The sequence below is a fragment of the Bufo gargarizans genome, chromosome 5 (assembly GCF_014858855.1).
Source record: "Bufo gargarizans isolate SCDJY-AF-19 chromosome 5, ASM1485885v1, whole genome shotgun sequence".
Classification (NCBI taxonomy): Eukaryota; Metazoa; Chordata; class Amphibia; order Anura; family Bufonidae; genus Bufo; species Bufo gargarizans.
The window spans coordinates 13,449,172-13,521,260 of NC_058084.1; the positions used below are offsets into that span (position 1 = coordinate 13,449,172).

The following is a 72,089-nucleotide window of genomic DNA, read 5'->3' on the forward strand; positions in this document are numbered from 1 at the left end:
TCGGGTCGGTGACTGAACCTGTGTCGAAGTACCTGGATTGGCTTTTGAGACCAGCCCTTAAAAAATCGGTTACTTATCTGAAAGACACCAAGGACTTTCTTCTGGCACTGGAGGATCTCCAGTGGCAGGGGGATTGGATCTTGGTGTCGTTAGATGTAGAGAGCCTATATACCCGCATTCCTCAGCGAGCGGGAGTAGGGGCAGTCGTGGATATGCTTATGTCCACTGATAAGGATGAGACATATATCCAATTTGTTGAGGAAGCTCTGTTTTTTGTGTTAAGCAATAACACTTTCAGGTTTGGGCAACAGTGGTATCGGCAGGTGCACGGCACGGCGATGGGGGCGCCAGTGTCGTGCACCTTTGCCAATATATACCTTAATAGCCTGGAGAATAGATATGTATTCAGCACAAAAAATCCCTTCTTAGCTAATATTCAAATGTTTTTGCGCTACGTGGATGACGTCTTCATGGTGTGGAGGGGAAGTCGAGCATTATGTGAAGAGTTTGTCGCTTATTTAGATTGCGAAAATGACATGAACATGTATTTCACCCTAAACTTTGGGGGTGAGATTTTGGAGTTTCTGGATGTTCGTGTCATTGTACGCGATGGCGAAATCATAACAGAGGGATTTCGCAAATCCACCGCTTCGAATTCCCTTCTACACCATGGAAGCTTTCATCCATGTAGTGTGAAGAAGGCCATACCCTATGGACAATTCACAGGTTTGAGGCGCATTAACAGCTGCAATGATGGATATATGAGACAGGCCACAGAGTTAAAAAAAACGCCTTTTGAAGAGAAAATATCCATTGAAAATGCTTAATGAGGCTCTCATTAGGGCAGGTGCAAAGACACAAAGGGAATTATTACACCAGAATAAGAAACCTGAGAAAGAGAATCGATTTGTATTTGTGTTCAAGTACAGCCCTATGGCTGACGTAGTCAAAAAAGTCATCTACGATAATTGGGATCTACTAAAGAGTGAAAAATGTTTAGATGAGTATACGGATAAGAAACCCCTCAGTACGTTCCGAAAAACACATACCCTTAGAGATCAATTAGTTAGTAACCACCTACAGTGTGAACAACACCCAAACCAATGGCTAGGCGTGACAAAACCCTCAGGGAATCACCGGTGCGGTAATTGTTCCTTCTGTGGATACATACTCCGGGACAAAGTCCTTTTTTGGGGGAATGTATCGCACAGAATGAAACAATTCTGCACATGTAAAACCGCATATAGGGAAAACAATAAGACCCATGCTGGAGAGGTTCCGTTAGCACCTCAATTCCATCAAAACAAGGAAGGGCTGCCCCCGCCTCATAGACCATGTATGGCAAAAACATGGGGGAAGTAAAAAATGCCTAGGTTTTGCTGGAATTGAGGTGGTTCCACAGATGAAACAAGGAGGCGATAGGCATCGCCTCCTTTTGCAAAAAGAAGCGCAATGGATAATCCGCACAGATGCCATGGGACCCCTGGGTCTGAACGATCGAAATGATCTCAGTGTATTTATTTGAAATGTTCTAATTGTTTTGATTGATTTTCTGTTGTATACGTACACAGGTGTAGCCTTGTTTCGCGATTGAGAATTACATACCCCACATGGGGTTAATCTCACGCTCCTCTTTAAGTAGGCTGGCACACCTGTCTGCGTCACACAGGTAGCCGGAAAAAGCACAAGTGTGCCATGCAGGGTTTTATTGGACTATTCTCACATGAATGGCACCAAAGGCTGTTGTGTGCACATCATGAAGCTCAAAGGTCAATGGAGTTATCGGAGATGATATCTACTGGCTGCACAACTTTTGTATAGACATGTCTATAGCCAGTATATCATGATAGACGCTCAGACCAATGGAGGATCATAGCTTAACTGAACGTGGCTTGGTGTTTTCTGTCTTATATGAGAACTAAGGAAACGCTCAGCTGGAGACTCTCTGAGGTTCAGAGATGAAATAGGAAAATTCTCTTTGTTATTTGTCATAATACATTTACCTCTGTAGAGTTTCAACTCACTTATAAAACTACAAGGGCACTTCCATAGGTAGGAGAGTAATGGAGATAGTATACAGGGCTCAATGACTAAAAAACTAAATACACTAAATTACACTACATGCAATTACAAAAGTATTCAGATCCAGGTTTGAAAAATGGAGAATATTTTTTATGGCACAACCCCTTTTAATGTGTTGGAAGCATACAAAATGGGCAAGCATGAGGATCTCAATGGTTTTGACAAAGGCCATATTGAGATGTCTACAGCATCTCCAAAACAGCAAACATTAAGGGGATTTCCCAGTATGTACCTACCTCAAGTGGTTCAAAAAGTGGCCCAAGAGATTTCAACCACTTCCCTTCCTCAACTTGCAAAGAGCTCTGCCTCTGCAAACAAGGGAAGGAGAACCAGACTGTTGTTCACTGTCCTTCCTTTCTTAGGCTTCATGCACATAGGCATTGAGGCCATATGGCTCCTTAATATATCTCATTATGTACAAAAAGATTCTGAAGGTAGCAAGTAAACAATCAACTGGAAAAATGGGCAAATGTAAGCATCCAGGCAATTCTGACAAGGGCCAAGTTGTGATGGCTAGATGACTGGATAGGAGCATCTCCAAAACAGCAAGCCTTGAGGGGTTTTACTGGTATGTAGCAGTTTGTACCTACCAAACGTTGTTCAGGGAGTGGTCCAAGAGATTCAACTATCCCCCTTCCTCATGGTAGGTATCACCTTGCAAAGAGCCCTGCCTCTGTCCAAACACTGCAACAATAGCAAAAAAGGGAAGGAGAACCAGACTTATGTTCACACTGTACTTCCTTTCTTAGGTTTCATGCACACAGGCATGGAGGCCACGTATCGTCTTAATACATCTCATTATGTACAGAACGAGGAAGCAAGTGAACAATTAGCTGATGAGTTGGAAGCAGGGAAAATGGGGAAGCCTAAGCATCTGAGCAACGCTGACAAGGGACAAATTGTGATGGCTAGATGACTGGTTCAAAGCATCTCCAAAAAAGCAAGTCTTGTAGTCTGTTCACTGCATGCAGTGGCTAGTAGCTACTAAAAGTGGTCGAAGGAATGGTCCAAAAGGTTCAAGCATATCCATTCCTCAAGATGAAAATGGTCCTGCAAGATTGAGAAACCAGGGGAGGAGGACCAGATGGATGTTCACACTTAGGCCTCATGCACACAAGCAAAGAGGCCATCTTGTTCCTTTATATATCACTTTATGTTAAGATCTTAAATAGGGATGAACAAATTTATTCAAATGAATCAATTTGTCTCATGAGCGAAAGTTCCTCCCCTGTGAAAGGCTGTCTCCACAGGTGAAAAAGCGCCCACCTGCCTGAATTTGGACAGGGCCGAAATCTCATCTGGCCCTACAATCTGGCAGGAAGTGTAACAGCGCATGCGCAGTTGCTGCTCCTGTAGCTTCTCTGTACCTGCGCCACTAGTTGGGGCAGCGGCACAGGCGCAAGATTGACAAGGTTGGGGAAGATGTCCAGCTGACTAAATCTTCAGGCAGGTCGGTGCTTCATCACCTGTGGGGACAGGTGAGGAACTTTTGCTCATGAGACAAATTGAGTTGGATTCATTTCATTTTCAGTCACACAGAGCCCTTGAAGAACATAGGATGAAGCAAATCAAACACAAAAAAGCTGAACACAACCATCTGTCCCCAGGCTGAGGATGGCCTGACCATAGAGTTCAATGGCAAAAATCCCAGCCCCCCCATTACTCCAGTCACATATTTCCAGTGCCAAGAATATTTACAAAAAACAGTCACAACTCTAAAGGTCCAGTGGAAAGGTCTATTTATGATCTTCATGCATATTGGTCTACACGAGGCTCTAATTTGGGGGTTTGGAGTGAATAAAGATATCTTCACACCCGAAGCGGTCTCCAAGGCTACATCGAGACAGACTTAAGCTTTCTATTTATAAACCCTCCATAAAATGATCTTCTTGACTATATCGGTGCCCACGACTTACAGTATATACCAGATTCTTCTCGCACTGCCGGGATTGCAACTCCTGAATTCACCTTCGTACAAACCTTTTATGTTTCCAGAAATTGCAAAATGCTGGAAATGATTTTTCTCCTTGTAAAGAAACCATTAACTTTATATTTCCTTCTGAGGAATTACGAAAATATGTCTGTGTTCATCACGAAGGAAGAAGGAACATTCATCACCGCAGGAGGCAATTACCAGCTACATGGGGAAATAGATTAGGGTGGGAAATTAAACCGTAAATTACACCCATCAGCCATAACATTAAAACTAGTTGATGATATGAATAACATTGATTATCTGGTGATAATAGCGCCTGTCAGGGTTGAGGGATATCAGGCATCAAGTCAACTGCCAGTTGTTGTGTTGGAAGCCGGAATAGTTAGGAAAGAGTAAGGATCTGAGTCATAGCATCTCAAAAATGGCTGGTGGGGTGTCCTGGAAAGTAGTGGTTAGTACTGACCAAAGGTGATCCCAGTAAGGAAGAAGGGTGAACTGGGCTCATTTCATATCTATCTGACATCTATCTCATATAAATCTATCTATCTGTCTATTATCTATATAAATCAAATCAGCTTTATTGGCAGGACTAAATACATGGTGGGGGTCTAGGAGTCCATGGTATATCAGGCTCCTCTCAGTCTATAGCAGGCAGTAATATATTGTGCTGCTGTGGCCGTTGTGTTCTCCTCTTCCCCCAGCAGTATGGAGAGTCTCTCTTCCTCCTCCATGGAGGTGAAGTCTGGGCAGAGATCAGACAGTCTCCTGAAGTCAGTCTCCCTCACTGCTGAGTATTTGGGGCACCGCAGCAGGAAATGAGCCTCATCCTCCACGGTCTCCTGGTCGCACTGCTGGCACAGTCTGCTCTCCCTGGGCATGGACCTCTGTCGGTGACACCCGGATTCAATGAGCAGGCTGTGGGCGCTCAGTCTGTACCGGCTCAGGATCTGTCAGTCTTTTGGATTGGTATATATCTATCTATCTCCTATCTATCTTTCTATCTATCTATTCCATATATCTTATATTTATCCGTCGTTCTATCTCATATAAGTGTATCTATCTCATGTCTATCTATCTCAAATCTATCTAATATCTATTTATCTATCTAATATCTATTTATCTATCCCGTATCTATCTCATATCTATTTCATATCCAGCACTGGACTGGCCCAGCAGAGTACCAGAGAATGCTCCGGGTGGTCCAGGCCCTGATGGGGTCCAGAGAAAATGTACAACATCTGGTCACAATGACTTGCTGGTAAAGTCTATTTCTTTGAATCAAAACCTGTTAGACTTTATTGATGCAATGGGATTTGGCCCCGAGAAGAACTTTCTCTGCTGAACCAAAGGAGTCCTGCAGTCCAACCCTGAGGCTCATTGATGTTTTTGGGGGTGAAGGATAGCCCGACTGGTCCGATCCCATGATCCTCGTTTAAATGCCTACAAGAAGATGTCTCCAGTCATGAAAATGGGGTGTGGTGGTGTCAAGCTGCACCTAAAAAGGGTCAAATATTCCGCTATTTGCTCTGGGGACATCCATCCTCTGTGGACACCCCTACTCCATGCAGTGTAGGTTCTAAATGAGACTGGTCTGATCTCACAGGAGCCTCCAGCAATCACTGGACATTTCCATTATACATTCGAAGAAGCCTACAGTGTTACATGAGAACGTACCTCTCCCTGCACCCTGACTGTAAGACTGTGCGAGGTGGGGCTGGTGATCCACCATATGGAGAGAAGGCTTCACTACAAGGGGTTAATACAGGGAGCACTGTATAACTGGCATCAGCTTTAGAAAGGAAAGTGTCCTGAGCCCTGAAGATACAAGTTATTATTATTTGTATCCGTTTTATATCATCCCTTTTATTCTCTTCCATGAAATCCTTACACCTCTAAGTGTCACAGCCAACCAGGAGACTGGAGTCATGTATTACATAGCAGCTGGCTGGACTGGGAGCACTGGGAGCCCCACAGCGCTGGCACCAATGTCAGAAGGCAGAATGCTGATTAGTATTATTACTCATTGCTCCTATACTAGTGAGCAGCATCTTACTCCTGGACTAATGTGTTATGTAACAGCTAGCCCCAGGAGAAAGGCTGGACTATCCTGGGAGCTGTCCCTTCAGCACCACAACACAGGCAGAACCTAGCACTGTAAAGTTACTTTATCTATCTAATTATCTATTTATCTATGAGATGATAGATAGAAAGATAGATAGATAGATAGATAGACAGATAGATAGATATATAGATCATAGATAGATAATAGATATGAGATAGATAGATGATAGATAGATAGATCAGAGATGCTCAACCTGCGGCCCTCCAGCTGTTGTAAAACTACAACTCCCACAATGCCCTGCTGTATGCTGATAGCTGTAGGCTGTTCGGGCATGCTGGGTGTTGTAGTTTTTTTGCAACAGCTTGAGGGCCGCAGGTTGAGCATGCCTGAGATAGATAGATAATAGATATGAGATAAACTGACCACCTCCTGGAAGGTTCCCTGTAAAAGACCCCAGTAATGCCCTCCTGTGAGTGGACCTCCATCTTTCATTTGCAGCAGATCCCTGGGATTACTGGATTGGAGTAATGGGAGCGGCTCCGCTATTCATGAGACGGAGTAACACTCCCAGCAGCTTCCTCAGCAGGCTCACACTTCAGCCTCATCAGAGAGTAGGTGAGACTACAGCACATCATCCCAGCCCTGGAACCTCCAGCAACAGAGAGACTCCTGGGGTGAGAATGAGCAGTCACTGCCAAGCCCCCTGCTCTGTGGTGACTGGGGGAGGGCAGGGGATGCTGGGAGTAGTAGTATGCGGTAAATAGACACGGCGATGTCCTCCGGAGGTGGTGTAAGCACAGCTGGTGTAGTTGTACCCTTCACATCATATAATGCAGATCATTCATTTATTCCCAGTGCATTTGATTCTGTGACTTCTATACAGGTGAAGTGCAAGAGTCCATCACAGAGAGAGCGCTACCACCGGACTACATCCTCAGGCCGCCACCGGACTACATCCTCAGGCCGCCACCGGACTACATCCTCAGGCCGCCACCGGACTACATCCTCAGGCCGCCTGAGAGCATGTATGCGCAGATGTAGCAGGGCTGAATGTCCTGGCTCATTCTTTAAGACACCATTGTCTTGGTACAGATACTCCAGTACAGTCACCTGCAGTCCTATGCAAAACCACCCCATGATATCATGTGACAAATGACAGCTTCCTTATATCACACAGTACAGCTCTGCTACATCTGTATGATGGAAACTCAGAGGGAAAAAGTGATGGGAGAGGTGGAATAGATAGATATGAGATAGATAGAAAATAGATGATAGATAGATACAGGTGAAACTCGAAAAATTAGAATATCGTGCAAAAGTCCATTTATTTCAGTAATGCAACTTAAAATTAGAATTTTGTGAAAAGGTTCAATATTCTAGGCTCAAAGTGTCACACTCTAGTCAGCTAATTAATCCATACCCCCTGAGCAAAGGGAACCTCAAAATTGTGACTTTGGGGTTTTCATAAACTATAAGCCGTAATCATCCAAATTATAACCAATAAAGGCTTGAAATCTCTCGCTTTGCCTGTAATGAGTCTCATATGTTAGTTTCACCTTTTAAGTTGCATTACTGAAATAAATGAACTTTGCACAATATTCTAATTTTTCAAGTTTCACCTGTAGATAGATAGATAGATAGATAGATAGATAGATAGAAGATATATGATAGATAGATAGATAGATAGATAGATAGATAGATAGATAGATAGACAGATAAATAGATAGATAGATAGATAGATAATAGATGATAGATAGATAGATAGATAGATAGATAGATAGATATGCGATAGATAGATAGATAGATAGATAGATAGATAGATACTGTAACCACAATCTAGCTTTAACCCCTTGTATAGCACTGGTACAGGACCATGCACACTGTATATTACATAAATGAAAGCACAGATATTAACACTTGCAGTGCCACAGCGAAGGTCCTATGATGTGGGGAGTACATGTGGGTGAGGTGGTGGGAGCACTAACTTCTAATGTGTTCTACAATATTACACTTATATCTACTGCAGTAGATCAACAGGAAAGTGTAATAGATCTAATATAACAATTATGATCAGGGGGACATATGCAGATGATTGGGGTGAAGGTGCACCAGGTGGACTTTTCTGGCCTCCATACTGTGGGCACCTCTCACCTTCCTGCATCTGCTGAGATCGCATAAAGCTCCCTAACATCCATGAATCTCACAGAAGGTAAAATCAATGCTCGCTTAGAAAATCACAAACATGCTGCTTAATAATGATCCCTGTAAAAAAATAAAAATCGACTACAACAAATCTGCTTATCTCATCTCAATATGGATCCTGGGAACAGAGATCCATCTGAGAGGTTACAAGAGGGATAGACATGTCCAGCCCCGCACCCCAAAAACTCAACTGGAGCAAAAACTGATATATCAGAACAACCTCAAATTTAAGAACATTTAATCTCAAAAACCACGAAGCCACCATAAATTGTCCACCACAAGCCACCAGAAAGTCTACTGGAACAAAAACTAAACATGAAAGACCAATTGCACATTTAATTTTTCAAAAAAATCTGAAGAAAGACAGCTGCCATAAAGCCACCATAAATTGTCCACCAGAGACCAGCAGAAACTCTACTGAAGCAACAACTAAACATGAAAGACCAATTGAATATTTAAGAAAAAAAAATTCTTAAAAAACCTGCAGCTGCTGCAATAAAGCCACCAGAAATAGGCCACCAGCAAAATATCTACTGGAGCAAAAACTAAGCATTAAAAAACAATTGCACATTTACTACATCTGCTACCATAAAGCAACTTTGAAAAACTTTCTGATGTGAAGAAAAGCCCAGAAAACCAGTCCAGTAATTTTGGATCATAACATTTCCTTAATGTGGACATTGTAGATTGGCTGTGAACAGGACGCATGCGGCTGTAGCATAGTAACAAGTGACATATCTGCTTGCCCAGCATTTTCACATCACTATGGCAAACATGACCCCAGGCACACTTCATACTGTATACCTCTCAAGACATGCAGCACTTAACATATGTCTATTACTAGAAGAACATGCAGTAATCTTGGACCAACTGTAGTTCTGCACATAGTCCAGACAGCATTGGACTTGCGGTTCTTTAGCATCTGGAAGTCTACAGGTTGCTCTTTTCAGATTTACTGCGGACCCTAAAAGGTTCCTTGACCAAAACTTGATGGCATGACTACAGGATCATGATAAAAGTCTTACTTTTACCTAGTAGGCATTGACTTGTAGATCTCCAGAACCTGGAAATCTACAGGTTGACAATCTTACAAGGAGATTAAGCCTAGATCACCAAAGTAGGAGACCGTGGAACTTGCACCTGATGGTCTCATCACAAGCAAATGTTAAAGCCTTCACATAGTCAAGCAGTTTTCTAGCTTAAGGAAATCCACAAGTTGCTTGCTGTGTTCAATATTATAAAGTCAAACCACAACCACACACAGGGGACCATGCAACCATCTCGGTTGATGTTCTTCACCCCATACTTTATTTTAAAGGTTGAAGAGTGATCAAACCCAGCAAGACCTCAAAATCCATGAAGGTGCACTTACCTATAGTGGTGATGACTGTGATGGCAAAGTAAAAGGATCCTGCAAATTTCCATTGAACCCCTGCCCGGTGAGGCTCGGACTGCATGATGACCAGCTCCAGTTGCCGGTAGTCCTCGTTGGAGATGTTATACTTCCCTTTAAGGCGGATCTCCTCGGCTTTAAGCTTCTCTTCCTCCCGCATTTCGTAGTCTGACTCCAGTGCATCAAAGACAGCGGCCCCGACCAGCAGATAAGTGAACGTGCAGATGATGAGGGACAAAGTCCGCACGTTCTGCCTCTTCATGGCCACCAGCAACCGGCTTGTGAGGGGATCATGTCCCCCCGTCCTGTCTGAGAGGGCGCAGCAGCCGCTGGGAAGTTGCAGGCAGCAATGGCTGGGCTGGGCACCTGGAGAGTGGGAGTGGAGGGGGTGGCTGTGATGGTGGTGGTGGTGGTGGATGCAGGGTTGGTCACCTCTCCCTACTCCCTGCTCGTGTTCCTGGGAAGAGGAAAGACACAGGAGGCTACTGGATCTCCTGGACCAAGTACCCTGCAGCCTGGAGGCTCGGCGCAGGACTTGCCCAAACCAAGCAGTCCCAGTGCGCAGTGCCATCAACAAGACCACCCTCTGGCTGCTATCCTTCCTTCTCCAGCAAGACCACCCTCTGGCTTCTATGCTTTTTTCTCCAGCAAGACCACCCTCTGGCTTCTACGTTTCCTAGGTTTCTTTCAGCCTGCTTCTTGTGATAAAGAAGCCGATTGCAGGAGTTGAGACAGAAGTGCCAGCTTGAAGGAAGCTTATTTCACTCTAATCTTCAGTTTTGCACCCATCAGATTAGAGTTTGAGAAGGCAACTGCTAAGAATGGCTGTTTCCTGAACACTATGGTGGATCCTCTATTACCTTATAGGCGGTTGACCAGTAGAAGACATCTGCTGTTCAATAACTCATCATCTGGGACGGGGTCCAAGAAATAATGGGGTATCCAGAGTTGAGTAGGCAAACAAAGTGGCTCCATATACACTTAAGTGGAAATAAAACTTGCAAGGTGAGTCTGTAGTAGGTTTTGTGGTCTTGGCTGAAATGTGATTAATGGCCAAAGCTTCACTTCTTAGTCTTGGGATTGATCGTAAAACATTACAGTGCCCCTTGAGACTCCTTCTTCTTCCCAGAAAATAAGACACATGAAAAAGTAAAAGAGTGGTGTCTCCAAGAATTCAATACAGTCCATCAAAGTTGGTCAAAGTCAACTCACATGGTCATCCTGCCCATGGCTGAGAGGGTCGAAGTCAACTGAAGTAGACAAACATATGAGGCCACTAAACATAGATGATATGCTTAAGTATATAATGGACTCAAGATAAGGATGGAGCTTAGAGAACTCCTTTGAGTAGGTGACTGCTCTTCTTCAACGTCATAGGTGGCAACCAATCTTAAACATGTAGGGCCACCAAGTTTGCAAAAAGTGGAGTGCAGTCTGGGTGGCATCTGATGAGATATAACCTCATTCTATTAGGTTATATTGGGGAATAACCAAAATCCAGTCCTTGTCCTCTTGCTTCCTTGGACTAGGTGCATGAAGAAGACCAGTCAAGGCTGAGGAGACAGAGAGCAGCTAAAGCAGGGTGGCGTCCAGACGGTCTGGTCATCTGTACCATGCATGAGGTGTGGACCATCAAATAGCAAGAAGAGCCCTATCATCCAAGCTCCAGATGTGACTGGTAGAGCAGCAGGTAAGTGCCTTATTCCAGATCTTCATCTTGTAAGACAAACCATCTCAGGAGCTGTAGGTACTGGCTGAATGACTTGCACTGGGTATCAGCAGCACATTGTGTCTGGAAGCTGAGACTCCATGGATGAAATCAGAGCCACATAATTCCTATCCCTTGCTCTCTGCGATCATCCCTCTTGAAACTCTACACAACCTTCTGTTTCATTCTGTCCCTGTTTCTCCAACTCTCCTCCCCCAATGTTACCGTGTGAACACTCCCCTAGAATAAATTAATTCTTGAGGGAATCACTGGGAGCCAGCACCACGTGGTTTGGTGTTTGAAGCTGGAAGGGGGGCAGGATTGAGGGGGTGACATCGTTTGCATTAATGATGATGAAGCATAGGAGGCAATGTCAAACTGAGCATCCCTGCAATTGCTGGAGGAGAGAAATAAAAGAGAGAAGATGCAAACTAGGACAGAGGAGGTTATGACTTTGCAATCTGTGTGAGATTATCTGCATCTGTTGCCTGGAATTGAAGCATGCATCTGTTGCTGGGGATCTGGTGTGTGTGAGAGGAGAGCTCACCATTCTCCAGGCCGGACTGGCACTGGAAGGGTTAAACCTCAGCAGCAGCAGCACTATGGAGGATGAGGGGAGTTGACCTAGAACTGGGGTCTGTAGGGTCTGCAGGCAGGGTTACTCCAAGGCATGGGATGTCTCATTGTTAGATGACATGGATCTGATGGTCAGAGATGTTGGGGCAGGAGGAGATGTGACACTTGTAATGCTCACTGCTGGCACTGAGGAGAATCCTGATCTTCTTCCTCAAGGCTGGGGCTTCTTTAAAGGTTTTAGCTGCTTGAAAGACCCAGGATTAGTTGGAGAAAAGAATTCTGTAGCCAGGGATAATGCTGGGCTCTGGAACCAGGGATGGGGGTGGGGTGCCTGCTATTATATGCCTTATAATTGCTATTATTATTATTATATATTATGTTTTATGTATGTATTGTTACATAGAATGCATGCTTATCATTATGTCTTGCTATCACTATAGGGAAGCTTTAGGAAGATATACTAAGATTAGGAAAGTTGTATCATTATTAATTATATTATTTAATTTGTTACAATTTATTTGCAAATAGTATTTCCATTATTTGTAACAATTACTGTATATTTTGTTGAATCACTCTTTATTTTAGTCATTTTTATAAGATTGCATTTTTTTATACTTTAGTAGATGTGTGCATTTTTTTTTTATGTTTCATTACTACACATTGCTCCCCTCATTATTATGTATTATCATGTCATATTTTAGATGTGTATTAGTGTTCGGGCAAATGCCCATATACCAGCTCTGTGTACACAGGGCAGTTTTGTTGCAGACATTTCTTTGACTTTTCGATTCACCTTAAAGGGGGTGTCCAGTTTTTTTTAAGTTTTTTTTGGTCATCACCCCCACCTTACCTGCTGCCGTACCTGTGGAGGGAAGCAGATTTACCTGTTCTCCATCCTTTTGGTCAACTGCTGTGTTCAACTTCCAGAACGGACCGTGTCATGTGTGCTGCTGCAACCAATCACTGGTCTCAGTGGTTATATGTCCCTAAGTGGCATGTCACTGCTGAATCATGAGATGTCTTGGGGCGCATCACTACTGCAGCCAGTCACTGCGGCACATGTGATGCCCGTCCACTCCGGAAGTGGACAAGGGACCGGATTGCGGTGGATCAAAAGAGCTGAAATGTATGCTTTCCTCCACAGGTCTACAGGCAGGACTGGGGCTGAGCAAGAAACCATTAAAAAGCTGGATAATCCCTTTAAGGCTGTTGTCACACATAGGTTTTTGCAGGCATTTTTCTGCATTTTTTAATTAAAATATAAATATTGTATGGGGGTGTAATTTGCAGTTGTCTATGCCTCTGATTTCATATGGCACTTACGCGCTTCACAGCCTTGCGTCTGGAGGATAATCTGCAATCCAGTGCCCTAAAGGGGCCCCTTACAGCTGAACACATAGTAAAGCATAGGGACACTAGACATTATACAGCCTTAAGCTCATTACTCATATGTTTTGCATTTGTTGTGGGTTTTGCACAATTTGTTTCAAAATTTGCAGGAAAAAACACTGCATTTTTCATTGATTTACGAAAAAAATTGCAGAAAGATATACAATATGACCATTACAGTATGCGAGAAAATCACCCAGGTCAGTTTTAATAGAAAGCTGATTAACCCTTTTCTGCTCTGGCATTAGAAACATCCGAAAATACACGGGGAAGGTGTACACTTTTCTTTACAGATGTTGCTCTCAGTTGTATTTGATCCCTGGACCCCGACGCAGCAAGGCAAGTATTTTGGTGGCTACTTTTAGTCACACATCATTAGCATGCATTTTTTTCAGCCTTTTTTTGCTTTGTTTTTTTTTTTTTGTAAAAACCCCACGGCAGTGTATGATGCCAAAGACAGGACACAGGAATGGATTTAAAAAGAAGAAGAAATTCATCTTCTACATTTCCCATTGCCTCCAATCTTACTTCTGGCTTTGGCTTAAAAAACTGCATAAAAAAACTGTGTTTTTTCCCAAAAATGTGAAACCAAATATTTTGGAATATGCCTGAAAAAATGCTGCATTTTGGGGAAATTTTTTGAAAAAAGGCCAAATAATAATAATAATAATAAAATAATATTATTATATAATAATATTAAAATATTATTATTATTAGATTGAATTTTATTTGCTTTTCTTTCTTTCTTTCTTTTTATCTCCCTCTGCCCCCCCCCCTTCCCCTCCAACTTAAAGGAACAGCTACAGAGGTTCTATGGCTCCAGGTGCCTTACTTCAGTCTTTACAATGAAGAATGAAAGGGATACAAGGCTTCCCCTCCTTCTTCATCCAGGGTTGTTGTGGCAATAGGTAAGATCTGCTACTCAATTTCCGCTCTGTTCAGAGAGGCAACACGGGACCTAATTCTTGTGATTATGGGGAATCCCAGCAGTTAGACCCTCCACCACTGTTCTGCCCAGCCGAGTTTGAGAATCATTACAGATCACGTCTTCCTCAGTTTTGGTATTTCTGTAGTGATGAGTGTGGTTATAGCCCCCATCTAGTGGTGTTAAGTTGTATTACACTTTGTTTTTTCTGTTACAAAGACTGCTGCATTGTGGGAGTGAAAAGCATCTTGGGTGAGAGAAGCCTTCAGTGTCCAGGACACAGTTCAGAGCTATCCTATGCATGTCTCCTTCTCAAACTCCACCATCCTTGTAAAATCATATCTGGTGAGAGATCTACCTTTGTTTCAGGGATATTATGTTATGCAAAGCTGTTCAGTTAGTTATAATTGTTACTCAGGGAGTTGTTTCTACCGTTAGCTAGACATGTAATCCTATGTATAGGCAGCCATTTTACCATGTGCTTTCACTGTCAATGCAAATGTTATAGTACATGCTATGCTATGCTTTATACTTATAAATGTTATTTGTATACAATTTGTATTCTTGTAGTTTTGCCAAACAATCCTGTTTTACCAATCAATCGCACACTTGTACAATCTCTCACTTACGCGCATCGGGCAGAGAGTACAACCTGTTGACCAATAAACAAGTTAGACTACAAAGAACAGTCCTCTTATTTGGAAGACAGGAATGGTTTATGCTGAATGACAGATTGCACACTGTGTGAACGTGTATGAAGACAGAATGCTTTAAGTTTTAAGCTCTGAAGACTGCAGAATTGTGAATCCAGCTCTGGAGCTTAATACAGTTGTAATATCAGTTTTTATGCAAAACTTAAATATCTTGTACATCAGCTGTGATTTCAGCTCTGGTTATAGAGAATGGGATCTTGTATATGATCTGGATGGAGAAGTAGCTGGCAGACACACCAGCAGGTTTTCTTCTAGGATAAAAAAAAAAGCTCAGATTTTTATCTGGTCTCCAAGGAGATTGAGGCAAAAAGGTGCAATGTGTGCAGTCACCTTCCAGGATAACCTCCTCCCCCAGCAGACGAGAAGATAAGGTGTGATGTATATGTGTTACACGGGCAAAAGTGCCACTTACCACCCATTAAATAAAAATGCATTTAACTAGCTCACATCAGGGTAAATGAAAGCTGAGGTAGGTGAAAGAGACGTTAGCAATGCTCGTAATGTATACTGACATCTTCTAATACGTACATCCACTAAGTGCAGGAGAAGATCAAATCACATGGAAAAAAAAAAAAAGTCACGACATGAAAGATTTTCCCAGCATCGGCTTCATGTTTGGTAGAAGGTATTAAAAAAAAAAAAAGATACATTTAGTGCATTTCCATCTTTTGTAATTGTGTCATTTTAAGGTCCAATATTCTGCGCTGATTAATTTCTTCATATACCTGTATAACGGACAGAGCTCTATTTTTGGGACACAGAACTTCACAAATTCTGTATCCACTTACAACACCACTAGAGGGCGCTCAGGAGCTTAATGCATACAGGTATATACAGCCACCCCTAGAGGGAGCTAAGAAGATTACTGCACACAGATATATACAGCCACCACTAGAGGGCGCTCAGGAGATTACTACATACAGATATATACAGCCACCACTAGAGGGAGCTCAGGAGATTACTACATACAGATATATACAGCCACCACTAGAGGGAGCTCAGGAGTTTACTGCATACAGATATATACTGTCACCACTAGAGGGCGCTCAGGAGATTACTACATACATATATATACAGCCACCACTAGAGGGAGCTCAGGAGATTACTACATACATATATATACAGCCACCACTAGAGAGAGCTAAGAAGATTACTGCATACAGATATAAACAGCCACCACTAGAGGGAGCTCAGGAGATTACTACATACAGATATATACAGCCACCACTAGAGGGAGCTCAGGAGATTACTACATACAGATATAAACAGCCACTACTAGAGAGAGCTCGGGAGATTACTGCATACAGATATATACAGCCACCACTAGAGAGAGCTAAGAAGATTACTGCATACAGATATATACAGCCACCACTAGAGGGCGCTAAGGAGATTAGTACATACAGATATATACAGCCACTACTAGAGAGAGCTCGGGAGATTACTGCATACAGATATATACAGCCACCACTAGAGAGAGCTAAGAAGATTACTGCATACAGATATATACAGCCACCACTAGAGGGCGCTAAGGAGATTACTACATACAGATATATACAGCCACTACTAGAGAGAGCTAAGATGATTACTGCATACAGATATATACAGCCACCACTAGAGGGAGCTAAGAAGATTACTGCACACAGATATATACAGCCACCACTAGAGGGAGCTCAGGAGAATACTACATACAGATATATACTGCCACCACTAGAGGGCGCTCAGGAGATTACTGCACACAGATATATACAGCCACCACTAGAGGGAGCTCAGGAGATTACTGCACACAGATATATACTTTCACCACTAGAGGGGCCTCAGGAGATTACTACATACAGATATATACTGCCACCACTAGAAGGCGCTCAGGAGATTACTGTATACAGATATATACAGCCACCACTAGAGGGCGCTCAGGAGATTACTGCACACAGATATATACTTTCACCACTAGAGGGGCCTCAGGAGATTACTACATACAGATATATACTGCCACCACTATAAGACGCTCAGGAGATTACTGTATACAGATATATACAGCCACCACTAGAGGGAGCTCAGGAGATTACTGCATAGAGATATATACAGCTACCACTAGAGAGAACACAGGAAATTACTGCATACAGATATGTACTTCTGTTCATACTCATGAGTAAGAACAGAAGTGTTCGAAGACCGTAAATCGGTGGGAGAGTGGGAGAAGGTGCCACTGTGTTTGTACATAACAATTTTGGTGGAATAAAGACCGAGACCAGAAAACTTTTACCACAAGTGCTGGAGCCCCTTTACCTTATATAAACGTGATTTCTGGACTTGCTTGGGTCTGTTCCGTGCACCCATCAACAGGATTGATACAGGTGAGCTGGATAATATCCAATTTTTATGTACAGCCACTAGAGGGAGTTCAGGAGATTACTACATACCGATATGTACAGCCACCACTAGAGGGAGTTCAGGAGATTACTGCATCCAGATATTTATAGCCACAACTAGAGGGAGCTCAGGAGATTACTGCATACAAATATATACAGACACCACTAGAGAGAGCTCAGGAGATTACTGCATACAGATATATACAGCCACTGCTAAAGGGAGCTCAGGAGATTACTACATACAGATATATACAGCCACCACTAGAGGGAGCTCAGGAGATTTATGCAGACTGCATATATAGCCACCACTAGAGGGAGCTCAGGAGATTACTGCATACAGATATATACAGACACCACTAGAGGGAGCTCAAGAGATTATTGCATACAGATATATACAGCCACCACAAGAGGGAGCTCAGGAGATTACTACATACAGATATATACAACCACCACTAGAAGAAGCTCAGGAGATTACTGCATACAGATATATACAGCCACCACTAGGAGGAGCTCAGGAGATTACTGCATACAGATATATACAGCCACCACTAGAGGGAGCTCAGGAGATTACTACATACAGATATATACAGCCACCACTAGAGGGAGCTCAGGAGATTACTACATACAGATATATACAGGCACCACTAGGAGGAGCTCAGGAGTTTAATGCATACTGTATATACAGTCAACACTAGGTAGAGCTCAGGAGATTACTACATACAGATATATACAGCCACCACTAGAGGGAGCTCAGGAGATGACTACATACAGATATATACAGCCACCACTAGAGGGCGCTCAGGAGATTACTACATACAGATATATACAGCCACCTCTAGCGGGAGCTCAGGAGTTTAATTCATACTGTATATACAGTCAACACTAGGTAGAGCTCAAAAGCCTACTGCATATGTTATATGTATCTACCTCTAGGGGGACTTACTGTACTGTATAAACATTGAACTCAAACATCCAAACTCCCCTAGTGGTGGCTATATATACAGTATGCAATAATCTCCTGAGCTTTCCCCAGTGTGGCTGTATATATCTGTGTGCATGGGTGATGGGCCACTGTCACGACCATGGTCATGGTCGTGACTCCTGTATCCGCATGCTGTTGCCTGCGGTCTGGTTTTGTTGTTCAACCACAGGTGAGGGCCGCTAGTATGTTGCCTCACTTGTGGTTGCCGTGTTGGCTGTATATATTTGTATGCAGTATACAAATTACAATATCTAACGATATGCAAATGAACCTTTAAGACCAATGTAGTTTTGCAGTGCATCTATTTAACCGCACTTTCCCAATAGACCAGGAGTAGGGATCCCTTTTGTTGCTGTGCTTCAATTAAAAAATAATCTAGAGCGCACAAAATGGGTGCCTGCACTATATATATTACATACAGTACAGGTGCCATTTTTATCACACATAGCAGTCTAACTTTCAAGTGCAGAATGTTATTTATTTAGTCCTTTATTTGACATTAATGACAGCCAAGCTAAACACAGGGGGTCCAGAGAGGGGTTCACCCAGCTTTCACTCTGCCACTGTCCCTGCCTCTTTTTTTGTAACTGTCCCTGCCTTTGTCCCTTTCTTAGTCTCAGATCTGCCCCCACCTCCATCAGCCTCCTATCAGACCCCCCAGCCTACACTAGCCTCGGATCATACTCCCATCAGACCTCCCAGCCTCAGATCAGATGCCCATCAGACCTCCCAGCTTTAGATCAGATGCCCATCAGACCTCCCAGCCTCAGATCAGCCCCCATCAGACATCCCAGCCTCAGATCAGATGCCCATTAGACCTCCCAGCCTCAGATCAGACCCCCTTCAGACCTCCCAGCCTCAGATCACACACCATCAGACCCTCCATAGCCTCAGATCAGCCCCTATCAGCCCCTTCATAGCCTCAGATCAGCCCCTATCAGACCCTCCCCAGCCTCAGATTAGCCCCCATCAGACCCTCCCTAGCCTCAGATCAGACCCTCATCCGACCCTCCCCAGCCTGAGATAAGACCCTCATCAGACCCTCCATAGCCTCAGATCAGACTCTCATCAGACCCTCCATAGCCTCAGATCAGCCCCTATCAGCCACTCCATAGCCTCAGATCAGCCCCTATCAGACCCTCCCCAGCCTCAGATTAGCCCCCATCAGACCCTCCCTAGCCTCAGATCAGCCCCTATCAGACCATCCCCAGCCTCAGATCAGACCCTCATCAGACCCTCCCCAGCCTCAGATCAGACCCTCATCTGACCCTCCCCAGCCTCAGATCAGACCCTCATCCGACCCTCCCCAGCCTCAGATCAGACCCTCATCAGACCCTCCATAGCCTCAGATCAGACTCTCATTAGACCCTCGCCAGCCTCAGATCAGACCCCTCCCTGCATCAAATCAGACCCCTCGGGCTCAGATCAGACCTTCCCACCCTCAATTAGCCTCAGATCAGCCCCTATCAGACCCCCAGCATCCAATCAGACCTCAGATCAGCCGATGAAAAAAAACAAAAACTTACCTCCGGTCCTCTTCTTCCCGCCGCGCTGTACTGTGACCTGACAGCGCACAGCGTCAGGTCATAGTGCGCATCTATGTGCACTATGTGCGGACGCTGTATGTGTCAGAACACAGAGCGGGGCCGGAAGAAGTCCAGGGAAGGTGAGGACAGCCAGTGGAGTGCTGTTCTCACCTCCCTTGCCTCCCGCATGCTAATGACCACTTCTATAATGGAAGTGGTCATTATCATTTTCACTATATGTTCTGGCAGGGGGCCAGGGCCACATGAATTGATCCTGGGGGCCATATGCGGCCCGCGGGCCGGAGGTTCCCCACCCCTGAACTAGACTAACACACTGATGCAATTTAAGTCTACTGCTTCTGTGAGCCATTACAGGCTTGAAACGGCTACTTACCTCACATCGCTCAAAATTAACCCCCCCCCCCCCCAGTCGCAAGGCCATTGCTAAGAAGAGATTGATTGGAGTGTCCGTCAAGCATGCATCCTGCTGTTCCATTCAGAACCTATGGCACTAAGGGAGACAGACAAGACCACATCCAGTATCATTCATCACCTATTTAACAGCTAGGTGATTAATGCTACACCTAATTAATATTTAAGTTAAATGTATAAACAGTATACAATAAGCTCCCCCTAGTGGTGGAAGCCAGAATTTTATAATTGAAATGTGTCCATGCAGGGGAACTGGAGCTTTGTATAAGAAAAAAGGCACATATTATGCAATGATAAAAAATACTTTTCCTAATATTATGGTGTAAATGTGGGGACCTTAGTCTGAGGAAAGCTCTGGTCATCACATTTACCCTCTTGTTTTGCTTGTTTATCCTGAAGTTGCTTGTATACTTCTTCTGCGTCTTCTACTGCTTTCTGCCGGACAAGTCTGTGCAGCATGCACGGGCAGTGTCTTACACAGAAGATCATATGACCACCTGTCGGTGGCTTACATACAGAAATGGTGACATATACCACCTGTATATACGAGAAGTGAGGCATTAGCTAAGTGAAGTAAATTCCTTTGAAGTATACGGGCCTGACCTAAAATAACACACACAGTGATGTATTGCGACAGTCATGTTTTAATCTGGACAAGCCCTTTAAGCCTCCATGTCCTTCCGCCCCAGTGATCTATCAGGGCAATCATGGTGGTAGTCATGGTGATAGATGTCACTACGACTTCAGATTACTGTTTCTTCTCAGAAGTAATCTGAAAATAGGTAATCTGAGACTGTCATAGACGTCAGCAGGTAGACATAACTCGCCCATTTCTGCGCACCCTATCCATTCTGAAGCAAATGGACCCATCGTATGGTCCTGGTAGATCATTTAATGCAATGCAAGTATTATGGAGTAGGTAGCTTCTTATGAAAATGATCTTGAGACCTTTCTATCATCTGTGGAGACATTAGTACCACTGATGATACATTCTGCATCCACTGAAGCTCCTTTCTCCAGTATGACCTTATCAAGCATCTGTATTTCCATCACATCTGTGCACCTCAACATTTCAATAAGCAATGATATATACTGAAAACAGAAGTCTGGAATATTGAGAAGAAGTTCTCAAGGGGCGGCCAATTCATATGGCATGCCTTACAGGCCCTGGTAACCTTTGCACTGAATGCAAAAATTAGAAAAATTTCTAAAAATGTTTTATTACATACTGTATATCCTTCAATTTTGCTTCGGCAGAGTGTGTGTAAGTCCTTCACCTAGCTGCTGGTGCAGCTGAATCTGACATTAATCTATCCGCTCCTGTTTCTTATGTATCTCCTGGCTCCCCCCTTCCCCCTTTCTCTCAGTGTAGAAAGCAGGGAGGAGGTTGTATATGCTAGATCAGAGTGTGGAGGGAGGAAAGGCATCCAAAGAGGGCAGCTCAGACAGGGTGTAGACATGGAGGAGAGCAAACACAAGGCAGTTTGTAGGGGAAGACAGCAGCATCCTGGACACACAGATCCAGCATGTATTACACACTTGGAAGGACAAGGCCACATGAGTGAAGTCTGTAACTAGGAGCAGGTTGTAAACGAAATAGCTGGGGTCTGAAAATAACTGAAGGAATTAGGATTGCAGACTGAAACTTACTGACATATATAAATATAATTTTGTTTCTCTTTTAGGAGATTCTCATTGCCTTTAAAGGTAATAAGTATCTGCTTGATGGGGGTCTGAAACCCTCTCCATCTCCACCACTGGTCATCCGGTGAGCGCTGCTGTCTCCTCACAGAATACGAAGCATAGTTCTGTATATTGCATAGTGGTATTGCAGCCCAGGCCTATTCCCTTGAATGGGACTGAGCTGCACCAAGGCCACATGACCAATGAACATGACATCTCTAGCTTAGGAGAAGGCTGTAGCACTCACCGGTGCACCAAATGCTGATCGGCAGGGGCCGCAGGAGTCAAACCCCCAGTGATAAGATATTGATGACCTGTCTTGAAAATACAGTGGTGCCTGAAAGTTGGCGAACCATTCAGAAATTTTTATATTTCTGCATAAATGTGACCTAAAACTGCATCAGATTTTTACAAAGGTCCTAAAAGTAGGTAAAGATAAAAATCAAACAAATCAGTCAAAAATATTACTCGTTCTACCAATGAACGTTGAAGAAGAATAAATGTAACATTTTGGAATGGCCAAGTCACAGTCATGACCATAATCTAATAGAGATGTTGTAGAAGGACCTGAAGCGAGCAGTTCATGGGAGGAAACCGCCAACATACCATAGCTGAAGCTGTTTTGTACCGAGGAATTGGCTAAAATTCCTCTAAGCCGTAGTGCAGGACTAATCAATAAACGTTTAGTTGCAGTTCTTGCTACACAAGGTGGTCAGGGTTGCACCTAGCCTGCCAGAGGCAAGAAGACTAATCCCCCCACTTCCAAAATGTCAAAGACTTATGTCAGGAATATGGATTAATATTTACTGTTAGCCATGTCCTCACACCCACCATTTTCTGAAAGATAGCAGAGGTAGTGATCTCCACATGAGGGCCGTGCTTCAATCCGCAGCCAGATAGCAGAAAACTTCTAGTAGGCCACATTTGGTTATATTTCACACCTCCATTCAGACAGCATGGATCCTGCAGGAAAACCTCCCTGCAGGGGGTCTAAGTCATTCCCCAGTTCAATCAAATCTAGCAGACAGCATGTAACCGGCGATTTATAAGGAATTATGAATCGCCCGGCCATCACAGGCACAAACCGGATAAATATTTGTGTCCCGATGGCCACGATGAACATGCCCATGGTCTTAGTTTGGTGGTGGGATGCCAGGAAAGGGAGATATACATATCTCCCCACAGAAACCAACTAACAGTACCATGTTTGGACTCTACTTGTTGCCGGAACCCAGGTGGATCCGTTGGACCCAGAACCATCTCCCTGTAACCTTCTGGCCTGAAGCTATGAACCCTAAAGGGTTTTGTTGGTCATTGAGCTGCCAGAATCAGCAGGGAGGGGGGGGCCACTCCCAGATGCTGGGAGGGGAGGGCCGGCTACAGGTTAAAAGGCTTGTTCCAGCAAGCGGGCGTGTCTTTTTCTGAAAGGGGGTCACATCGTGCCATGTGTTTGGAGAGACCGGGAAACAGCTGACATCACTGCCCCCCACGTGAACGCAGCCAAGGACTATTACACCATCCTAACCCAAAGGAACAATTATCTACCCGGTAACTGACTTGTATTCTGTGTAATCCTGTGTGTATCATATTACCTGTATTTGTAACCTCAGACCACTGTATATATTCTTAGTGTATATTGTGTTATCTAGTGTGCCCTTAATGCAATTATATATATAATTTAATCTTGTGCTGTCTTGTATCTCAATCACGAATACCCACGTCCGTGTTTCGGCTTAGTTCTAAGCTACCACGGGTTGGTTTCTTACCCTATATAATCCCGTTAGCGGACCAGGCTTATATCAAATGAGAAGCTAGTGGCAGATTACCCGGGCTAAAACAGCGCTGTTTTCACTGCGGCAGTGAAAAGGCTCTCTCAGCTTGTTGCCTCTCTGTGCCTGCGAGGACAGGAGGTGTCTGTGTAAACTGTACCAAGCTGACCTTACCTGCTTCTCTGGAGGGCGTAACGTCACGTCTTGGTAACAAGTGACATACTGCTTCTTATGAGCTCGACGTAGGTGACGTCAAGTGGGCACAAGGCGTGGTATTCATCACATATTGGTGGCAGCAAAGTGGGATCGAGATACTAGTGTGTATGAGTGTGAGACCCATACTCCCAGACACTAAAGACTACCAGCTGTAGCTTTTGCCGCTGGAGTCTTAAGATCAGCTCAACACTAGACAGTCTGAGAGCAAATACAATAAGGTGTGTGTGCATCAGGTTGCAGTCTGTGTCAGTGACCATCCGTGGCAATGATGGCCAGTTACACACGAAGCAAGGCTAAGGAGATGGCCGAGGCTATGAATGATGGCGGAGAGGACACAGTCCAGATAGGGGGCCGAGAGGAGGTGGAAGGCAACTTTATTCAAGGTGAGGGGGAGCACAGCCAAAGCTCACCAAGGAGCTCATTGCCACAGAGCAGTTCTTGTGGAATTGCCCGGAGGACCTACAGCAGTTCCTCCGTGACCGGAAGCCAAAGGGGGCCTCCGTGACAGCAGCCCTGGCCGATGAATACACCAACAACAGGACTTCAGAGGCCCGGAAACCTGTCGGCTGGAGAGGGGGTAAGACGCACGCTGCACCTGCTTCCCCTGCCCCTAGGCCCAAGTGGCCACCGGCCCCTGCTACACTTTCCACGTCAGTTGGGGAACACCGAATTTGCCAACTGTGTAAGCAGCAAGGACACTTCAAAGTTATGTGTCCCCTGCACCTGAGGCACCAGTCCCAGTCACCGACCCGGAAACCGTCCACTATGTTGTGTGTGGGCGGGGGTGGTGGGAGGTCCCTTGACAATTTGCAACCGGTCACCGTGGGCCAGGCCGTGGCCATGGGACTTAGAGACACCGGCGCTGAGAAGACTCTGGTATGACCTGAACTGGTGGCACCCCATGATTTATTGCCCAGGAGATCCCTTACTGTCTCCGGGATTGAAGGAGTAGAACCGTCGCCAAGGTCTATTTGGACTGGGGCGCCGGTCGAGGAGTAAGGGAGGTGGGGGTATCTTCAAATATCCCTGCCAGTGTTTTGCTTGAGATGGACCTGAGGCGGCTTGTGTCTAAGTACGTGGACGCTGACATCCCGAGGTCCGATCCCCCAGAATGTGATGTCATGTCCACCCCTGTTGATATTGTTATTGTTCATAACATGCCTGTTGATGGGGATGTGGGAGTGGGGGATGTAATGTGTGCCTCTCCCCTCAAGGGGGAGGGTCATTCATGCCAGCTGTGCTGAGGCCCCAGGGTGTGGCCAGCAAGCATGCTGGGACCTGTTGTCCTCAGGTGTGGCTACTGAGGGGACAAGCAGAGGGCAGACATCTGCGGAGGAGGAGGATGCAAATGAGGTCAGGGCTGTCCCAGGAGAGATAGGGCTCCCAGGTAAAGCCTCAGTGCAGGATTCCTCCACAACCGGGATGTCAGAGGGCCAGGTTAGTCCATCTGTACTGGCGACTTTGTCGGAAGCCAAGGGGAAGCAGGCACTACCAGCGGTGGCAGCGACCATAGCTGCTGTCTCGCACAGTGGGAGTGTTGGGGCCCTAGGGGCCCCTCAGGGGTCTGATGGCTTTCCCTCTTCCAACCCAGTGGCTGCTAAGTCAGATGGAGGCCAGGAGACAGGTCCCAGGGACCTGACAGAGAACGTGGCAGTTTCGTCTATTCTGGCCACGTCCGGTCAGGGGCTTCAGATGGCGGTAGTGGCTGATGCCAGCCTGAACGCTCTCAAGGATCAAGCGGCACTGCCGCCCTCAGACTCAGACCTCGAGCGGATGGTCTGGGACCAAGGACGGCTGTGCCGGGTCACGGTCCAGCAGAGCTTACCGGAGGAGTGGTCTAGGGACCGGCAGTTAGTAGAACTGACAGGGGACATGGCAGTCTCATCTATTCTGACCACGTCCCACCAGGGATTTCAGGTGGCGCTAGGGGCTAGTGCTTGAAAGCTGTTACGGAGCAGGTGGCACGGCCTCCCATGGACTCAGACTACCAGAGGGTGGTCTGGGACCAAGGACGGTTGTGACAGGAAACGGTCCAATAGGGCTCACCGGAGGCGTGGCCTAGGGACTGACAATTCGTGGTACATTATCAGGGCGGGGTTTTTGTGGATTGCGCACGAGTTTCCAATGGCCAGATACCTAACTTCTGGAATCAGGGATTGGGACCAGTCCACACCCTAAGCTCTAAAGAGGGCTGGGCCAGGATTGGTAACTTTGGGAAAGCCTGTCTCATACTTAGACATACTGGGTGTACAGTATATTATGCTAGCATTACAAAACAGTACAACAGTACAAACCTATGTCAGATACCCCCTTGCACTGGGGTACTGCACATACACAGCTTACACATACATACAGTTGCAAGACAAAGTATGTGAACCCTTTGGAATTATATGAATTTCTGCACAAATTGGTCATAAAATGTGATCTGATCTTCATCTAAGTCACAATAGACAATCACAGTCTGCTTAACCTAATAACACACAAAGATTTAAATGTTACCATGTTTTTATTGAACACACCATGTAAACATTCACAGTGCAGGTGGAAAAAGTATGTGAACCCTTGGATTTAATAACTGGTTGAACCTCCTTTAGTAGCAATAACTTTAACCAAACGTTTCCTGTAGTTGCAGATCAGATGTGCACAACGGTCAGGAGTAATTCTTGACCATTCCTCTTTACAGAACTGTTTCAGTTCAGCAATATTCTTGGGATGTCTGGTGTGAATCACTTTCTTGAGGTCAAGCCACAGCATCTCAATCGGGTTGAGGTCAGGACAATGACTGGGCCACTCCAGAAGGTGTATTTTCTTCTGTTTAAGCCATTCTGTTGTTGATTTACTTCTATACTTTGGGTCGTTGTCCTGTTGCAACACCCATCTTCTGTTGAGCTTCAGCTGGTGGAAAGATGGCCTTAGGTTGTCCTGCAAAATGTCTTGATAAACTTGGGAATTCATTTTTCCTTCGATGATAGCAATCCGTTCAGGCCCCAAACCATGATGCCCCCACCACCATACTTCACAGTTAGGATGAGGTTTTGATGTTGGTGTGCTGTGCCTCTTTTTCTCCACACATAGTGTTGTGTGTTTCTTCCAAACAATTAAACTTTGGTTTCATCTGTCCACAGAATATTTTGCCAGTACTGTTGTGGAACATCCAGGTGCTCTTCTGCAAACTGTAAGCTGTGGAACATCCAGGTGCTCTTCTGCAAACTGTAAACATGCAGCAATGCGTTTTTTTTGGACAGCAGTGGCTTCCTCTGTGGTATCCTCACATGAAATCCATTCTTGTTTAGTGTTTTATGTATTGTAGATTCGCTAACAGGGATGTTCGCATATGCCAGAGACTTTTGTAAGTCTTTAGCTGACACTCTAGGATTCTTCTTCACCTCATTGAGCAGTCTGCGCTGTGCTCTTGTAGTCATCTTTACAGGATGGCCACTCCTAGGGAGAGTAGCAGCAGTGCTGAACTTTCTCCATTTATAGACAATTTGTCTTACCGTGGACTGATGAACAGCAAGGCTTTTGGAGATACTTTTATAACCCTTTCCAGCTTTATGCAAGTCAACAATTCTTAATCGTAGGTCTTCTGAGAGCTCTTTTGTGCGAGGCATCATTCACATCAGGCAATGCTTCTTGTGAAAAGCAAACCCAGAACTGGTGTGTGTTTTTTATCGGGCAGGGCAGCTGTAACCAACACCTCCAATCTCATCTCATTGATTGGACTCCAGTTGGCTGACACCTCACTCCAATTAGCTCTTGGAGATGTCATTAGTCTAGGGGTTCACATACTTTTTCCACCTGCACTGTGAATGTTTACATTTTGTGTTCAATAAAAACATGGTAACATTTAATTCTTTGTGTGTTATTAGGTTAAGCAGACTGTGATTGTCTATTGTTGTGACTTAGATGAAGATCAGATCACATTTTATGACCAATTTGTGCAGAAATCCCTATCATTCCAAAGGCTTCACATACTTTTTCTTGCAACTGTATACACATACACCACAATTCACTATTTTCACTAGTTACTAGATGACTGAGGATGGTCTTCAGAATCCTCACCTCTGGTGAGGCCAAGGAACTCCAATCTAAGGATATTCTGATGTGACTTTAATTAAAGAGGTCAACCGGTGACATCCCATCTCTGAATGTAGCTCCTGGTGATCAGTAAATCATCAAGGGTCTAACTGGTGAAACTCAGTGTCCATGGACAGCATCCTGGAGGATTGAAAAAGTATTATTACCACCCATGACATGGCATGCAGCGGAGAAGAGCACAATGTTTATTCTGTAGGATTTGCATGGCATCATGCACTTTTATGGGAATGCTGTTATAATTCTGTGGGTGTATAACACTACCATGTGCATGAAGCCTTTGGTTTTCAGTTAGTACAATTTTTTTATAGAGCGATATAGTATAATTCAGCAAAAATGACACATAAGACTAACGTTGGGCGAATGTGCTGAGTTTGGCAGGATAGGCTACCATATAATGCATATTGAATGTTTGCCTGACGTCATTAGGGAAAAAAAGATTGGATGCGTTAAACTGCAACATGCCCAACACTTTGTGCTCTAGGGAAGCGTCTGGAGGCAGCTTATTTCCATCTTCCCTATGAGAGTACATGCACGCTCGGTGTCATGCCCTGCTCGGACGGTGTGCGGAGGTCTGTCAGATTGGCAGCACGTGTCTAACCTTTTGTTTGTTTTGGAATCATGCTGGATCCGCCTTCCTTCAGGTGCTCTGGGTGGGATCATTGGCTTAAATTGCCTTCAATCCCAGAGGGCCGTGTGGATTATAGAATTCTGTCTGGCCTTGGATTCAAGGAAGGAAGGATTGTCTGTTCCAGCTCAGATAAGTTTGGTTTCTGTTTGTGTTGTTTGCGGTCTAGGCTATTTGTGTGTCTTCTGCCCCTTCTCCCCTTTCACCATCTTAGGGATTCTAGGATGTTTGCAGTCCAGGCACGAGGACACTTCATTCCAACCATCAAGGTCTGAATGTGGGCTTAGCAGCATAGGGAGAGAAGTCAGGGATGTGCTAGGAGGTGACCTGTCCCCAGCATCTAGCCTAGACACTTGTGTATTTGGTTGTCTGTGTATCTGAGATCCTGTCCGCCGTGACACTCGGCCAAGCTAAGCATGCATGATAATGGAGGTGGGGGTTAAGAAGGACTATCTCTCAGCCAAATGACTTCACATACCGATAGATGGTGTTTACCCCCAGAGGGTTTTTCATTTTTGTATTTTCATTTTTCACTTCCTGCCTTTCCAGGACCATAACATTTTTATTTTTCCATTGACATAGCTGTGTGAGGGCTTGTTGTTTGCAAGATAAGTTGCACTTTCTAATGGCACCATTTAATATTGCATACGATGTACCGGGAAGCTACATCCCTATGCTATAAAACTGACCCATGCTCTTTATTCCCCAGGTCCGTACGAAAATGGCTTTAACACATTTGTATAGTTTTTCTTACTTTTTTAATACTGAAAATTTTATTTTCTGACGCCTATAACTTTTTTGTAGTTAAGTGTACGGAGCTATGTAAAGGTGTCACGTAGGGAGGGAAGAGTGCAGCCCTGATCTCCACCCGCACCTCTGTCCCTACCTACTTGCACGGCCTGTCCTAACTGACGGCGTACAACTTGGCGGCGATCCCTAGCTTAGATACGTGCAGGGGCCTAAAGGGTGCTAAAGTAATATGTAACAGAGACAGGAAAGCAAAGGTCAAAGTCAGGAGGTCACGCAGGTACACAAGGGAAAAACACAATAGAAACATATAGAAACCTAGAATGTGTCGGCAGATAAGAACCATTTGGCTCATCTAGTCTGCCCAACATACTATGTACTATGGATAGCCCCTGGCCCTATCTTATATGAAGGATAGCCTTATGCCTATCCCATGCATGCTTAACCTCCTCCACTGTATTTGCAGCTACCACTTCTGCAGGAAGGCTATTCCATGCATCCACTACCCTCTCAGTAAAGTAATACTTCCCGATAATACTTTTAAACCTTTGCCCCGCTAATTTAAAACTATGTCCTCTTGTAGCAGTTTTTCTTCTTTTAAATATTCTCTCCTCTTTTACCTTGTTGATTCCCTTTATGTATTTAGCAGTTTCTATCATATCCCCTCTGTCTCGTCTTTCTTCCAAGCTCTACATGTTAAGGTCCTTTAATCTTTCCTGGAAAGTTTTATCCTGCAATCCATGTACCAGTTTAGTAGCTCTTCTCTGAACTCTCTCCAAAGTATTAATATCCTTCTGGAGATATGGTCTCCAGCAAGGTCAAAACAAACCGAAGTCAGAAGCCGAGAGTTTGCGACAATTCCAAGGAGGTAACAAGGTCTAGGTCAGAAACAAAGCCGAGGTCCAAACACAATAGCAAGGTAAATACAAATGCTGGTAAAGGTAGAAAGACCAATCACAGGCAACCTGAGGCCAGCAGGCTGCCTGTTTAAATAGCCCAGACTGGTGAGTCACAGGACGTGGCCAGCGTCACTTGACTTGCATAACACAGCCCAACATAGCCGAGCACTGATCATCATTATCAGCGGTCAGCTCTCCTGCTGCTTGTCTAAGGGACGGAGGATGCCGGCAACGCCTAGGGGGCATGCGCGGCCGGATCCTCGCAGCACCCTGGTCCCCATGGAGAAGTGGACGCCGCCCGCATCCTCGCTCCGCTATGTGCGCCGGTTCCCTGTGACAAAAGGTTCACTTTTGTGAAGTTATCTGTAGTTATCATTGATAGTATTTTGGGGGGTGTATTACTTTTTTACTTTTAGTAAATTTTTGGGAGGGAGGTGAAATGACCAACAAACGCAAATTAGTAATTACGATTTTTTTTCCCTTTTGCCGTTTACTGAAAAATATTTTTCTATTTTAGTAGTACTAGTGTTTTTGCACATGGTGATGCCCATTATGTTTATTTTTTTATTGTTTTGATAGAATTTTTATATAATTTTTTTTATTTTGTTAAAGTTTTTTTTTTTTAAAGTTCCCATAGGAAACCTGAACAAGCAATCACTAGATTGCTTCTAGATAAGAATTACACTAGGTTCCCATAGAGCCCTTCCATGGGCAGAGTCTCCATCGGAGCATGTCTGCGGCAGCCTGGGTTTATTTTAGCTCCCATATACCATGGTCACATGGAGGTTAAATGTCTGTGATCGACGTTATCGTCGATCACAGACATTAGCCCTGGGTGTCTGCTGTTTAAAACAATAAATGGCCATTAAAAACAGACTCACTGTAATTTTTTCATGGCCATTCTGCACCAATTTTCTGGTCGTTTGTCCATTTTTAACAGACGGGTGCACGCCTGTCTATACAGCCGTTCAAAATGAGCCCATTGATTTCAATAGGGTCCTTCTGGCTGTTGAAAAACAGCCTTGTGAATAGCCTCATAGACTTAAGCTCTAAAACAGCCGTGTGACGACCATCACTAAAAGGGCCATCGTGTGAATGTAGACTAAATGCTTCCAGCAATCTGCGATCATGACTCCTTCAGGACCTGCTTATGTACAACAGTAGTTTAAAAAGACACATCTGTATAAGAAATGCTTTTATCGTCATGGTCTAGCCAAGGTGTCTGCAAATGGCGGCTTCCAACTGGTGCTGAACTGCAACTCACAGCATGTTGGGAGTTGTAGTTTTGCAACCACTAGAAGGACAAGGATTGTAGACGATGAGGCTGCTTGCAAAATTTTTGATTCTGTCTCATGTTGTCTTGGTTAAAAAAGTTCAGTATGGAACAGCCTTATTGAATTAAATCACACTAAACTCTGCTCCATCTGTATAATAATTTAGAAGGGCATCGATGGGCTGCTGTGCCGCACGTAACAAGGAACAGGAGACGCGGCATTTGGTGAAGGTCTCCAAATTACATCTCCAGGCTAAAAATGGGAAAGGTACTAGATTCAATTGATAAATGAGTTGCAAATGCAGCTTGTTATGTATCTAATTAACAGAGGGTGACGAGGATCAATACGTGCAAAGGAGATCTTCTAAATTTAGAAATAAGGAAAGACTGCAAGCCATGGATAGATTTGAAGAGAATGTCCCAAGAGTAATTAACCGTTACTCTTGTTTTTCCAGGAGGGGTGTGAGCAGTTACGAAGAATTGATCTTCAGTTTGGTAGATACTTGTATTAAACCTGTTTCCCTCGTCGTCTCGTTAAAACCATGATAAAGCGTCCGCTTCATTCAGGAATACATTTTTCTGCTTCAAAACAGCACAAGTTCAAGAACTTTTAACAGGACAGTCAGGTTGGATGATGTCGCCAGTGATGGATGTTCATCTCCACAAAAAACATAATTATTGCAAAAAAAAGTGCAGCAAATACCTATAAGATTCACAAGACAAAAGGTCTGTTCTTGTAGAAGGATGAACGGTGTTCACTGTGAATGACCACCAGTGAACCTGCGACCATTAGAGATGAGCGAATTTCTCAAAAATTCTATTCGGTCAGTTTGCCGAATTTTTCGATAAGATTCGATTCGATCCAAATTTATTTGTGGTGAATCACATTAGAAAACAGCTATTTCCTGGATGCAGAGAGCCTTTATAGTGGTGTAGAGCACTGTGCCTTGCAGTAACACGCACAGGGAGTCTGCTGTGGCAGTGAAATAATACTGTGAGTCCGTATGACACGCAGATGACAGGCGTCGCTCTTAAAATCACTGCTCACTTCACTTATTTGGGCAGTCACAGGGTCAAAACTGACCAAATAACTCAAATGCCTTACAGGTCGATGTTAGCGTCAAGAAGAAGCGCACTCCTTTTACATCGTCGTCAGCTGATTCCACATAGATGTCTACAGAACCTGTTCTATTAAACGCTTCTACAAGTAGAGCCCCCCAACAGAGTGGAGAGGGTGTCAGCAGTTAGTTTGTGTTGACGTCACTGATTATTTTGCCCTTCCTCTGAACTGTCAGAACAATGACCCCCAAAAAACTGATTCTGTCTGTGGAGCATCCGCCTTCACTCGGTCAGCATTTGGTCAGTAATCCATCAGTATTGCTAAAGCCCCAAAAAAACAGGTGTGGATCAAAAACAGAGATGACACGTGAATGGAATTATTGCATGTTTTCTGTGTTTTGTACCCACTCCTGCTTTTGTCTACCAAATCATAAGCCAATTCTGATGGGACCATACAGGCCTTACAGCTGCTACACAGACAAGATCCGTTGTGTGTCTCATTTTTCCTTCATTCTGACAGATCAGAAGAAGGGTCAAATAAATGATGATGTCATCCAGGCCAAAAAGGCAAAATAGTGGCCCAGTCATGAAATGGGGAGGGTGGCAGCAGCATGAGAAGTCCACAGAGTGGCCCAATGACAAAGTGTTGAGGTGGTAGCAGCATGAGGAGACCACAGAGTGGCCCAGTGACATAGTGTTGAGGTGGCAGCAGCATGAGGAGACCATAGACTGGCAAGATGACATAGTGTGGAGGTGGCAACAGCATGAGGAGACCACAGAGTGGCCCAGTGACATAGTGGGGAGGTAGCAGCAGCATGAGGACACTACAGAGTAGTGATGTGGCCGCAGCATGAGGAGACCATAGAGTAATGAAGTCGCAGCAGCATGAGGAGACCACAGAGTAGTAAAGTGGCAGCAGCATAAGGAGACCACAGAGTGGCCCAGTGACCTAGCGTTGAGGTAGCAGCAGCATGAGGAGACCACAGAGTGGCCCAGTGACATAATGTTGAAGTGGCAGCAGGATGAGGAGACCACAGAGTAGTGCTATAGCAGCAGCATGACAAGACCAGAGAGTGGCACAGTGACAGAGTGGTGAGGGGCAATACCAGTACCAGCTGAAAATGGTGGCTGGCAGTAGGAGCACCTGGTATCAGGTGTGGCTTCAGGCAGGTGGCAGCAGTAGGTGAAGAAGGTAGCCAGAAGAAACAGTCCTCTTTTGTCAAAGTGTAGGTGTGGCAGCATGGATGATCTAGTCTGATGCATCAGGAACTGGTGTTTAAAAATCCCAGCTGTGTGACTCCATTCGCCCAGGCAAACTAGGTGCAGAACAGCTTGACACCACCGTGCCCTGCACATACGGTATGCTGGAGGAGCACTGTGAATTGTCCCTGCAGTGGAGGATGAGGACACGGTGGAGGATGAGGAGGCAGAGAGGGACATTGTCGCAGGACCAACAGCATGAGAACGTGAAGGCGGAAGCGGCGTCACCTGGCCAAGTTGCTGGTGTGGCTAGGGAGGAACCACATTAACTCAGTGGGCCGTAAAGGACATATAGTGTCCTTGAGCGTAGTTAAAGCTCAACACGTCAGCGCTGCCATGCACTTTGGCAGACACCGACAGGCTCAAGGACTGGCCCACCTTCTGTTCTACATATGTGTGCAGGGCTGGTAATATTTTGATGGCTTGGAAATTTTCTCCTCGGCTCAGCACAAGCCATCATTTCTCAGAAAGATGCAGAATCCACCATTTGGAAAGGGAGGGACTGCAGCACCAGCAACTTGGCCAGGAGCACATTCAGCTTCTGCGCCGTTGGATAAGTGCGCGCATAATGTTGTCTCTTTGCAATTGCTTCAGTGATCGATTGCTGACGGAATGACTGACGAGGAGGAGCATCAGGACCTGCAGATGATGGGAAGGACAGACAGCTCGCTTCGGCTGAGGTGGTAGAGCCTTGACTGCATTAAATTGGGGGCGTGCCACTGGGTGATGCAGCGGTTGCTTCGGCAGGCTGGACCACCACATCAGAGCCACGGTTCTCCCAGGCAACTTTATGGTGATGCTGCATGTGTTGACGCAGGGCTGTGGTGCCAACATTGGCACCCTGCCAACACTTCACCTTCTGCCCACAAATTCGACAAATGGCCATGTTCACCTTCTTCAGCAGCCTAACAAAAAATTGCCACACCGCAGAGAATGGCATTTTCCCCCAACTCTCCGTAATCACTGCCTGCTACTGCTGCCTCCGTGAACCCCTGCACCGCTACTTCCCAGGCAAGTAGTCTCCTGGGAAGCGGGCGGTCTACCCTGGGCACGTTTGGCTCCCAACCTCCCACTGCTGCCACCCTGCTGACTCCCGGCCATGCTACCACCTTGCTGGCTCAGCCGCTGCCTCACGCGCAAGCTTCCACCCTCTTCTCCTGATAATGATGAAGCCCCTTCTTCACCTAGCAACCAAGTGCGATCAGCTTCATCATCATCCGCTACTGTCTGCACGTCACTGGTGTCCCCCTCAATGGTCTCAGGGTCAGGAGCCTGACCATTCGCAACATCAGTTCCCACGCGACTCTCATCATCACTACTTGCCCGCCTATCGGAGGAAGCGGCGGATCTCTCCTCCAGATCTTGGCTGTAGTACAAAGTAACTGCACCGCAGAACGGCAAATAATATGTGCTTTTTTTTTACTCTTATACACCCCAAAAAAGGCTGTAGTTCAATGTAACTACACCACAGAATGGCAAATAGGATATACTTTTTTTACACTTATACACTCCAAAAAAGGCTGTTGTACAAATTAACTGCACCACAGAACGGCAAATAATACATACTTTTTAGACTATTAAAACACCCCCAAAAAAGTGTGTAGTACAATGTAACTGCAGGCAGAACGGCAAATAAGAAGTCCTTTTTTTTACACTAATACACCCCAAAAGAAACTGTAGAACAATTTAAATGCACCGCAGAACGGTTAATATGACGTACATATATTTCCTATAAGTACACCCTGCAACACAGCACTTGCATCCCAATAACAAACAAGGATTGCTGGAATTACAGAGTTATCATCTAGTGCAAACCTAAAAGCAGCAGTATAATGGCAATTTGGATCCCCAATAAGTGCAGCAAGGTGTAATAGAATTGCTCCTATTACCCAGGCTGTACCCTCCCCTTTTGGACCCTGTTCTTCTTTTATAGCGTAAATGATGCCTCCCAATCCTTTCCCTACACCTTGAATAATCTTTCCCTGAACTTGTAAATCGTTTTTTCAGCACAATAAGGTCTTCCGAGCACTTTTCCTAGGGCCTGTTGACATTTCTCCCTGAACTAAGCACACTGGAAATGGTAGAATCCAAAATGGCTGAGGGTATTTATAGGGCTGTGACATTACAGGGCTGGCTGTTGATTGGCTGCAAGCATGGCATTGTGGGTGATCCCTCATTCCCAGAGTTCTTTGCTCCATATCCTAACATGTGCAGCAGCCATTTTAGGAAAAAATGCGATTCGTTACCAAGAAGCTTGAGGGAATTCGGCTTCGGTGCGAATCCAATTTTTCCTGAAATTCGGATCGAATTTCACTTTGTCAACTTCGATTCGCTCTTCTCTAGTAACCATTGATTTTGAGTTGAATAATCTCTACCAAGTGTGGAAAAGCAAATAAATAAAGATATTTTGCTCCCAAATGCAGTGTTTTTTTTATTTTTTTTATCCCCCTGATCCACCCAGTGTGTGACACTTGATTTCATTTTGAGCTTCCTGTTTGTGGGCAGTGAGCCACAGATGACTTTCCAAATAAACCCTTACACATGCCCTGTATAGCTCTTGTGAAGGTGCGCATACATGGGTTGGACACATGGTCTATGTATGAAATAGCCTGGTTCCTGTATGCTTTCTTTCAGTGCATGCACATACCGTAGTCTTCTCTCTCTCTGTGCTGCATTACACACTAGTGTGCACATACGTTAATTCCTTAACACATGACACCACCTTAGGAGATCGGAAAGATACCATAGTGTCCCCACAAGAGAGTAGAAAACAGGTGAACATAGAAATTTTATTTGGAGGGGAAGAGATCCCTGCACTCCTCTAACCCCTGGTAGACCCAGTTCCTCTGTGTAAAACTTCACATCAAGAGCCGGTAGTCACACTTGTCTTCTACTAGTTATAAGATGTGGCGGCTGAGAAGACTTGCTCAGTAATATGGATTCAGACCCCAGACCAGACCTAAAAATGGATTCAGACCCCAGACCAGACCTCAAAATGAATTCAGACCTCAGACCATACCTTAAAATTAATTAACGCCACAAACCAGACCTCAAAATCAATTGACATCCCTGACCAGACTTCAAAATGAATTAACACCCTAGATCAGACCTTAAAATGAATACACACATCTGACCAGACCTCAGAATAAATTCATACCTCAGACCAGACCTCAAAATGAATTCAAACTTCAGACCAGATCTCAAATTGAATTCAGACCCCAGACCAGACCTCAAAATTAATTCAGACCCCAGACCAGACCTCAAAATTAATTCAGACTACAGACCAGACCTTAAACTGAAATTGTACCACAGACCAGACCTTACAATTAATTAACACCCCAGGCCAGACCTTAAAAGGAATTCACACCCCAGACCAGACCTTAAACTGAATTTGTACCACAGACCAGACATTAAAATGAATTTATACCTCAGAACAGACCTCTAAAGGAATTCAGACCTCAGTACAGACCTCAAAATCGATTTACACCCCAGACCAGACCTCAAAATCAATTCACATACTAGACATCAACATGAATTCAGACCTCAGACCAGACCTCAAAATGAATTTAAACCTCAGACCAGATCTCAAAATGAATTCAGACCTCAGACCATACCTTAAAATGAATTCACGCCCCAACCAGACCTAAAAATCTATTGACATCCCTGACCAGACCTCAAAATGAATTCAAACCCAAGACCAGAGCTTAAAATTAAATAAGACCTCAGACCAGACCTCAAAATTAATTCTGACCCCAGACCGGACCTCAAAATTAATTCAGACCACAGACCAGACCGTAAACTGAATTTGTACCACAGACCAGACCTTAAAATTCATTTATACCCCAGACCAGACTTTAAAATGAATTTAAACCTCAGACCAGATCTCAAAATGAATTCAGACCTCAGACCATACCTTAAAATTAATTAACGCCACAAACCAGACCTCAAAATCAATTGACATCCCTGACCAGACTTCAAAATGAATTAACACCCTAGATCAGACCTTAAAATGAATACACACATCTGACCAGACCTCAGAATGAATTCAGACCTCAGACCAGACCTCAAAATGAATTCAAACTTCAGACCAGATCTCAAATTGAATTCAGACCCCAGACCAGACCTCAAAATTAATTCAGACCCCAGACCAGACCTCAAAATTAATTCAGACTACAGACCAGACCTTAAACTGAAATTGTACCACAGACCAGACCTTACAATTAATTAACACCCCAGGCCAGACCTTAAAAGGAATTCACACCCCAGACCAGACCTTAAACTGAATTTGTACCACAGACCAGACATTAAAATGAATTTATACCTCAGAACAGACCTCTAAATGAATTCAGACCTCAGTACAGACCTCAAAATCGATTTACACCCCAGACCAGACCTCAAAATCAATTCACATACTAGACATCAACATGAATTCAGACCTCAGACCAGACCTCAAAATGAATTTAAACCTCAGACCAGATCTCAAAATGAATTCAGACCTCAGACCAGATCTCAAAATGAATTCAGACCTCAGACCATACCTTAAAATGAATTCACGCCCCAACCAGACCTAAAAATCTATTGACATCCCTGACCAGACCTCAAAATAAATTCAAACCCAAGACCAGAGCTCAAAATTAAATAAGACCTTAGACCAGACCTCAAAATTAATTCTGACCCCAGACCTGAATTAGTAAACTGAATTTGTACCACAGACCAGACCTTAAAATTCATTTATACCCCAGACCAGAAATCAAAATGATTTAACCCCAGACCAGTGTTAAAGATGTGTGAATTTTATTCTATATTTTTTGTATATCTAGGACTGTAATGAGTTAACTTTTTCTTTTTCCAAGTGCCTTCCTCCCACACCTCTCTCTTTGTCTCAAGCTGGAGAAGGGAGAGGGGGGCAAAGAGCTGTGCTGTGGGAAGTGTCTGATTTCTCATCCTTCTACAGGTATCCTACAGAGTGTGGTGGAAGGCGTAAGCCAATTATATGGCTTGATGATATATATTATTCACTGCCTATAGAGAAGCACCTCTTTGAAGTGTCACATATGACGTATGCAGTATTATTGTTAGATTGTCGGCCATTACAAAATGGCGACCACCTAGATGTTTACATTAGTTCACATTCCAAAGTGGTACTCACTGCGCAGATGTTGAAGTGTTATCTCTGTTTCTCTTATCACTTTTTCCTTTTTGACCAATGAAACAATGTTTTAGCCTCAGAGAGGACTGCCCTCTTCTGAAGATGTATATACGGCTTACTCCCATATAATAAAGTTAGAGATTGCTTTGACCAACTTCTGTGTCAGTGTCCAGTCTCTCAACCACGCGTGGATATTAACCCCCTGAGGGTACATTGATTTGGAACACCAGGGTGTATCTTAAATGCCCTAATTTTAGGGCGACTTTATCAAATGGCACCCCAGTTGGCACTCTGAGCGAACTGTAGCATCAAACAGCTGACAAGACGGGCCCTGAGCTTGACGAACGGCAGAGGGGAGAGGACTGCAGCCTCAAAGAAAGGTGAGAAAACTTTTTATCTTATCTGCCTTTCTGCTATTTACTTCGTCATGCTCAGATAGCTCAGTCTGCTGTGAGGTGGTACCGATGTGAGTATAGTAGTCAGCTGTAATGCTGAAAGCTTGGAGTCTATTGAACCAATAGTCTGAAATCATAGATCACTCTGGTGTGTATATGTTTTGTGTGTGTCTGTGATTTATGTGAGGAGTGAGTTGAGCACAGACGGTAAAACCACAGACAAAGGGAGGGGACAGTAACCTCCTGGTTGGGAAGGGGGCGCTGTAGCGCCAAGGTGTGGGACAAGGAACTCCGGCTGACCTGACCAGGAAGATGCGTAGTTCCACATGACTCATTGATCAGGGGAAGACTGCGGAGACTACCTGACCTGAACCCCAGGAAGACGGTAGTTCCACATGACTCATTGATCAGGGGAAGACTGCGGAGACTACCTGACCTGAACCCCAGGAAGACGCGACGGAGCCCGCCTGACCTCTGGTTTTGGGGAAGACGTGCGGGGAGTCCCGGCTGACTAGTCAGACGTGATAGTCAGATTTGAGCCAACCAGAGGGGAGGGTGAATCCTTTGTCTGTGGAGGAAAGGGTTAAAGGTGCTGATCACTCCTCTGTTTTGTGTGTGTGTCAGTCTGAAATACTGTTGTTAAGATGGGTCAGGCCTACTCACACGGAGGAGAATATACTGCTCCTCAGCTTGTAGCGAGAGAAGAAGGAAGTCAACATGTGAAAAATTATAAGAAGTTAATGAAGATTGCAGGATGTGATATTAATGGAGAATTGAATGTTGAACTATTGAAAAGACTGGTACAGCGATGTCGGGGAAAGCTGAGTGATGAAGGATTATTAGGTGCAGCACAGGCATGGCACCGAGCGGCAAGTCGATTTATGGCAACTGGAGGGACAGAAAGATGGGATGAAAAAACAAAGATGTATATGTATACTGTGGGACCAGATGAGCCACCACCCTATCATGGTGCTCACAGACAAAAGAACTTGCAGCCCCTGTTGAAAAGTGCCCACCCCCAACAGAGACCAGAGGGGTGGGTTTGTGATGTATGCAGGCAGAAAAATCCAGATACACATAACGCTTGCCTGGCATGTGGAGCCCCCAGGCCTTGGAGCACCTCCTCTCTGATAGCAGTAGCTGCAAACCCCTCAGCTCCCCCCCTTGTGGCTGCAGATAATAATGTACCGCCTCTCATCTCCTTTGGGGAAACAAAGGAGCCAACTCAGCCCATGCCCCCCCTGCCAGCGCCCATATGTCCAGTCATAAATTCTGACGGCACCTACTACGTACCAGGAAAGGGAGTGTCACAAAGAGTGAAACCAGTGGTGCCAATCATGATGGGGGCAGGAGGAGTGAGGAAGACAGGAGCTGCAAAATCTAATGAGAGAACAGACGATGAGGACAGGGAGAGTACAGGTGCAGGAGATGAGGAACCACCTGAGTTGGATGATATGTCCAGAGTGGAGAAAGAGAAGGAACTGGATCTGATGGTAGCCAAACTGTCTGGACAAATAGACATCCTAACACGACAAGCCCAGACCTCAACAGCCAGGTCCAGTGAGGAGTATAAAACAGGAGGAAGATATGTTACGTTTAGCCCCACCCAAGCCACAAATTTAGTGAACTCACTCCCGGATCCAGAACTGCACCCTATGCCTTTCTACAGAGCAATAGAGCAGATAAGGAAGACGCATTCAGCTGCATGGAGGGACTTGTCTGGGCTGGTACAAATCAAAGCAGGGGACTCCTTCTGGCCCACCATGCAGCGTGAATTGAATCTCCCACCGTATGCATCAGAAGAACACTTAAAGACATATGGGTCAGGGGAGGAGTTTAGTCAGAAGTTGGAGGAATGGGCAAGGGGGAGATTGGCTGATCAAGCTACTCAGATACAAGACATGAAGCAGGACAAAACTGAATCCGTAGAAAAATTTGCTAACAGGATGGAACAGATGTTCCGGGATCTAGGATTCAATCGTAATGATACAGTGCAAGTAAGGATGTTATCCAGTGCCTTCGTGGATGGGCTAAAAATACCAATCCAAAAAGCCTTAAAAATTGCCCGCCCTGAGTATCGGACGGTTGACCTGGAAACACTTGTATTAATAGCAAAAAGCATTGAGGTGGCCCCTCGAACTAATCCTGTTATGGTTAGCAGGGAAGGGCCCAGGGGAGCAGAAGACAGATTTCAGGATCCGGCCTGGAGGGCCCGTATCACCTGCTATGGATGTGGACAACAGGGACATTTCAAACGGGAATGCCCACATCGGCCAAGGGAGGGGCAGAGGAGACCTTCCCAATTTCCTTGGGCACCGGCCCAAACTGCCCAGGCAGTTCAACAAATGGGGGCAGCCCCAAATCAACCATAGGACGGGGGCAAGCCAGATCCACAAGTCGGAGAGGCCATTAATACTATGGCTTTGTGTCCTCCCCAGTGTGGCCCTACACCAACTGTGCAGCTGCAGGTGGGGGGGAACCCACACACCTTTCTTGTGGATACTGGTGCAGCCAGAAGTGTGCTCCGACTTGAAGAGATCTATGACCCGTCCTTTCTGGACAATATTACTGTACAATGTATTGGCATTGATGGAGAGGCAAGAACATCTGTGCTGACTAAACCATTGCCTGTGTCCTCAGGTTTAGTCCTTTCTCCCACGGTCCTGTCACAATTTGTAGTGTCTACTACCTGCCCCCTCAATCTCTTGGGGGCAGACCTACTCCAAAAAATGCAAGCAAACATCCAGTTCCATGAAGACGGAACAATTACACTTTCTTCCCTCCTACAACCAGAAGAGACAGTTATGCTTGCTGCCCTACAAATAATACAGGATGAGATATCTGGAACAGCCATCCCATCAGATGTGATGAAGCTGATACCTCCCCATCTATGGTCCTCAGGACCACAAGATATTGGAAGACTAAAGGTCCAGCCGGTAGTAGTCACGCTCAAGTCAGGTGCCATCCTACCACGTAAACCCCAATATCCATTGTCAGTGGCACAAATAGATGCGGTGACTAAGCAAATCTTGGCATTCCAAGAAAAGGGAGCAATAATTAAAACAACCTCTCCGTGTAACACGCCCCTTTTCCCAGTTAAAAAGAAGGGGAAAAAAGGACAGCCAGACACTTATCGTATGGTACAAGATCTACGGGCTGTCAATGAAGTTACAGTCCTGGAAACACCAGTGGTATCAAACCCATATACCCTTTTGTCATGTGTGCCTCCAGAAGCCACCCGTTTCACTGTAATTGATTTGGCAAATGCCTTCTTCTCAGTGCCACTTCATCCAGACAGTCAATATCTTTTTGCTTTCACACATGCTGGATGCCAATATACCTGGACGGTCATGCCCCAAGGAGCACAGAACAGTCCTTCTCAGTTCAGTAAAGCCATGTCTTCCATACTGGATGAATGGAGAATGGAGCATGATACAGTGACACTCCTGCAATATGTGGATGATTTGCTCTTGTGTGCTGACACTGCACAAACATGCAGAGAAGCTTCTGTTGCACTACTACTCTTCTTGGCTCAACAAGGATGCAAGGTCAGTCTTGCGAAAGTACAGTGGTGTCAGGACAAGGTGGTCTTCCTGGGCCATTGTCTCAGCCCTGGGGCTAAACACCTGACTGAAGATAGGAAAACAGCGGTTATGAAGATGACTGAGCCTACAACACCAAAACAACTTCAAGCCTTTCTAGGACTCATCTCATACTGTCGACCATGGATTCTGGATGCTTCAATCCTCATGCAGCCCTTGTATGATTGTGTTCCTACTCAGCCTTTCTACCTCACCTCTGAGGCAAAACAATGCTTTGAACTATTAAAACAAGCAGTCATATCCTCTCCAGCCTTGGGCCTCCCGAACTACAACTTACCATTCAGACTCTATGTCATGGAACGTCAAGGATATGCCACAGGTGTGCTAACCCAACTACATGGAGGCCGCAGTCGCCCTCTGGGCTACTACTCAGCCAGACTTGACCCAGTGGCCAGAGGAAGTCCATCATGTATCCGAGCCATTCATGCATGTCACTTGCTATTGGACAAAACAGCTGATGTTGTCCTGGGTCATTCACTTCAAATCCTGGCCCCTCATGACATATCAGCCATCCTTCAGCAGACTCAGCCAAAACACTTGTCTGCAGCCAGACATCTCAGAATGCAGTGTTCTCTCTTACTTCCAGATACGGTCACTATCGGCAGATGCCATGTCCTCAATCCAGCTTCACTCCTTCCTTTCCCTCAAGGGGGGACTCAAGAAGGGAAGGATGACAACATTGATGCCACATACTCAGATGATGAGTTTTATCACGGGGAAGCCCATGACTGCCTACAATTAATTGAACAAGAAACTGAGCCCCTATGGAACATCAAAGAAACTCCTATTCTGGACCCGGACTTGACACTGTTTGTGGATGGATCTAGATACGCAGATGCAACAGGAAAATTCCACACAGGATATGCAGTTACCTCAATAGAAACAGTATTACAGCAACAACCCCTTCCACCGGATAAATCAGCACAGGAGGCTGAATTAATAGCTCTGACTGAGGCTTGCAAGATGGCAGAAGGGAAAACTGCAAACATCTATACTGATTCACGTTATGCTTTTGGAGTAGCCCATGATTTTGGACCAATATGGAAAAGCAGGAAGTTTCTGACAGCAGGAGGCACACCTGTGAAGAATGCGGAAGCTGTGCAGGCACTGATGGAAGCTCTAAGCCTCCCCATACAAGCTGCGATTTTGAAGATCAAAGCCCATTCAAAAGCAGAAACTCCAGAGGCCCAGGGGAATGCTCTAGCAGACAAGGCAGCTAAAGAAGCGGCAGTGAGGGAAATGAAGGATCTCAGCACCATAATGGCTTTCGCTCCGGGTAAAGTGGCCAGGAAAGACGGTGGAATTCCAAAGGGATTCTTCCTCACTAAGGAGATCTTGGAAGACAGACAACGTGAGGCTACAGATGATGAGTATGAGGTGTGGGCTCGGAAAGATGCTGGCCCAGATGAAGATCGAATATGGAGACTGGGCCACCTCCTGTGCCTACCGAGAAGTTTATATCCAAATGTAGTCTGTTGGGCCCATGGACCCACACATCTAGGGAAGACAGCCATGAACAATCTCATATCCTCCATATGGTTTGCACCCGCCATCTCCACTTACACCTCTCGATATGTGAACAGCTGCATGGTCTGTGCCAAGTGCAATCCAGGGAAGCTGGAGAAGGTTCCCACAAAGTGCCTAGCAAAACCCTTGTACCCTTTCCAAAGGATCCAAATCGACCACATCCAAATGCCCCCTGCACAGGGGTTCCATTATGCTTTGGTGGTTGTAGACATGTTCTCTGGATGGCCAGAAGCCTACCCCGTGAAGAACCAGACAGCGAAAACTACTGTGAAGAAGTTGTTGAACGAGGTGGTTTGCCGGTTCGGGGTACCTGAAGTGATCGAGAGTGATCAAGGGACTGCTTTCACTGCGGACATTGCAGAGGAAATATGGACAGCTCTGGGAACGCACTTGGCCTTTCATACACCATACCGACCACAAAGCAGCGGAAAAGTAGAGAGAATGAACGGTACTCTGAAACTAAAGATGCTGAAGATGGCCCAAGAGACTGGCAAACCATGGCCAGAAACCCTTCCAATTGCCCTGGCCAGTGTTCGCCATACTCCCAGGGGAAAAGAGAAACTATCCCCCTTTGAGATCCTATTTGGTAGTGCCCCTAAGCTAGGACAGTATTTTCCAGAACAGCTTGCATTACAGTATGACTGTCTAGCTGATTATGTGATTGCTCTATGTAAACATTTGACTGATCTACATTTTCGAGTTTTTTCTTCAATTCCAGATCCTGAACAGATTCCTGGAAGTCACAAGTTGCAGCCCGGAGACTGGGTCCTGGTAAAGAAACACGTCAGAAAGACACTGGAACCCAGATTTGAGGGGCCTTACCAAGTACTGCTCACCACAGCTACCTCAGTGAAACTTGAGGGAAAAAAGACTTGGATACACGCATCCCATTGTAAAAGGACATCGAATCCCGACCCACCTCCTGAACAATGATGATATCCTTTTTCATTCTATTCATCATATGGGGGGGTTATGTAAGCTCAGACAAATGTTTCTACAAAGATGTGTGCCCAAAACCTCCACTGAAATGTCATTTTTGGGAACCACATTCAGACAGAAGTCCTTTAGTCTTCTGGGTCAACTTAACCAAAGAACTTCAAGTATATGACTTTGATTACTGTGATGTTGCTGATTGCAGATGTTATGATTTGATGACCATACAGGAGTATAAACTGTTCCAATACTATATCTGTGTTACTGAAGCAGGTAACTCTTACTGTTCCTCCTGGTCTAATGTCATCACTAACACAGGGGAAGATTGGGGATATAGGCCCCAAAAGGCTTTAAAAAGTAAGGATAAACAGGGAAAGAACCTGATACATAGAATGCGTTTATTTGACAGAAATGTGGGGAAAACTCGGCCCAGTGGTTGTCAGCTATATCCAAATACCATAACTTGCAAGGGTCCCCAAAAATGTTACCCCCTGACCCTAACATTGCAGAACCCACAAAGGACAGATCTGGGCATGTACGTACTCAGAAGATACCCGTCAAATTATAGAAACTATGCACCTTGGGGGCAGTTCTACCTAAAGGATTTGGCAAGTAGGTTCATTGGCCCCACTCCAACCCCTGGAAACCCCTTACTGTCCCTTGCTCGCAGTCAGGAGGGAAGAAAACCCTATACAGTGAAAGAAACCTTAGTCACAGAAACTGGCTTTGCAGATCGTAATGTGTGGCTTGATTGGGTGAGATATACTACAGCCCAGGCCAATAGGAGTGCGTGTATAACTTGTGCTGCAGCCCGGCCCCACCTAGGTACTGTTCCTCTGCATCTCCCTCGAGATCATTTCACCTGTTTCCTTGGCCTATACACCAACTCCACATCTAATGAGATAGCCTGTGAACGATGGAAAAACCAGTACCCTCTTCTGAATGAAGGGCCCAAGATAGTTGGTATTACCATATACAAGGGCAACTACACTTGTTTTGAGATAGAGGGCAAGGAAGGAAAGGAGATGGGAAAATTCCCAGAAGGCTATTGTGGTGAGATAGTAAATACCACTGGACAGGAGTATAAAATCCATTTGGTGAATCAAACCCAGGCTCTAGGAGATATAATATGGATATGTGCAGACATGAAATTGAGAACAAAAATCGAAGTACAATGGCATGGTCAGTGTGCATTAGCTATGGTATTGATGCCCTTCCATATTTTCGATATCCCTGATTGGAGGAAGGTTGTAAGTCAGATACAGCAGTCTCCGAGATCCCAGGGGCACATAGAGACAAGGGAAAAACGGGAGACTATTCCAGGTGGTAGTTTGGACGCTCATGTATATATAGATGCTATTGGAGTCCCAAGGGGGGTCCCTGATGAATTTAAGGCACAGAATCAAGTTGCAGCAGGATTTGAATCTATATTCCCAATAATTGTGGTAAACAAAAATGTGGATTGGATAAATTATATCTACTATAACCAGCAACGCTTTGTGAATTACACTCGGGATGCCCTGAAAGGTATAATAGAACAATTGGGTCCCACCAGTACTATGGCATTCCAGAACAGAATGGCTTTGGACATGTTGCTGGCAGAGAAAGGAGGAGTTTGCAAAATGATAGGAGAAACCTGCTGTACTGTCATACCCGATAATCTAGGGCCCAATGGGCAGGTCATGAGGGCTTTAAAGGGATTGACCTCACTATCAGAAGAATTAAAAAGGAATTCAGGAATAGACAATTCATGGGCAGAAGGGCTAGAGAATTGGTTCAAAAATTGGAAGCAGATGTTGTTGCAAATTGGTATCATCATCATCGTTGTTTTGATTTTGCTTGTTCTAATTATCTGCTGTATTATTCCCTGTGTAAAGAAATTGTTCAACAAGGCAGTTGATGAGGCTGCACCAGAGATGATGATGGGAGAAGTGTATGAAGACTTCGATCCAGAAAATCAGGAGCACTGATGACCTCCAGTCCCCCCATATAATGTCAACACCGGTTAGGGAAAGATCATCTGACTTCCCCGTGCTCAAATCCAGTGTCACGGGAGGTTGTTCGCTAGGAATGACTTGTCGTGGAAGCTGGTGAAGAGGAGGCCGAGCATTGGGACAGATGGTTAGGTTTAGGGAGAGAATGAAATTCAAGGGGGGACTGTTAAAGATGTGTGAATTTTATTCTATATTTTTTGTATATCTAGGACTGTAATGAGTTAACTTTTTCTTTTTCCAAGTGCCTTCCTCCCACACCTCTCTCTTTGTCTCAAGCTGGAGAAGGGAGAGGGGGGCAAAGAGCTGTGCTGTGGGAAGTGTCTGATTTCTCATCCTTCTACAGGTATCCTACAGAGTGTGGTGGAAGGCGTAAGCCAATTATATGGCTTGATGATATATATTATTCACTGCCTATAGAGAAGCACCTCTTTGAAGTGTCACATATGACGTATGCAGTATTATTGTTAGATTGTCGGCCATTACAAAATGGCGACCACCTAGATGTTTACATTAGTTCACATTCCAAAGTGGTACTCACTGCGCAGATGTTGAAGTGTTATCTCTGTTTCTCTTATCACTTTTTCCTTTTTGACCAATGAAACAATGTTTTAGCCTCAGAGAGGACTGCCCTCTTCTGAAGATGTATATACGGCTTACTCCCATATAATAAAGTTAGAGATTGCTTTGACCAACTTCTGTGTCAGTGTCCAGTCTCTCAACCACGCGTGGATATTAACCCCCTGAGGGTACATTGATTTGGAACACCAGGGTGTATCTTAAATGCCCTAATTTTAGGGCGACTTTATCACCAGACCTTAAAATGAATTAACACCCCAGACCAGACCTCAAAATGAATTAACCCCAGACCACACCTTAAACTGAATTTGTACCACAGACCAAACATTAAAATGAATTTATACCTCAGAACAGACCTCTAAATGAATTCAAACCTCAGACCAGACCTCAAAATGAATTCAAACCCAAGACCAGACCTCAAAATTAAATAAGACCTCAGAACAGACCTCAAAATTAATTCTGACCCCAGACCGGACCTCAAAATTAATTCAGACCACAGACCAGACCGTAAACTGAATTTGTACCACAGAACAGACCTTAAAATTAATTTATACCCCAGACCAGACCTCAAAATGAATTAACCCCAGACCAGACCTTAAAATGAATTAACACCCCAGGCCAGACCTTAAAATGAATTCGCACCCCAGACCAGACCTTAAACTGAATTTGTACCACAGACCAAACATTAAAATTAATTTATACCCCAGACCAGACTTTAAAATGAATTAACACGCCAGGCCAGACCTCAAAATGAATTCACACCCCAGACCAGACCTTAAACTGAATTTGTACCACAGAACAGACCTTAAAATTAATTTATACCCCAGACCAGACCTCAAAATGAATTAACCCCAGACCAGACCTTAAAATGAATTAACACTCCAGGCCGGACCTTAAAATGAATTCACACCCCAGACCAGACCTTAAACTGAATTTGTACCATAGACCAAACATTAAAATGAATTCGTACCTCAGAACAGACCTCTAAATGAATTCAAACCTCAGACCAGACCTCAAAATGAATTCAGACCTTAGTACAGACCTCAAAATTGATTTACACCCCAGACCAGACCTCAAAATCAATTCACATACTAGACCAGACCTTAACATGAATTCAGACCTCAGACCAGACCTCAAAATGAAGTTAAATCTCAGATCAGATCTCAAAATGAATTCAGACCTTAGACCATACCTTAAAATGAATTCACGCCCCAAACCAGAGCTCAAAATCAATTGACATCCCTGACCAGACCTCAAAATGAATTCACACCTCAGACCAGACCTCAAAATGAATTCAGACCCCAGACCAGACTTCAAAATAAATTCAGACCCCAGACCAGACCTCAAAATTAAATCAGACCTCAGACCAGACCTCAAAATTAATTCATACCCCAGACCAGACCTCAAAATTAATTTAGACCACCATAGCTTCCTCATGTCCCAAAATTCACAATAACATCCCCCCACCCAGCCCGAGTGGTAAGGAGAAAACAAAGGGATCATTTAAGTGTGGTTCTAAATGGTGCAAATCTCCAATGGAATTAACAAAGTAATAATCACCAGTACGGGAGAATCCGTGGAACTTAAACACTATATGAGCTGCTACTCTAATAATGTAATCTACATGTTGGAATGTCCATGCGCCTTACAGTATATAGGCTGCACTACTCAAACCCTTAGGGAAAGACTTAACCAACACTGCTCTAATATCAACCGCCAGTACATGAAACACAGCATTTCCAAGCACTTTTCTAAAGCACATGCTGGTGATTCCAGATTGACCCCCATTGACTTATCCCACTCTTACTCACAGTTGTGTAAAAAAAAAAAAAAATATTCTGGATATACTGGTTTAATACCCTAGTTCCTATTGGTCTGAATGAATCATTGGAATATAGTCACTACTAACCCCATTTTAGACCACACTTAGACCACACTTCTGACTGTTCCTTATGACACTATATAAGGTCACGACAACTACCCACCTACCACACCCTAAGGATATTTGGTCCCTTGGGAGATGGTTTGGTCACCTCATCGGTACTAACACAACATCATTTTTCTCTCCCTAAGATATTTCTCTCCCTGAGATACTGTATGACTCATCCCATCCCCCCAGATATTCTGTATATCCCTAACAACAAATATAGCGGACACTGTAATGATTTACCTATACACAGGTAAAACTCAAAAAATTTGAATATCATGCAAAAGTTCATTTAGTTCAGTAATGCAACTTAAAAGGTGAAACTAATATATGAGATAGACTCATTACATGCAAAGCGAGATATTTCAAGCCTTTATTTGTTATAATTTGGATGATTATGGCTTACAGCTTATGAAAACCCCAAATTCCCAATCTCTGAAAATTAGAATATTACATGAAATCAATAAAAAAAAGGATGTTAAATGTAGGACCTCTGAAAAGTCTAATCATGCCTATGTCCTCAGTACTTGGTTCGGGCCCCTCAGTGCGGCGTGGCCTGGATGCTATCAGCCTATGGCACTTCTGAGGTGTTATGGAAGACCAGGATGCTTCAGTCTTCTGCATTGTTCGGTCTCATGTCTCTCATCGTTCTCTTGGCAATGTAGTAGATGTCACCTGCAGTCCTATGTAACACCACAGATAACTCAGTGATAACTCTCTGAGTACAGATAATGTAGTAGATGGGTGTGAGGCCCCAGAATTCAGAACACGCACAGTGTAACCTGAAGTCTGGGGCCAGGATGCGGCAGGGTGGGCCATATTCTCAATCCACCCCCCAACTCTACCGTGAAACAAATATGTGGATGGACATTATTATATACAGTAGAATACAGCACCACATACCTGTTACATCCAGCGACATCTCCTGTGATGTAGACTTTGCTCAACGTCTTCATTCGGCGATATGACCACTATGATACCTTCTTTCAGCTGTGTCTCGTCTCTACAGTTTCACAGAAAACATTTTTAGATTCCTCACTTTACTATCATCCTCTACTATCCTTATACATAGGGGGCCATTATATATTACAATAATACAGAGGGGCCAATATATATACTAATAATGCAGAGGGGGCTATTATACACACACCTAAAGAACTATTAGGAACACCTGTTCTATCTCTCATTAATTATTTTGAGCGTGGCATGGCTGTTGGTGCCAGACGGGCCTGTCTGAGTATTTCACAATCTGCTCAGTTACTGGGATTTTCACGCACAACCATTTCTGGGGTTTAGAAAGAATGGTGTGAAAAGGGAAAAACATCCAGTATGGGGCAGTCCTGTGGGCAAAAATGCCTTGTTGATGCTAGAGGTCAGAGGAGAATGGGCCGACTGATTCAAGCTGATAGAAGAGCAACGTTGACTGAAATAACCACTCGTTACACCCGAGGTCTGCAGCAAAGCATTTGTGAAGCCACAACACGCACAACCTTGAGGCGGATGGGCTACAACAGCAGAAGACCCCACCGGGTACCACTCATCTCCACTACAAATAGGAAAAAGAGGCTACAATTTGCACGAGCTCACCAAAATTGGACTGTTGAAGACTGGAAAAATGGTTTCTTGAACATGACAATGAGTTCACTGTACTAAAATGGCCCCACAGTCACCAGATCTCAACCCAATAGAGCATCTTTGGGATGTGGTGGAACGGGAGCTTCGTGCCCTGGATGTGCATCCCTCAAATCTCCATCAACTGCAAGATGCTATCCTATCAATATGGGCCAACATTTCTAAAGAATCAGCACCTTGTTGAATCAATGCCACGTAGAATTAAGGCAGTTCTGAAGGCAAAAGTTTTTTTTTTTGTATGGTGTTCCTAATAATTCTTTAGGTGAGTGTATATTTGTCTCATGTAGTCTTAAATATGTACTACTAGCCACAAGTAGATACCATTCCAGTTATCCATCTATCCCCCTTTTTATTGCTTCATGTTACAGTTAACAATTATTCCACCCCGATGCATTCCAGCTTCAAACGCATGTTCGCATTTTACATATTTAACAGTTCCCTGCCTGCGCTTCTGTTTCTCCCCGCCCCCACCCGCCACCATTGGTCCGCACCAGCCTGCTACGGCACACAAGCTTTCTCCTTCATGGAACGCACCTTGTGGCCTCGCCTTCCTATAATCTCTGAGGACTCCTCCCTCCTCTCCTTGTAATGCACCGCATCCCCACGCCTCAGCGCTGAAGCGCCCACCCTGCGCTCCACCCCCCTGAGCGCTTATTGCGGCCCCCCGCCACCATCCGATATACATGTAATCATGACTATTGACCGTTTATTTACTTTTGATGCTAGGTATTTGCTATTTTCATTCATCTAATTATTTATTGATTTTATATCCACACAATATTTTATAATTATGTATACAATTCACATGCGTTCCATTGGTGGAACGCACTTCCGGTACCAGAAGATACATGACTGGAAGTTACGGTCGACCACATGGAAATGCTGAAACCAATCATTTGAGTTTTTATTATATATGTATGTTATGTGCTCCTGAGGAAGGGGTGTGTTGTCTTAATACCCTGAAATGCGTCAAGCTAATTACAGATACTATTGTCCACATATGTAGGTATTGGCTTGTTTTTCCATCTTACACCACACCAATACCACTTTCCATCACTATATTCACCCAGTATATCAATATATCAATATATTATATTGAGAGATGAGCGAATGTTTCAAAAATTCGATTCCGCTGGTTCGTAGAATTTTTTGGAAAAATTTGTTTCGATCCGATTTTTTCGTTTCGATCCAATTTTAAAAAATGGCTTATTCCGGGCTGCAGAGAGCCTTTATGGGGGTGTAGAACACTGTCCCTTGCAGTAACACGTATAGGGAGTCTGCTGTGGTAGTGAAATAATACTGTCAGTCAGTATGACATGCAGATGACAGGCGTCACTCTTAGAATCACTGCACACTTCACTTATTTGGGCAGTCACGGGGCCAAAACGGACCAAATAACTCAACTGTGAACTCAGCCTTACAGGTCAATGTTAGCATCAAGAAGAAGCGCACTCCTTTTACACCGTCGTCAGCTGATTCCACATAGATGTCTACAGAACCTGTTCTATTAAACGCTTATACAAGTAGAGCCCCCGAGAGAGTGGAGAGGGGGTCAGCAGTAAGTTTGTGTTGACGTCACTGATTATTTTGCCCTTCCTCTGATCCGTCAGAACAATAACCTCCAAAAAACAGATCCTGTCTGTGGAGCATCCACCTTCACTCGGTCAGCATTTGGTTAGTAATCCATCAGTATTGCTAAAGTAAAAAAAAAAACAGGAGTGGATCCAAAACAGAGATGACACGTGAATGAAATATTTGGATTTGGGTCTTCTGTGTTATATACCCACTCCTGCTTTTGGCTACCAAATCATAAGCCAATTCTGATGGGACCATAAAGAATGATTTTGAAAGTGTGTAGAAGCTACTTGGGGCCCCCACACTGCAGATTTATCATGGAGACATCATGGAGATTTTACTGCATCTAACTACAGCGCTGAACCATGAATAAAATTTGTTTTTCGACCGCAATACGTCAATAAAGATTTTACCGCATATAACTGCAGCGCTGAACGCTGAAAAAATTTAGCTTTTCCACCTAAATACATCCCAAAAGCTTTGAACACATATAACGGAGCATGGAGATAGAGAGGGTGTTCGGATTCCCCCCCCCCCCCCCCCACTATACGGACGGCTCAGAAATGAACCGCTGCTCCCGACAGCAGCTCCTGGGAAGGTAATGGAGAGTCCCGGTCATACGGCATCTCAGCACTCCGCTGAAGGATTGTTTTGAAAGTTTGTAGAAGCCACACGGGGCCCCCACGCTGCAGATTTATCATGGAGACATCATGGAGATTTTACCGCATATAACCGCAGCATTGACCGCTAAATAAATTTTGTTTTTCAACCAAAATACTTCAATAAAGATTTTACGATATATAACCGCCGCACTGAGTGACTACTTCCGTGAACCCCTGCACCACTACTTCCTGAGTAGGTAGGCTGCTGCGAAGCAGGTGCTCTACCCCGGGAACGTTTGGCTCCTGACCTCCCACTGCTGCCACCCTGCTGAATTCCAGCCATGCTTTCAACAAATATAACCACCGCCAACGTGAACTGAGAATGTATTTTTCTGTTTGTACTGAAATAGGCCACTAAACGCTTTTAACAGATATAACTGCCGCCGACGTGAACTGAGAATGTATTTTTCTTTTTGTACTGAAATACAAAATAACACATATAACTGCCGCACTGACTGACTGCTACCGCCGCTATATCTGTGATACCCTGCACCACAACTTCCCGGGTAGGTAGGCTGCAGCGAAGCAGATGCTTTACCCTGGACACGTTTGGCTCCCGACCTCCCACTGCTGCCACCCTACTGACTCCCAGCCATGCTTTCAACACATATAATCGCCGACATGAACTGAGAATATATTTTTCTTTTTGTACTAAAATAGGCCAGTAAACGCTTTCAGCAGAAATAAATGCACCAGTGAAGTGCGTATATATTTTTCTTGTTGTACTGAAATCCGCCCCTATACGCTTTCTCCAGAAATAACTGCAACAGTGCAGTGCTTATATATTTTTCTTGTTGTACTGAAATACGCCCCTATACGCTTTCAACAGAAATAACTGCAGAAGTAAAATGCGTATATATTTTTTTTTGTCGTACTGAATAAGGTACTAACATATAAGCTACTAAAGACTTTCCAACATAACACTTGCAGCCCAATAACAAAAAGCTGGAATGACAGAGCTGTCTAATGACTATTTGGATCCCCAAATAATCGTTCCCGGCTCTTGTAAATCACTTTCCTATCAATGTCCCTAGCGCCTTCTGATGTCTCTCCCTGCACTAAGATGCTGTGAAATGATTCCTATCCTTTCCCTGCACTTATAAAAAGGTTTTTCTGTCTTTTTTTTTCCCCCCACAATCGTTTTTCCACTTGCTGTCCCTAGCGCCTTCACAAATCTGTCCCTGCACTCTGAATGCTGGAAAATGGCAGAATCTAAAATGGCTGCCGTATTTATAGGGCTGTGTCATCACAGGGCTGGCTGCTGATTGGCTGCATGCAGGCATGTCAATCTGGGTCATCCCACCTTCCCAGAGTTCCTTGCCCCATGTCCTCAGTCCTCAAATGTGTAGCAGCCATCTTAGGAAAATTGCGATTCGTTACCACGAAGCGCGAGGAAATTTGCATTCGGTGCAAATTTTTCCTGAAATTCTGATCGAATTCCACTTCGTCAGCTTCGATTCGCTCATCACTAATTATATCATCAAACTAAATCAAAATACATAGAATACTCAAAGGAGTTTTCTGATCTTTCTGCGTTTTCCTGGCGCCCCATGATTTTTCTTTCCTTTTTTCTCCGGTACTATTTCACGGAATCCTACAGCTGCCTATTCCTCTATCTTGCTTACAATATACCCAGTAGTGGAGTCCAATTTTCTTCACATGCATAACACTAAATAAATAGTATATTACTGGTATGAAAGGAATCAAAATTGCTCCATCTACCAATAACCATAAATAATATGTTCACTATATTGCACAGTGTATTATGATTACAAGGATACTAAATACTCTTTTGTGATATTTCATGCTAAGGATGTTACAAAAACTTTAATGATTTTTGCTTTGTTTTGTTTTTTTAATAACAATAACTTTTCCAATAGAATGAATGGGTCCAGATTTGTTTCGCAACGTTGCGGAACAGATCCAGGCCCATTCTACGGACGTGTAAATGGACCCTAAGACACAGCATCATTGCTCACATCACTTCTACAGGGCAGGGCCAAGGAGAATAAACAGAGCACCCCCCTGAGAGGCAAGGTCACTGATGATGTTGTGTCCACAGGGCAGAGCCTTACAAGCCTTGCCTCAGATGTAGACGTGGTGTCATTGGGATAGGGAATCAACACAGTGGAAAATGTGACATGACCACTACGGAGTGCAGGAAAATGAGGCATTACAGATAAACAATCACTATTAGGCTTCGTTCACATCACCGTTCAGCCTTTCTGTTCTCCTGCCCTTTAGGGGCAGGAAAACGGAAAGGATGGATTCGGCACATAACTGATCCGAAAGGAGCTCACGGGCCCCATAGACTATAATGGGGTCCGTTAGGTTTCCGCTCAGAAGAAGATTTTTGAAGCGGAGACAAAAGTCTTTCGTCTCCGCTCCAAAATCTTCTACTGAGTGGAAACCTAACAGACCCCATTATAGTCTATGGGGCCCATGGGCAGGAGAACTTAAAGGCTGACCGGTGATGTGAACGAAGCCGTAGTAAATTATAGCATGTGTTGTTTCCTGTCAATTGATGCTGAAAATTGCAAAACCAAAATACCCCATTAATTGAAACATCTTCAGTTATCCAAATCCTAAACCCCCATTCACCATCCCATGTGAGTGGTACTTGAGAAAACAGAGAAATTTTTATATTCTTTAGGACTACAGAAGCGGTGGTCATGAATAATTATCTTTTGGAACACAACTATGCCACATGAATTAACTATGCTTCTCCAGAAGTCTCTGTCTCCTGCTAGATCTCCATTCTTCTCCATAACCTACCTACATAGATTTACAGGGTGGTATCTATTCCTTTATTCCCTTCAATTCCTCCAAGCAAAATGCTATAGTCCAATGAGTTGGGTCTTCTCCTTAATTGTACATAGCATCATGAAGCTTTATGGTCTTTAAAGATGGCCTTGCGGTTCGCCCGGCAGTCTTTTCGCAGCGAACTTTGCTCGTTCGCGATTCGCCGAACATGCAAACATATTGCGATGTTCACATGCAAACATATTGCGATGTTCACATGCACCGTATTCTTTTGCATTGCGCCGAACTTTGACCCATGACACATCCATCAGGTGGGACAGGACAGCCAATTGAGACGTTTCAGCACATGGACACATCCCCACCCTATAACAGAACCCGATCTGGCAGCCATTTTACTTTCTGTGATTTGCCAGTGCAGGGAGAGGTTGCTTTGTGGAGCAGGGACAGACTGTTAGGGACACCAAACGCTAGCTAATAGTGCCACAAAACTTCTTTTTAAGGACTGGTATAGGTGTGCTATTGATAGGTGTGACATACTGAGGGGTGTGATATACCTATAATATACTTTCTAACATAGAAAGTATATTATAGTGCATTTGTATTGTGCAGCAGTTGTGTGCATTTCTGCTGCGATACCTCAGGTATATAGAGGTACAAGTGTTATTGGACCAACTATTTGCAATGGGTGTGATATACCTATTGCACCAAAAAAACTGATTGAGGGGTGCAATATACCTGCTTTCACTAAATACTGAGCCGAAAGGAGCTCACGGGCCCCATAGACTATAATGGGGTCCGTTAGGTTTCCGCTCAGAAGAAGATTTTTGAGGCGGAGACAAAAGTCTTTCCACAAAATACTTATTGAGGGGTGCGATATACCTGCTTCCACAAAATACTGATTTAGGGGTGCGATATACCTGCTTCCACCATATATTGACTCAGGTGTTCTATATACCTGTTTCCACAAACTACTGATTGAGGGGTGCGATATACCTCCTTCTACAAATATCTTATTAAGGGGTTCTATATATCTGCTTCCACAAAATACTGATTGAGGGGTGCGATATACCTGCTTCCACAAAATACTGATTGAGGGGTGCGTTATACCTGCTTCCACAAAATACTGATTAAGGGGTTTGATATTCCTGCTTCCACAAGCTATTGATTGAGGGGTGCGATATACCTGCTTCCACAAAATACTGATTGAGGGGTGCAATGTAACTGCTTCTACCAAATATTGATTAAGGCCTGCAATACACCGGGTTTCACAAAATACTGATTGAGGGGTGTGATATACCTGCTTCTTTAAAATACTGATTAAGGGGTTCTATATACCTGCTTCCACAAAATACTGATTAAGGGGTTTGACATACCTGCTTCCACAAAATACAGATTGAGGGGTGTGATATACCTGCTTCCACAAAATACTGATTAAGGGTTTTGATATACCTGCTTCCACAAGCTATTGATTGAGGGGTGCGATATACCTGCTTCCACAAAATACTGATTAAGAAGTGAGATGTACCCTCTTCCACGAAATATTGATTGAGGCCTGCAATACACCGGCTTTCACAAAATACTGATTGAGGGGTGCGCTATACCTTCTTCTTCAAAATATTGATTAAGGGGTTCTGAATACCTGTTTCCACAAAATAATGATTGAGGGGTGCAATATACCTGCTTCCACAAAATATTGATTAAGGGGTTTGATATACCTGCTTCCACCAAATATTGATTCAGGTGTTCTATATACCTATCTCCACAATATACTGATTGAGAAGTGCGATATACCTGCTTCCACAAAATACTGATTGAGGGGTTTGATATACCTGCTTCCACAAAATGCTGATTGAGGGGTGCGATATACCTGCTTCCACCAAATATTGATTCAAGTGTTCTATATACCTATTTCCACAAAATACTGATTGAGGGGTGCAATATACCTGCTTCCACAAAATACTGATTAAGGGGTTTGATATACCTGCTTCCACAAAATACAGATTGAGGGGTGCAATATACCTGCTTCCACCAAATATTGATTCAGGTGTTCTATATACCTATTTCCACAATATACTGATTGAGGGGTGCGATATACCTGCTTCCACAAAATACTGATTGAGGGGTTTGATATACCTGCTTCCACAAAATGCTGATTGAGGGGTGCAATGTACCTGTTTCCACCAAATATTGATTCAGGTGTTCTATATACCTATTTCCACAAAATACTGATTGAGGGGTGCAATATACCTGCTTCCACAAAATACTGATTAAGGGGTTTGATATACCTGCTTCCACAAAATACAGGATTGAGGGGTGCAATATACCTGCTTCCACCAAATATTGATTCAGGTGTTCTATATACCTATTTCCACAATATACTGATTGAGGGGTGCTATATACCTGCTTCCACAAAATACTGATTGAGGGGTTTGATATACCTGCTTCCACAAAATACTGATTGAGGGGTGCGATGTACCTGCTTCCACCAAATATTGATTGAGGCCTGCGATACACCGGCTTTCACAAAATACTGATTGAGGGGATCGATATACATCTTCTTCAAAATACTGATTAATGGGTTCAATATACCTGCTTCCACAAAATACTGATTGAGGGGTGCGATATACCTGCTTTCACAAAATACTGATTAAGGGGTTTGATATACCTGCTTCCACAAAATATAGATTGAGGGGTGCGATATACCAGCTTTCACAAAATAATGATTAAGAGGTTTGATATACCTGCTTCCACAAAATATAGATTGAGGGGTGCAATATAACTGCTTCCACCAAATATTGATTCAGGTGTTCTATATACCTATTTCCACAAAATACTGATTGAGGGGTTTGATATACCTGCTTCCACAAAATACTGATTAAGGGGTTCTATATATCTGCTTCCACAAAATACTGATTGAAGGGTGCGATATACCTGCTTCCACCAAATATTGATTGAGGCCTGTGATACACCGGCTTCCACAAAATACCGATTGAGGGGTTTGATATACCTGCTTCTACAAAATACTGATTAAGGGGTTCTATATATCTTCTTCCACAAAATACTGATTCAGGGGTTTAATATACCTGCTTCTACAAAATACTGATTAAGGGGTTCTATATATCTTCTTCCACAAAATACTGATTCAGGGGTTTGATATACCTGCTTCTCCAAAATACTTTTTATGGGGTTGGGGTGCGATATACCTGCTTCCACCAAATATTGATTCAGGAGTTCTATATACCTGTTTCCACAAAATACTGATTGAGGGGTGCGATATACCTGCTTCTACAAAATACTGATTAAGAGGTTCTATATACCTGCTTCCACAAAATACTGATTGAGGCCTGGATATACCTGCTTCTACAAATACTACTCTTCTCTAGGGACTTTTGAAAATGACAGGCAGAGGAAGAGGCAGGCCGTTCCGCAGGGGTGGTAGGGGTCGGGCAGGTGCACCAGGCCGGAGCCTAAGTGGGAAGTTGGAGAAGGCGCGTGCGATTAAGTCAAAGGACGCACCAGAGTTGGTTAAGTGGCTAACTCAGCCTTCCGCTTCTGCACCCTCCTCATCCTCTGTATATGCCCCCTCCTCACTCTCTGCTGTGTGCACCCCCAAAGACACCACCATCACCACCATAGCCCCTCCACTCGAGTCAGAGGAATTATTTTCCCATCCATACCCAGACCTTACCGATGCGCAGCCATTCTTGATATCGGATGAGGAAGTAGGAACGGCCGCCACCCAGCAGTCTGACGACAGTACCCAGATCAGCCCAAGGAGTGTGGTCCCTGCTGTTGCTGCCTACTCTGAGATCTCTAATGTCAGTGGTGGTGAAGGGGACGATGATGACGTGTCAATGGATGTCACGTGGGTCCCTGGAAGGAAATATTTCTCCCAGAAGGGCATCCCAGAGCTATATGGCCACATTCAGCGGCAATTGAATATATCTCTGGCACACAGTGTCGGTGCCAAGATAAATCTGACCACGGACACTTGGTCTAGCAAACACGGGCAGGGAAGGTACATAACTTTTACTGCCAACTGAGTGAACCTTCTGACAGCCGTCAAGCATGTAACCTGTGACACCCGTGTGGATTTGGTGTTACCACCACGGATTGCATGCAGGTCTGCCTCTTCTTCTCATCCTACTCCATCCTCCGTCTCCTCCTCGGCTGACTCCTCCTTTTCCACTGCTTCCGCCTCTTCCGCTGCAGCCCCCAAGCTCCCCAGAACCTATTCGACGTACCAGGTGAAACGTTGCCATGCTGTCCTGCGGCTGTTGTGCCTGGAAGCCAAGAGCCACACCGGTCCTGCACTGCTTTCAGCTCTGCAGTCACAGGCCGATCAGTGGCTAACCCCGCTCATTTTGACAGTTGGTAAAGTGGTGTGCGACAACGGTGCCAATCTGCTGAGCTCGCTGAAACAGGGCAAAATGACACACGTGCCATGCATGGCACATGTCCTGAACTTAGTCTTGCAGCGATTTGTTGATGAGCCAAATACCTCAGTGTCCAGGACGTCTTGCAGCAAACCAGGAAAATCTCTGGCCATTTTAGAAGATCTTACACGGCCATGGCTCGCCTTGCTGATGTTCAGCGGCGACACCGCTTGCCCATCAGACGTCTAATTTGTGACAGCCCGACGCGCTGGATCTCCACCTTGTATATGCTTAATAGGCTGCTCCAGCAGCAACGTGCCGTTAACGACTACCTGTACCTTGGTGTCTTTTCACCGCGCCAGTGGCTGCTCATACGAGATGCATGCAGACTTCTGCAGCCATTTGATGAGATCACCAAACTGGTCAGTCACAGCCAGGGCACCATCAGTGATGTTGTACCTTACGCCTTTCTGGATCGTGCATTGTGTCAAGTCACTGACCATGCCGTCGAGCAGAAGGAGCTGGAAGATGAAGAAGTTGCAATGCTGAATGAATTTCCAGGGAAGCTACTCCATCTGAGTCAAGTCAGCAGGAGTCTGAAGAGGAGTCAGAGGAGGATGTTGGCTGGGGGGAGGAGGAGCAAGAAGAGCATGCTTTGAGGTGGACTTTACACTTTTTTCGGGGATCCCTGGTGTTGTCCGTGGCTGGGGGGAGGAGACCTAGGATGACATTCTCCTGGCCGATGAACAGGAGCCAGGCCACTCCACTGCTTCCAATTTAGTGCAAATGGGGGCCTTCATGCTCCAGTGTTTGAAGAGGGACCCCGTATAAAAAGCATTAAGGGCAAGAACCAGTACTGGGTGGCAACGTACTTAGACCCCCCGTACAAACACAAAATGGCGGACATGTTACCAGCATCACAGAGGGCTGTCAGAATGCAGCATTTCCAGGCCTTGCTGCGAGAGATGCTGCATTCTGCTGTTGCAGACGCTGGCAAAGGAATTTCCACGCACAGCGAAACAGGTGCGGGTACCAATGCTACTGCGCCTGCAAGAAGAGGGCGGTTTGAAGATGTGTTGTCACTTCGGATATGAGATCATTCTTGCAGCCAACCCATGGAGAGCCTCCCTTTGGATCCAGCCTCAGGGAACTCCTAGACCAGTGTTTCCCAACCAGTGTGCCTCCAGCTGTTGCAAAACTACAACTCCCAGCTTGCCCGCACAGCCAAAGGCTGTCTGGGCATGCTGGGAGTTGTAGTTTCGCAACAGCTGGGGGCACATTGGTTGTGAAACACTGTCCTAGACCGACAGGTGTCCGACTACAGAAGCGAGGAACCCCTTGACTACTGGGTGTGCAGGCTTGACCTGTGACCAGAGCTGGCACAATTTGCCATGGAACTCTTGGCTTGCCCCTCGCCGAGTGTCCTTTCCGAAAGGACGTTCATCCAGCAGGGGGGATTGTGACCGATAAGCGCACTCGCCTAGCTCACGACAGTGTGGACTACCTCACATTTCTAAAAATGTATGAGGCATGGATCTCGGAGGAATTCAACACCTGTGATGACTACGTGTAATTGAATTTCCTCATGCCAGTCCACACATATTCACCACCATCCAGGACAAAGAATGGTCCTTGTCTTATGTATATACAGCGGCATAAAAGGCCTTTTCTGTCAGGTGAATGCCTAATTTTTGGGGCCTCTACTCCAGTGGCCTGCATTTTTATCCAGTGACCGCCTAATGTACCTCCAGACACATAATCACTTGTTCTTTTCTGTCAGGTGAATGCCTAAATTTTGGGACCGGTACTCCACTGGCCTACATTAAAAAAGTTAATCAGTGACCGTCTAATATACCTCCAGCCACATAATCACTTGTTCTTTTCTGTCCGGTGAATGCATAATTTTTAGGGCCTGTACTCCCGTTGCCTAAAATAAAACTTTTATAGGCTCCAGCAGGGCACATTTTTGAGAGTTTCCCTTTAAGACGCATAAAAATGGCCCCTGATTAAAATACATATTTTTTGTGGGAATTTTTGCCATTGATCCCCCTCTGGTATGTCACTGTCCATGTTGTGGACATTTGTGCACTTCTAGTAATTATTTGGTGGCTGAAAATATAACCTGAAGGTTTTTCAGGTTCGCCTGCCATTAAAGTGAATGGGGCCTGCCGCGAACGCCCGGTTCGCGAACATTTGATCACGAATGTGCGTTCGCGAAACGTCCCGGCCCATGTTCGTCCATCACTAATGGTCTTTATGTTAGGTGCTATTGGGTGAGGATCCCTTTGGATACTTGGTTCTTTGAAGAAAGAAAACCCTTATCAGATGTAAGATATCCAGCTCATAGATATGAAGTGCCTTCATGGTCATTTTAAGTGAACATTGTCTGCTGCAGTCCATACTAATTAACGGGATCAATGGAAAATATCTGCACTTATCACTCTTAACATCGTAATCAAAGAAAATATTGATTAAAATAATAAAAACTGAAATAAAAGCAAAAATATAAAAGAAAGAGAGAACAAGATTAGATCCATTGAAGTTGGATTTGATACATATCTATCATTACATTTCTAATAATATATGTTGCCCCCAACCTTGGTGTTGAGACAATCCCAGTAGCTTCCCATGGTAGTCTGGTGACTTGCTCGTTAAACACAGTATATAAATCTCTATAAGGCAGTGGTCAACAGGAAGAGTAATGCAGTCCAAATTGCAAACCCAGTGTCAAATGGCCCAAAGAAGCAGATACTGGTGTAGCAGGACTGAGGCATGTAGAGCAATGAGAATGGAAACACAGGAACTAGGAGAACCACATGCAGAGGAGAGCCTAGAACCAGGCAAAGCTGGGCAGATGGTAGGCTCACTAAGGAATCCCAAGGCAATCTTGTTAAACTGAGAAGAAGGGCCAACATGCACCTGGAGCTGACCCTGACCACGGGTCACAGGAAGATAGTAGCCACCAGGACTAACAGGCTGGACATTCATAAGCACAATGCACCTCACAACATGTCATCCAATGTATGCTGTGATTAAATGGAGGACAAGCAGGGATAAAAGACAATAAACAATAATGAAAGTTCTAGCCTAAAGCTTCGGGGCACCAATTCAAATCTGTAAAAGGGCCCCTCAAGGACCATGTGCCATCTATTTATAGGTTAGAGAGGTGTTTGAGTCCTTCAGGTTCCCCAATGGTACCTTGGGTACCCTGGACTCCGTCGAGGTGTCACCATGTGTTGCTGCTCTCTGGAAAGGATGGTAAAACGTAGTGCAACCCAGGGGGGAAACAAGTCCATAGAGTCAATGTTTGCAGTAAACCAGTGTGCTTCTTTACTAGTTCAAGATTATACAGACATTGCACTGAGCTGGTTTCCCCAGTCTCCTACCTGGCAGAAGGTTCTGTGCTAAGTAAAGGCCTGAGCTAGCTGTCCCTCTCTCTCTCAAAAGGCTAGTAGCCTGGCCAAAGGGTTGGTCACTCAGTTGTCCGGCTGGGCCTCTGATCAAAGGGCTGGTGACCTAGTCTCTGTGGCTGAGTATCCCCATCCCAGTGTCTTTTTCTGCAGTATGGCAGAGTGTCTCCTACTAAACACTTGTCCCTATCTGCAGACAACTAAGGGCTCTGACTGCTTTCCTTATAAACAGATTATAGCTGAACTAGAACCTTCTAGTGGAAGGGGTGGAGTGGAGAAGCACAGCCTAAAGAGAAACAATGTTGCAATTTCAGTCTGCCTTAGACTTGTATGGAGTTTGAATACAAGTCTATGGGAATAACTAAACATCAGAGCTAAACCAGATGATCAAAAGGTAATTGTGTCGGTTTTTTCCCTCCAAAACTTTGCATACCGTTGTCCCTAATAGTAACTTTAGAATATTTCTAATTTTTCAGTGCATAGATAAAAAGTTCCAAAGTTTCTCAGCATTAGCTAGCTGTATATTACTCCTACAATAAACATATAATATGCAGTTCAACTATACAAAACGGTATAAGCGATAGTACCAGTTAACCCGTAAAGGGCACTACTGCAGTGAGTTAGGTTTGCATAGTAGCAATAGGGGCAAATGTCCACAAAAGTCCTTACTTACAAAGTACCCTAGCTCCAGGGCACTAAACTGGCACCAGAGCCCAGTTGGTGACTACTGCTACCCTGTGCATCTTATAGCTACATGCAGAGGAGAATGATACTTGCAATCACAACCAGCCAATTCTGATAATTTGTGCAGCAAGTCTGGATAGATTAAATGGTATGTATTCTTTTGCAACCATTTTTTTTAAAGGGAATCTGTCACCTGCTTTTACCATTTTAAGCTGTCCCCATCGCCATGTTCACTAAAGTACCTTATTTCCTGCAGTCTTCTTCTTACTTTATTTCGTTTTGTCCTTTTGATAAAAAAAGCTCTTTTTATGATATGCTAATGAGGCTCCAAGGTGCCCAGAGGGGCGGTTTTTTCCTCTCTGGTGCCCAGTGACGCCCCCCTGCGGTGCCCAGCCCGCCTTAATTTGAATCCCAAGAACGCCTCCTGATCCTCAAATAACCTCCCACAGGTCCGGCAAACGGTTCCGCCCCCTCCCCACGTCATCGTCTACCTTCTAGAAATGCCCCGTCCTTCTTCCTGTTGGCGGTCAGAAATCTCGCGCAGGCGCAGTACCGGATCATCAACCTCCTCAGGGCAACAGCCTCAAAAGTCTCACTGGGCATGCGCCGAGCCCAGTGATGTAATCTGAGCGCTGTTGCCCTGAGGAGGTTGATGATCCGGTACTGCGCCTGCGCGAGATTTCTGACCGCCAACAGGAAGAAGGACGGGGCATTTCTAGAAGGTAGACGATGACGTGGGGAGGGGGCGGAACCATTTGCCGGACCTGTGGGAGGTTATTTGAGGATCAGGAGGCGTTCTTGGGATTCAAATTTAGGCGGGCTGGGCACCGCAGGGGGGCGTCACTGGGCACCAGAGAGGAAAAAAACGCCCCTCTGGGCGCCTTGGAGCCTCATTAGCATATCATAAAAAGGGCTTTTTTTATCAAAAGGACAAAACTAAATAAAGTAAGAAGAAGACTGCAGGAAATAAGGTACTTTAGTGAACATGGCGATGGGGACAGCTTAAAATGGTAAAAGCAGGTGACAGATTCCCTTTAATTATTGGCCCAGTACATCTTAGAGGTTTTTTAAAAATAAAGCAACTTTGCAATTAGTCTTCAATAAAAAAAACAACTTTAGGTGTTAGGTATACAGCTCCTATTCAATCTGTGTGTCTCCATGGTTACAGACTACAAACAAACCTACAGACGTGTGTTACTCCACTTCTTCTGTTCCATTTTCTTGATGACCGAGGCAGATGGATGAGAATAACACATGATTGCAGGATATTGTTATGCCGTCTGTAGCCATGGAGACGGATAGGCCTGCACAAGAGCTGTATACATAAAATAGTAAAAATTGCTATTGTAATTTAAATTTTTACTATATGTGCCTTGGAGCATTCAATCAAATCTCGCAAAAGTATTTCATGTAAGTTATCTGTGGTACTGAGCATTCAGTAGCTGATGGTTCTGCAGCCGTAGATCATGATATGCCAATGCGTTTCCCTTCATAGAGTAGTCAAGACATGAAGCAGCCGGGACCTAAATATAGAAAAACACAGTGGATTAAGGAGGATCTGAGGATTTTAAGCCGATATGAAAATTAGCCTGCAGTTTTTATCTGTTGTCATACATAAACAAGGGCCGGAGGACCTCGCTGACAGGAACGATCTGGAGGCTGGATTAATATATCCGTGCCAGAAATATGATTAAGGCCCCAGCTTAAGGGTCCATTAACACGTGCGCAATTTCGTTCCGCAATTGCGGACCCATTCATTTCTATGGGGCAGCAATTCCGTTCCCGAAAAAAATAGAACATGTCCTTTTCTTGTCTGCAATTGCGGACAAGAATAGGCATATTCTATTAGTGTCGGCGATGTGCGGTCCGCAAAATGCGGAACACGCATTGCCGCTGTCCGTGTTATGTGGATCCGCGGATCTATGTTTCCGCAAAACACGTTGCAGACGTGTGAATGGACCCTAATACCCAGACCTCAGAGCTTAATTAAATGCCACGCAAAAAGATGCCAGGCGGCTGCCCCTTTATGGTACAGCCTCTGACCGAAGACATCGGAGCAAGAGCGGCAACACAAGACTCGGTTGTCCATAGGAAGTCACTGCAAACCTTCAACTTGAAATATGATTGCCTTGTCCTATAAACTACTTAAAGGGGTGATTCACCTGTAGTGACCTTTTCTATAGACCCCACAGCATGACTGGTCTTGCGGTTCATTTTCAATGGGGCCGCAAAAAATGCGGACAGCACAACATGTGCCGTCCGCATCCGCACTTCCGTTACGTGGCCGCGTAAAAAAATAGAGCATGTCCTATTCTTGTCCGCATCCACGAACAAGAAAAGGCATTTCTATTATAGTGCCGGCCATGTGCCCTCTCCGCAAAATGCGGAACGCACATGGCCAGTGTCCGTGTTTTGCGGACTGCAAAACAGTTGCGGACGTGTGAATGGACCTTTACATCATCCCCGCCGCTGTGTTCAGGTCCCAAGTTTCTCTGCGTCAGAATCCAGTTTCACGGCAGGTCACATGACCACTGCAATTTAATGACTGGCTGCAGCAGTCATGTGTCACCCATGCGTCACATGGCCCAGTAACATGACATATGGTCGACACATGACTGCATGACCAGTCATTTGCTGCAGAGCCTGTGGAGCTTGAACCCAACGGCAAGGATCGGGTAAGAATGATTACCACCACCAGTAGATATCACCTGCAGTCCTATGTAACACCACAGATAACACGGTGATAACTCTCTGAGTATAGATTATGTAGTAGATGTCACCTGCAGTCCTATGTAACACCACAGATAACACAGTGATAACTCTCTGAGTACAGATAATGTAGTAGATGTCACCTGCAGTCCTATGTAACATCACAGATAACACGGTGATAACTCTCTGAGTACAGATAATGTAGTAGATGTCACCTGCAGTCCTATGTAACATCACAGATAACACGGTGATAACTCTCTGTGTACAGATAATGTAGTAGATGTCACCTGCAGTCCTATGTAACACCACAGATAACACAGTGATAACTCTCTGAGTACAGATAATGTAGTAGATGTCACCTGCAGTCCTATGTAACATCACAGATAACACGGTGATAACTCTCTGAGTACAGATAATGTAGTAGATGTCACCTGCAGTCCTATGTAACATCACAGATAACACGGTGATAACTCTCTGTGTACAGATAATGTAGTAGATGTCACCTGCAGTCCTATGTAACATCACAGATAACACGGTGATAACTCTCTGAGTACAGATAATGTAGTAGATGTCACCTGCAGTCCTATGTAACATCACAGATAACACGGTGATAACTCTCTGTGTACAGATAATGTAGTAGATGTCACCTGCAGTCCTATGTAACACCACAGATAACACCGTGATAACTCTCTGTGTACAGATAATGTAGCAGATGGATGTGAGGCCCCAGAATTCAGAACATGCAGTGTGACCTGAAGTCTGGGGCCAGGATGCGGCAGGGTGGGCCAAATTCTATATCCCCCTCCCATCACTACAGAACACACAGGGTAATACCGCGCCCCCTACCTCTTACATCCAGTGACGTCTCTTTGATGTAGATGTTCCTTCCCTCATCTCCTTTCAGACCAGACCACCATTTTTCAGCCATTTCTGGTCTCTGCAGTTTGACAAAAAAAAATCTTAGTTTACTACTTTTCCATCATCCTCCCATCTTCTGGACAAATCATTCTACCGCCCCCAATACTGTGCAGCTGTGCTCCCCAATACTATACTGCAGAAACAGATAAACCCCCTGATAATACTAGTACCATGCAGATAGTGCCCATCAATAATTATTGGCACACAGTGTCCCAAAATAACTGCGCTCAGCAAATAGTGGCCCTGACACTAATAGTGTAAACATAACTGTGACGGTAGTAGAAAATATCCCCGTCAAGCATTCCCTTCTTCCCATGAAAGAAAGTCACCCAATATTCCACGAGTAGGAATATCCCTGGAATCGCCGAGTAATCCACACATGAGTCAAAACTTAATGTTGGAAACACGAGACTAACTTTACTGGCGCACAGAACTCACAATTTATGCAGCATAAAACTCCTCCTCTGGGCCCGGCTAGATAATTGAGTTTTAACAATACACACAGCTCAATTGTCTGCTGGCCAGAACATTTACAACTTTTAACACTTTCAGAAAAGTACTTTCCATCCCACATACAAACATAATTTCATCCTCCCTGTTCGGTACACGAATACATTCATTCTTGACATTTGGAACCGAACAATATAGACCTTAAAATAGCAGGGAGAGAATTAAACTGAAGCATATAGGCAATTGCATCAAAGTCCTTCACAATAACGTCCCCCAAAAATAATTGTGGTAAGCTGATACTGTGACAGGGTGCCCCCACAGTCCCACCAGTAGGAATAATTCTCTGCTAGAGCACACATGGTAGTAATAGTGCTCCTACAGTGCCCCCAACATCTCTCCACTGTGCCCCCACAGAAGTAATAATGCTTCCATAGTGCCCATACTAGTAATCATGTTCCCTCTAGATCCCCAGTAGTAATAAAGCCCATAATAATGCCCCCCAGTAGTAATAATTCTCCTTATAATGTGACAGTGCAAAAAATACCCCCTTTTAATGCCCCCAGTTGAGTTAATGTCCCCATAGTGCCCCCCATAATGTGCCAGTATAAAATACCCCCATAGTGCTCCTCTCCCCCCTTCCTCCTAGTGCCCCCATAATGTACCAGTATAAAATTCCCCATATATAGTGCCCCAGTAGATGCCCTCAGTTTCCCCCATAATTTGCAAGTATAAAATACCCCTTTTTAGTGCCCCCATAGTACTCCTCTCTCCCCTTCCCCATAGTACCCACCATAATGTGCCCCAGTATAAAATGCCACTGTACAGAGCCCCCCATATAAAATACTCCTTCTTTGTGGCCTCAGTAGATGCCCCCAATAATGTGCCAGTAGAAGTGCCCCCATTGTGCCACCCAATAGTGTGCCAGTAAAAAGTGCCCCTAATAATGTGCCAGTGAGAAGTGCCTCCCATAGATGCCCCCCAATCATGTGCCAGTGAGAAGTGCCTCCCATGGATGGACCCCCAATCATGTGCCAGTAACAAGTGCCCCCCCCCAATCATGTGCCAGTAGCCAGTATTGTGCCATATAAAAAAATAAACACTTATACTTACCTCCGTCAGGCTGGCAGCGATGCAATGCAGGCCTCTTCCGGCCTGTGTCCCGCGATGTACGGCTCAGGCAGCACGATTACGTCATTGCACCGGCCATTGCACTAGGCCTGCAGCCTATCAGAGTAAAGAGGAAGGGACATCTGTATCTCTGTCCTGAGGACGGCGATACAGATGACTATGGGGATGAGCGTAATTGGCGGTGCGGCCCTGCCGGCGTTTCCCCCCCCCCCCCCCACACTATGCCACTGACCACCACGGGTCCTGCCACGCTGTGAGGTCTGTAGAAAAGGTCACTAAAGGTGAACAACCCCTTTAAAGGTAAAAACACAGAAATATAGTGGCAAATCTGGGGGAGCTGCTCAACCCCTAACACTGTAGCGTGTTTTTCATTGGGGGAGCAGCCCCACCGCATGTGGACCGCAGCAAACGACTATCCCCAGCAAAAAATATTTTGCATACGGTGGAGGATGTCGGCGCGGTCCACATGCACCACAAAGGCATCCTACACAAAAATGGAGCATTGTGCGGATGAAAATATAATCATAAATCACAGAAAAAATGCACCACACGGATATGCCACTGACTATACTGGCTAGTCATAAATGCAGATATTAAAAGCTGAGACTTTCGCCAATATATTCCTGTCAGGAAGATATCGGAGCCCCAAGCACCACTGTCACGGCTCTCAGCATGGCAAGGGGTCCTACCACTACGCTACCTATGGTGTGAACAAGGTCTGAAGGTGATGTAATCCAGCTCACAGCCAAGCTTCCACACAACCGCCTAGCAGGACAACTAGTGCAATGTGAACAAAGCCAGACTGTAAGCCACACCCATATCAGACCATGTGATGGAGGCTACCAGGTGCAAAGGAGAGTGTTTGAATGCCAGGTAAAGGCACATACACTACATGTAAAACAAGACAAAAACACAGAAATATAGTGGCAAATCTGGGGGAGCTGCTCAACCCCTAACACTGCAGCGTGTTTTTCATTGGGGGAGCAGTCCCACCGCATGTGGACCGCAGCAAACGACTATCCCCAGCAAAAAATATTTCGCATACGGTGGAGGATGTCGGCGCGGTCCACATGCACCACAAAGGCATCCTACACAAAAATGGAGCATTGTGCGGATGAAAATATAATCATAAATCACAGAAGAAAGGTGTAGCCACTTTAAAGGTAGCCACATTTGATGGAGCATCGGTCATATCGGATCTCTACAAGCGCAGTTCTTTGTCCCATCACCCCTTTGTAAAAACATGCATGATCAGTCTAGCCGAGCATGCGTATCTATAGACAGTACATAGATAGCCGGACTGGACCTATGTTTAGACTGCCCGTATCTGCGCTCTATCTCAACCAGCCCCATTGGTTCTTTATCGGAGCAGCCCTGAGAAGTTCGCAGCTCTGTACCCGACAAGGATGCATCGATTTCTACAGAAGGAGGTGAAGCCGGCAAGCAGCGTCTGCCAGATGAAGCCCTACCTTCATAAATTAGAATCTACTTACTGGCTTAAGCATCGGCGCATGGAAATTATATTTCAAGTGCTTGGGAGGGCACGTGTCAATGGCGATGACGCATCCAGCTGGTACACAGCTTCACGTTGCTAATTAACATCAAGGAGATGATTGGTCGTCGATGAGAACGCCGGCGCTCTGCAACGAGCTCTTCTTCTCTCTATGCAAACGCGTATCAGCGGCCGCCGGAATCCTATTTAATTCTAATCTCCTTAAAGCATGAAAGATGCGAACAAGATTAAAAACAAGCAAC

General features: G+C 44.7%; 2 protein-coding genes across 2 annotated transcripts; one reads left to right on the forward strand and one right to left on the reverse strand.

Moving 5' to 3' along the window:
• Positions 1 to 9,589: 9,589 nt before the first annotated feature.
• On the reverse strand, positions 9,590 to 10,246 carry KCNK9 (potassium two pore domain channel subfamily K member 9). Its single transcript, XM_044293850.1, has one exon. It carries the CDS (start codon positions 10,244 to 10,246, stop codon positions 9,590 to 9,592), a length of 657 nt encoding a protein of 218 aa, XP_044149785.1.
• Positions 10,247 to 24,231: 13,985 nt separating this feature from the next.
• LOC122938385 lies at positions 24,232 to 45,530 on the forward strand. Its single transcript, XM_044293851.1, has 3 exons — positions 24,232 to 24,346; positions 40,765 to 41,465; positions 41,841 to 45,530. Exons 1-3 carry the CDS (start codon positions 24,232 to 24,234, stop codon positions 45,528 to 45,530), a joined length of 4,506 nt encoding a protein of 1,501 aa, XP_044149786.1.
• The last annotated feature ends 26,559 nt before the right edge of the window (positions 45,531 to 72,089 follow it).

What these genes read in the sequence shown, in the direction of transcription:
- KCNK9 (XM_044293850.1), bottom strand. Translation starts at nt 10,246, where the DNA reads ATGGCACTGCGCACTGGGACTGCTTGGTTTGGGCAAGTCCTGCGCCGA.
- LOC122938385 (XM_044293851.1), top strand. Translation starts at nt 24,232, where the DNA reads ATGGCCAGTTACACACGAAGCAAGGCTAAGGAGATGGCCGAGGCTATG. An exon ending in GGAAGGCAACTTTATTCAAG is followed by an intron (nt 24,347 to 40,764) that starts GTGAGGGGGAGC and finishes ACTACGTACCAG; the next exon opens with GAAAGGGAGTGTCACAAAGA. An exon ending in ATCGTAATGATACAGTGCAA is followed by an intron (nt 41,466 to 41,840) that starts GTAAGGATGTTA and finishes AATCAACCATAG; the next exon opens with GACGGGGGCAAGCCAGATCC.